Here is a 69,422-nt window from a genome sequence, read left to right as displayed (position 1 = left end):
CCGATAGCGCTCACATTTGGACTTTGGTACCTATGCTGAATGACACCACGCATATAAAGTATGCAGATTGCAAAGGTCAGCGAGAGTATTGGTCGGCACATGCGCACGTGCCCACCCCTTCTCACATGTTGCGATTGATTGGGCTGGTCTGGGTAGCGGGTAGCGGTCTGCTCGTGTGCAAGTGCGGACCTTTCTACTTGAAAAAAATCGTATCAACTCGCCGACTGATTTTTAGGCATTATTTCATGTAGGTATGCCTTCAGTATGTCACAACCTACTTTGTATCTCTTGAGTGACGTACATAAAATTCATGTTCCGTAATTACATTTCACTCGTTTATTTAAAGATAACATTTCCTTCGTAGGCCTAGCCTAGCCCTAATCATGTAGGTATGTTACAGGTCAAGTTCAAAGTCCACAAAATAAATTCCAATACATAGATTCTCGTGCCACGTCTTTTATGCAGTTCTGAGTCAACTTCGCTGCCCATATTGCCCCTGCTAGACTTGATGCTTGGACGGACACTGCACCGCCTCTTCGCAAGCCAATTGAGCAAACTGTACGATGCGTACGTTGATCTTGCCCATGGATAGCAGCGATTCACGAGTGTAGAAAATGAACTTCAGCGTTGACCAGCATAGGCATGTTTTCTTGTTTATGCCAAAAAAGGATAAAAGATTCTCTGTATAGTATCATGCCCACAATTGTAGTTAATATATATTAACACATGGTTTCCCGTGTGTAAATGGTTTTAACGCACGACGTGGATGGATTGGAGCACGAGTGTGTTAATGCACGAGTGAAACGAGTGCATTAACGCACTAGTGCTCCATTCCATCCACGAGTGCGTTAAAACCATTTATGCACGGAAACCATGTGTTAAACTAATTAATACATGCTTAACGGTGCGAATTTAAATGAAAATTAAACCTAGTCAATGCCTTTAAAAAGGGCCCTTTATGGGAAATCTTAGAATAAAGTCAATGACCCTTCCGAAAAACTTCAGTCGAGAAAGTCATCACTGCACGCGCGTGCACCAATTTAAATTGGTGCACGGCTACCTTCGAATTAACGCACGGTTAATCTCCAGTGAACGCACCGTAAAGTATGTATTAATTAACAATGATATGCCTCCATACAAATATAAACCACTATGCAAAGGTGATAGGAATAAATTTAAAAAGAAGAGAGCAAAACCAATTAAAATTCTGACGCACCGATATTAAGAAACAGCTCTTAGCTTTAGCCCATTTTTCGATTGTTTATAAGCAAAATAGTTTTGGCGCACTTGATTCGAAGGACGGCGCTCAACATGGCAATTCCCGGTGCACACCGAATCCGTAACGAATACGGCGTTACGTCGCCAAAAAATCGAACTACGCATGCGCGTTGCATTGTGCCCTCCACTTTCAAGATATTATTTAATCGCCGACGTATTCATTACGGCACGTAACGGTCATTACGGATCCGGTGTGAACCACGCTTAAGAAGGTACAGACGAAAAATTAAAATGAAATACTAGCTAAAAAAACTAACAAACTAAGAGTGGAGAACTACTCTGCTGGCACCTAACTAACTTAGCTGATGATTGAACTTATTCTGGGTTAAGAAGGTAAATGAAGTAAAACTAATATATTTACCCGAACGATAAGAGCTTTTTCAAACGTGAACGGAGAAACAAAAGGCTTTAACGGAACGCTTAAAAAATTCGTTTATGGGTAGCCGACAAAAATAATCGGTAAAGATAGGTGTGCCTACACTGTAAACCAAATCTACAAGTTGGCTCCTTGTTACAAGTTTGGTTCCAATTCGCATAGGCGTCACCTTGTCGATTCACCAGCCCCAGGCTTGTTGGCTAACAAACTAACAGTTTGTCTACAAGTTTGGTTCCAATTCGCATAGGCGTCACCTTGTCGATTCACCAGCCCCAGGCTTGTTGGCCAACAAACTAACAGTTTGTCTACAAGTTTGGTTCCAATTCGCATAGGCGTCACCTTGTCGATTCACCAACCCCAGGCGTGTTGGCCAACAAACTAACAGTTTGTCTACAAGTTTGGTTCCAATTCGCATAGGCGTCACCTTGTTGAGTACTAGTCTGGGCCTTGTGAACCTACCAACTTCTGGATAGGCATAGCCGTTTCCTTGTCGGTTCAACAACCCCTGGTTTGTTGATGAACTAGCCTTTGACTGGGCATTGCTAGTTTACAAATTGTCAACAAGTAAGTGTACTAACGCTCAGTTCGAACTTGTTCTTACTTACAATCGCTTTGTTTGCGTTGATAACCTTAAGAACTTACGATTCGCGTTCGTTTTCAATTGCCACGATACTGATTCAGGAAATATTTTCTATACGGACAGGTCATTTTTTGGCTGGAAGTGGTGCACAAAATCATGACTGGCATCAGTTATTGCTCAAAGGCTTGCGCTGACAAGAAACGAAATACTGATGGGTTATATAATCGATGAATGCATACACCACATCCATTCGGAAGTTTCTGGAATCATTAGTATTTATTACGGTCACGTACCTACATCACGTAGTATGTAATTAATACTATTGACTGGAGACAATTCCAAGTGCATATTTTCGAATGGATGTGGTAAATGCATGAGGTATAAGGTATACCTATCGTGCACCGTCAGCATATAAGTCTTTGAAGCAAGAACTGCTGCGTATGTGGAAGAACATGGTTTTGTGCATCGCATCAAGCCAGAAGTATAACATGCCCGTATGACGAATATTTCCACATTGACCATAACAATCATGGCAGTTGCACGATCACGCAGATAATTCGAATAAAGCATGATCGCCAACCAGATTAGCTTTTACAGCCCATATATGTCCATCAGTTAAGTTAAAAATACAAAGAGTTGAATTAAAGGCAAATAAATGTATTTATATATAAAAAACACCGACCGAAAAACATCTGCTCACATGTGCATGCAAAGGTCTGGCCCACTTACATTGCGCGCGCAGGGGAAGGGAGGCGTCTCGACCGCGGGTATAGGCACGATTAGTGCGTCCCGCAGGCCAGAGCGGGCCTCACTCACAGCACGAACACCACAGTTCACAGATTTCACTTTTTACTGCACAAATGATGGAACAGCCCTCGTCGCTGATCCATGCTGCACGGCGGCCGCGCGACAACTGCTGGTTTGAACGGTTTGAAACCGCCGCGCCGGGGCCGGACGGCGACCGCTGATTGGTCCGCCAAGTCTGACGTCACGGGCGCAGCTGACCATGTGTATGCCGACCAGCTGACCAGTACAAGTTAGGCGCCGGTTAAATAACCATGCGGCAACAAGTTTCCAAAACTGGTTAAGAAACAAACGTTGAAACAAATGTAGAGTTGGTCTGGATACTGAGAAGTTGGTGTGCATAGTAACTACTAGGGTTACCCGCGTGCTCCGCAACGCGAAGAAGGGTTATTTTTGACCCGTGGGTATTGGGTTGGTCTGTGTCGATTTGGTTGGCATCCATTTCGTTCGATTGCTTTTCGACGGCCAAGCATATTGTAATAAAACAAAAAAGATACATCGCATCGAGGTGGCCCTGTCGTATTATCATGCGTTCTACTTTAGAATGATTCGGAAACTGGCGTGAAGTCTTTTGAGGACCATCGATGAATTTCGGTAAAAATGACTATGTAGTGGTTTGAAACATTTGCATTTTTTAGAATATTGTTGCTTGTCATGCAAAAATGTTGGGTGTATCTTCGACAAAATTGAATGCTCTTTCAAACAGTACCAGTTTCAATTGCGAAACATATCAGGTTATGCAGCAAAACCCGTGTAATTAAGAAAGCGGCACATCATCGACAAAAACCATTTTCTCCAGCGATTTATACCACCTTGTCGTCGATCAATTAGCTTTTCACAATTTTCCCATGAGAGGCGGTACATTTCTCTTGTCAACAGGCGTTGTTTCAACTCGCTCCGTTTAACGGTCACCTAAAAATAAAATTAATTCCAAAATCCCTCAAAAACCGCAATTTTTCAAATAAAAGTGCCCTCTCCGGTGCACGTGGCGCGTGCTATCCTCTGCATTGCACACCATTCAATAGCCCGTTCAATTCTGTACACGATGCTGTTTTCCCCGTGCCGGTCGGACCCCTGGTCACCAAGATATTGCACGGGAACTGGACCCGTGTCGGCCAAAATTAGCCGTTTTCGCCCGATTTCGCACGCCGATTTATACATGTAAAGTCTATGACGCGAATTTGCACTTTTTGAGCACGCGCCACGCGCTCCCTATCAATCCGATCGAGCTGAGACCCCTCAAAGGCACGTCGCGCATCCTTGATCTATAAGTTGTGCAAATTTCACCGGGCTAGGTGCAACGGTCTGGCCTGTAGTCCACGTAAAGCAGCACCAAGTTGGGACCTCGGTAACGGACAGACGCACCCTCCTCAAATAGTAATATAGATTGACTCGTAGTTGTCACCTGACAAGCAATGCACCAGACAACGGCTTGTTTGAAAAGTATCAGTTGGTAAACATACCAAGAGATGATTGGTTATATTACACAAGACTTGTCAATTTGGTTTACAGTGTAAGATATAAACGTGCAACCGAAGTGCAACATAACTATAATTACACGCACAATGAAAAGTGAACAATCAGCATTCCAGTCGCTCAAATTTAAAAGGCCGATCAATCAAAACGACAACAATAATGAAACAAGATCGAAAATTGCAGTAAAAAAAGCGGAACATTGACGCACTGAAGTGGGAACATCCATCAGCTATTCTGTGGAAACAGAAATTGAACAGAGTAACAATGCTTTTGAAGAATCCAAATTGACGTTTATAAATAGTTCGACGCCCTTTTGCCTCTGGATCTACGAAAGAAATCACGGGATAAAATGTCAAATGAAAACCATCGGTCAAAATAATGGCAGTTTTAATATTACCGCGATTTTTTCGTTAATGAGTAGCACTAGTTAACGTGTGTCGTCTTAAAATAAGCAACAAAAAATGGTCATTGAACGCTAACGTTTCGAACACTAAAAGGCCGTTTGGTGCTTAAAAGTAACAAAATACATGCCTATCTACGTACTAAAAAGCTAAAAAAAAAGAACAAAAACGAATAGCTAATGATATTCCAGCATAAAACAGGCGCAACTTTGATCACTGAATGCCTAAAAAGACTCTAAACATGTTGGTTAGCTGTTCCCACCGATTGCATTGATGACTACGCCCACAATGGAGACTAAAAATATCAAAACATAGTCAAAAATCGTCAAAAAGTAATTGTATGTTAATGCATTTCCCGTCATTTAGGGAGGTATATCCCGCCAGTTAAATGAAATCAAATTATATGCGACACATGGATCGTCTAAAACAAATATTTGTCCAGTGCCGTTCAACACAGCGGTAAACGGTGGTGAAAACACCATGGCAATTGATCCATGTAGCATTTCTTAAAGATATTCTTGGGTTCGAATCACAAACCGTCATCGATAAACAGAACGACAACGACCTTCCGTCTAGTCTGTTGACGTTTAATATATAATAAACCGCGAGTAGGTAGAACAAATCGAGACGTTTAAAATATTTTTCTACCTACGAGCGGTTTAATGATTTTATCCCGTACCGCCGGTATCTTTCGGGAGCTTATAGGTAAAAAAGGATAATAATTGTTCGCTTTGCCAGTTAACGGGACCGTTCTAAATCCACGGCAAATCAAGTCAGCAATCAAACGCTGCCGCATGAAATTCACGCATTTAGCAGTCGGTTTCTGCAGTTCGGCCGCTCCTCTGCACCCCGGCTGAACCGTACCTAAAACATGCAGAGCATCCTCCAGCGCCCCGCCTCCAGCGATTTTGACCCGCCGCCGCCCGTACACGGTACACACGTGGTCGAGGGCGGTGGAGGGGCGAAAACGGACGGGCGTAAAGTTGCTATGTGAACACAGAGGATAGGGCGAGAAGAGCGTGTATCAACGGTCGGTACTCACATTGCATCCGTTTGGGGCAGTCCTGCTTCCGACGAGGCATTTTCGGTCCTGCTCTTCACCTGTCAGTCTTGTCACTCAAGTCCCGGTGTCTAAACCAGCATCGTCCCGCGTCCGCCTCGGGTCACAAACCACTCCAACGCACTGCAACAGTCCACTCTCGCTCAGATCCGTCCAAAAATCGTCCGATAAAACAGTGTTTCGGCCAGCGCCCGGCTCCGGCAGCACGGCAGCTCGCGCGCGCACCCCTCCGTCGCGGCCGCTACCACTCTGACGTTCACTGAAAACACGGACACCTTCCATGGATTGCACTCCGAGAGGCGTGACGTCACCGGGTGGGCGGAGCGAGAGGCGGAGCCAGTGCGAGTCGCCGCGGCGCGCTGTGCTACGGTCGATGTTGATCGTGACTTTTGTTCGTTTGTCGCCGTCTCCGGTGTTTGTCAACAAAAATGGGTAAGTCGCACATGGGCTGTGATCTGATACGTATTCTTCGGGTGTTTTTGGGGTGCTTTGGTGTGAACTTCGCCAGAAATATGCTTCTAAGCTGTTTGACGCTAAGATGGCGCCTGTTTTACCCGTAGTTCAACGCTGGTTTAATTTTTGCCTTTGTCAGTAGAATTATTGGTCATTACTGAATTTTGCATTTTATTACAGAAATATCACGCAAATTGTATGCTCTCTTCGTCGGTTTCATGTATATTTACTTTGTTTTGTTTCTTTGGCGTGTTGCGGTGACTGATTGGTGGCGCCATCTAGGACTTTAGTAGCTTCAGTTTGACTCCTGCCCGCTAGATGGCAAATCACGCCGGTTCCACTAGGCCTCGGTACCGAGATATGGGGAGTTGGTTCCGGGGTGACTGGATAGGGTGGTGGGTACTGGATAGTAGTTAGTGGGTAATGCCAATGGGTTCAGTGTTGAGGCGGTGTGGCGCTGGTACTCCATTACTTCCCAGCTTAAGTGGGTCACTTAGGAAAAGCTGTGCCCAATTTATTTAACTCGCACGATAGGTAGTGTTTACACGAGGGTTGCTGAGTCGATGGGTTTTAGGGTGACTCCGACTCCGACTGCGACTCCGGACGGTTTTATTAAAATCCATATCATGATATTGAAGTTCGTGATGGAGATGTTTTATCTTGCCTGAAACGATCCATTGTGCGTTCCAAGGCTTTGCGTTGCAATAGGATACATTAAAAATAGCATGCAGGATTAAAAGGGTTCTGCGGAATTCACCGTCTTCTGCTTCTTTCGCTGAAAACGTTCGTCCAAAACAGCAAAATGGCCTTTTTGACAAAATATAATTTCGAGCGCACCATCGTCAATCCAACAGGTGCAGTGCATGACGTTAAGCCATGCAGCATTAACTCCGACTCTGGAGTCGGAGTCGGCAAAATTTTGGCGACTCCGACTCCGACTCCGACTCCGCAGCCCTGGTTTGCACCCCCATGCTTGCGGCCCATGGGCCCGGGGTCCCACCTACGCGCACACATGACCGCGAATCATACCAAAACAAGTTTTGGTTCAGGATGTGGGTAAGCCCCATGGCCTTACAGACCTCCCCAGTAGCAACGTGATCCACCCCGGCCCTGGGGCCTGGGCGGAGAAGCTCTAGTCTTTAGACCTCCAGGTCAAAGGCAGGCCCTGCACTGTTGATATCTGCTCTGTGCCGAGACTCCGATGCCGGCACTAATGTGATAACCTTATTAACCATTATCATTTACACAAACACAAAAATAAAACGTTGGCGCTGAACTGTTTCGGACTGGACAGGGCAGGGCTTTTTGTATCTAACTACATTGATAATGGATAAACGACGTGTAACTACATTGCCGCCTGTCTTCTGTCACCAATGCGTCCAATTCTATTAGGCGCTGTGACTGGCTGATCCACGGGGAAATGATCCCCCCCCCCCCACGGTGCCCGAAACCGACGAGTTTTTTTTTCTCGAGGATAAAATAAAAATAAAACAACTTTTATCAGGAAGTTTTTAAATCGCACAGGAGTGCGTAAGGAATCAAAATCCGCGGAGTTTTTGGGAATTGAAACTTTTTGGAGGGTATGCCCCGTGCAACGTCCATGAGACCGTCTTTCTGGATCCGCCATTGCCATTATAGGTACAGAACGGGGACATTTTTGTTTTATCTTTTCAATGCAATATATTTTCAACTTAAGTTTGAACTTCTTCTGAGCTTTGAAAGTGACATACAATCAACTTTCTTTTAACCGAATTATCGCCTCGGTACGCCGGCTCGGGGTACGGCCCTCCCGGGTATTTAGTGGTTGGTTGCCAACATCACAATAAGCGATCTGCATTGATGAATACGTCTAATGGCTGTTGAAAACCATTGCCGAAGTGTGTGCACGAACCCTCTTCTCATTTTTATTGAATCATTTTACATGAGTGTCTCTATCATTTAAAGACTAAGTTATTACACCATAAGCACATAGGCTAACCAACCACTCTTTTGCTGGAGGGCCGTACGTACCTTGTCCAGTGTCCACTGATTCGCCGACTGTTTGCTCTATCACCCTACCGACACTGACTGACCCCTCGTCTCTCTTCCCAGCGGACGCGAACGATATTCATCACTGTCTCGCCTGTTCGAGGACAATCATCGGTCTGGACGCCTACGTGGCTCACCGGCAGACCGGATGTTCCGCTTTAACCCCCACCCGCACCCCTGTCCGCACACCCAACCGCACCCCCATCTGCACCCCCGTCCGCACCCCTGTCCCCGTCATCACCCCCGCCCGCACCCCCACCGCCGCCAGGCCTCGGTCCTCCCTCCCAATCATCGACGTGAAGAAAATCACGCTCGGAGATGGAGTCGATGCACTAAAGGGTGTCCTCAGGGGCGTCACGGTCTCGCCAGGGGGCCCTGAACTGGCCACCATCCAACAACCGAGCATGAGTCCGGCGACGGTGATACGCGCTGGGACGCTCCAGTCTGGCGGCATGATGCCGTTGTCGAAGAATCTGCTGTCCTCCACCATACCGCTGACGTTGCGGGTCGTACCTCCGTCGCCGCCGAAACCGGACCCGGATCCGGATCCGGAGCCTGATTGGGAACAGGATCCGGATTCAGAGCAGGATCCGTGGCCGGAACAGGAGATGGAACAGGAGCAGGATCCAGAGACAGAGCAGGAGCCGGTACCGCCGGCCGTGACCACCGAGACCGTGCCGTTTGCCGACTCCCCTGACTTTGCAGACGACTCTCCGGCAGCATCTCCTGCCTACTCGCCTCCCCCTTCCCCTCCCGCCGACGAAGAGTCCTCCCCTCCCTCCTCCCCGGTCCGCACGCGCTCAGCGGCCAAACGCAAGGCGCGCACACGCTGTAAGGAGTGCGGCATCCAGTTCAAAACACGCAACGCGCTCAGCGAGCACATCCAGCTGACGCACAAGTCCGGCTTACAGCCGAGTATGACTACCCGAGCGATGCGTAAACTCGGCAAACGGAAGCCAGGTCTGCGCGAGCCGGCCTGGGTGCGCTCGGCGCAGGAGGCGGCCGCGGTGGCTGGACTCGAGCCGGGCATGCAGTCCGATGATGAGTTTGGTGCTGTGGAGGATATCCTTAAATGTGCACTCAAGAGGCAGACGCCACCGCCGCCGCAACGGAAGGCTAAGCGGAAGAAAAGGGTGACGTTTAAGGATTTCCCGTCGTCAGATGAGGATGAAGATGGTGGTGATGATGGAAATAGCGGTGGCGGTGATGCTGGAGAATTTGATGACGATTTCGGTGAACGGGATGGTGATGAAATCGATGACAGTGTCGGTGAAGAGGACGGTGAAGACGCTGAAGACAGCGCCGGAGGTGGCGGTGACTCTGAGGGTCGCGCCGGCAGCCCCCGGCCCCTCGGCAAGATATATGTGAAGAGTTTCATGGAGACGCTCTACACCTGCCCGCTGTGCGGTCCCGTGCACGATTCTAGTCTGGCCTCGCACGTGTTCAGTGAGGACCACGTGGCCGCCTACCAGGTATTCAAACCGGCGCTGGAAGAGACCTCCAGCAGCGGTGACGGCGACTCCATGGCGGCGCTACTAAACTTGCTGACTGTGGAGGCCATGGCCAGCGCGGCGCCGTATGCTCCGTACCGCTGTCTGCCGTGCCAGTTCTCCTGTAACCTCCTCTCCGACCTGAAACTGCACATCAAGTCGCTCAGCCACCGGCTAAGACGCGCCGAGAAGCGGTGCTCGCGCTGCGACGAGGCGGTCCTCACTGACGACCATATGGACACACCGGAGCATCAGCGGGGCCCCATCACCCTCTCCGCCGTCGGTAACGGGTTCGGCTGCGGCCTGTGCCAGGCTCAATTTGAGCTAGAGTTTGCCGCACGCCAACACGTGGTGCGCCGACACAGCGCCGACCCGCTCGGGATCAGCATGTGCAAGCAGTGTGGTCTGGTGATGACTCCTGAGATGAAGAAGCGTCACCGGCACTTCCACTTTGTGTCCCGCCGCTGTGAGACGTGCGGCAAGCTGCTCAACAGCGCTCAGGAGGTGGAGAAGCACCTGAGGAAGAGCCTGTGTCAGTACGACGGAAATGTGCGGCAGGGGAAGCACGCGTGCCGCCACTGTGACTTCAGGAATAATCTGAAGGTGAGTGGCGATCGGATGGGAGCTGGGGAGGGTATTGGGAAGCGTAGCTATGTATGTTGTGGATAGAGGTGGTTTCTCTAGACGTGGAACGCTACGAGTTAAGTCATCGATATAGAATTGAAGCAAGCTCGAGTAGAAGTGTGACATTTAGTTGCTTGTTGAAATTAGTTTTAATCGTTACTAACGGTGAGTTATAAGTCGAAGACTTAATCTCCAGTTATAGTGATAATTATTTTGCTGTTGTTTTTGTATTATTGCCATGGCATGCGTTTATATTTACATATAGTTCCATGTCGCCTACCCAATCCTTACCATTGGAGGTTGAGAGCCACGACAGACTCCCAGCTGATTGTTCATGAGGCGGTCCCTCCTTGGACAGGGACCTCTCCGAGTTCAGTGGCCCTTCCTAGCCGTCCGCGTGGCCGGTTGTACATTTGTGCCTCTCAGGACAACAGCCCCTCTCAGCTCTGGGCCTTCCCAGCCGAGCAGCAGTCCGGTGTCGTCGTCCCGTCCCGTCCTGTCCGCCGGCTGACGGGCCAGTCCGGAGATTGATCGGCGCGGCGACCGTCCACCGTCCGTCCGAGCCGTCCGATATTTGATAGCCGCGGATGGCGTGCGTATCACCTCACCGATGGCGGCCCATCGCACGGCGACACGGCCGCTGACGTGACTGACGGCGGCGTCATCAGAGATGGCGCAATGACGTCCGCCGCCGGCGGCATCACTGATACACAACAGCCGACAGGGGCTCTGTGTCCCGTGATGGACGTATATGGGACGCCCGGCCCCGCGCCCCGTTAGCCTGTCACTGGGTGACGGGCGCCGGAAAGCTTCCTAGGAAGTTGTCCAGCCAGTGTGGCTGTTTGCCCCGATAAGGAGCGTTGATTTATGTTAGATCTAGGAAATGATCTATGTACTATGTAGATCATGAATGGACAGTAAATGATGGCTGTTTTTGTTGAGTCATCACGGTTCATGGCTATCCTCTGTGCAATTAAACTAGTAATTTTGTAAGTCCCCATAATCAACCCTTTACCAAATTATGCACCACCACCATCATTTGGGGCTAATTCACCCGCGTCAGGTGTCGCTCTCCAGTGTCGAAACGTCTGAGAACTCGCCCGTTAGACAACGAACTGTCTGATGTTCCTTATCCGCTCCCATTCTCTCTCTCTCTCTCTCTCTCTCTCTCTCTCTCTCTCTCTCTCTCTCTCTCTCTCTCTCTCTCTCTCTCTCTCTCTCTCTCTCTCTCTCCCCCTCCCTCCCTCCCTCCCTCTCTCCACAGCTCCGCCAGTACCCCGTTCATTAATGACCCGGACGTGCAGTGCTGAGCGATGGAACCCACCGCCCTGAGTGATGGTGGGCGTCTGTTCGGGCTCGCTCACTCCTCTCACTACACATCCATCAATGTCCCGATGTGGGCTTTCCAGGCGAGCTCACGCCTTGTGCGGACAGCACTGTTTCGTGATTCGAAGGAAAGCGACAACACCTGATCCGATGCGGCCGGCTTTGTTTTAGGTTTTTCTTTGGCAGATCGGACATTGACAATGTCTGATTGCAGTGTTGGTTTGATACGAATGGCGGTACATGTATGTTTCTTGCACCCACTGACTAATATGGGGTATGACATGGGATTCACAGCGAGGGCTCGCCGTGCGCTTAGCATGCTGTGTCAGGCGCGATACATGACATTGGCGACGTTGACTGTTCGGCTGTGTCATGCATTCTTCCAAACGTCAAATGGTCGGGCCGCCTTCCCCCACTCGCGTTAGACAGCGCTGGACGGGCGTTACATAAGTCCGTCGTGGCAGGTCCGCTGTGACGCGTCTAATGACATGTCAAGTGTCCAGTAGACAGGTGTCGAGACGGTACCCGAGACACATTCCTCCGTGACGCGACCAAGTCACTTCGGAGTGGTCCGGAGAATGTTTGACGCGTCAGACTCGGCCCTCCCAGTCCCCTCCCACCCCACCCACTCCCAGGGCTGTCTAGTGTCTAACGCGAGAAGACCGAGGATGGACCTCGCCGTAGTTCTGATAGTTCGTCTCATTACCTGACGGAGATGATCGAACTAACGTTCTTAATCTGCTCGTAGAGCTCGTCTGTAGTGTTTATTGACGGTAGTGGTTTGAATAGGCTTCCTCTCCATCGTCGTTGTTTCCTTCAGCACTGTATTGGCTTATCTCGCCCCTCCCACTGTATCCGCCCTCTCTCACCCCTTCCTCTGTATCTCTCACTGTACCTCTCACCCTCTCACCCTCCTCTCTTTCCCGGCAGGTGAACGTGCTGTTCCACGAGTCCCTCACACACCACGCGCCGCATACGAGCCGGAAGAAGACCACCTCTCGTCCGGCCGCTCAGAAGGGAGCCACTGGCAAACGGACCCCGCTGCGCTATCTGTGCCCCCTGTGTGACCTCTACTTCCGGAAACCGTCGCTGAAGTCACACCTGATGAAGCACACGGGAGAGGCGCCCTTCCACTGTCTGTACTGCTCCAGGTGGGTCAGGCTTCTCCAGGGGTCACGAAGCTCGTTTCTAGGGTCATCCACACTTTCAATCGGACCACCTCATTGGCTGTGTCGTTGCTCGTCAGACTATGTCTCTTTGTCATTCTGTGTCACCTTATTAGTAATACCTGTTTCCTGATTCAAGTCGTTGAGTCGTCAAGCCGTTCTGGTCTATAAGGTGTTCTCTTGATTATTTAGCCAGGGGTTTCGTGGAGTCAATTTCGTGGATACTCTCGCTCACAGAGTGTGAACTGTGTGAGCGACCCCGGGTGAAGCTAGTTGGTGGTGTGTGCGTGGGCGCACCCCGGGTCGGTCCGAATTGGCCCGTTTCACACCGTTATCAAGTGTCACGGCCGTCTGTGGGCAGCGCGGCTGATTGAGGGCCGCTGACAGCTTTATGGATCACCGGCCGGCGCCGCTCGCACCGACCGATAAGTTTTTCCTCGGCACGTCACTCAGACCGTAAAGCCATCATAAAGTCATGTGATCCTTCTTAAATATGTTTTACTACCCGTCGCCGAAAAGGCCCTATTTGTGAAATGAGCAGGAAGACGTCTAGCGTCCGAGTTTTGTATGAGAATCGTCAAAAAATGTTGATTGAAAGACACCGCTGGAGGCCGTACCGGAAATGTGGTGACGACCCCTGACACACGTTTGTAAGCGGGTCATGATATGAAACGATATAATCGGACATTCACCGGTACCTTTACCCGAAGTGCACCCCACTGATCAGTTGCCGGACTCTGAACACAAACTGGTTTGAGTTCTTTTACGGCTTTGATTTTTAAATCCTAGTTATGGATTTATGATTGAGATTTTCGGCTGAAGTGGTCCGATTGGAGTGCAATGGAAGTGATTTGTTACACACACACCCATTCATTCAGTGAAGTTTGTAGGGCACGCCACGAGTAACGGTTACGATGACCCGTGAGTCATCAGACTGGTCCTCGGGAAAGAGTTCGTTTCTTCCCACATATGCATGTGTATTGTGTATGTGTGTGCAGCGTCGACTAAGAATTGTCAATTTGATGCATTCGTGTCTGTGAAATTTCTTGTTTCAAAACTTTAATCAAACGCAAATGTTTCCCCACCGTTTTGGTTCGCGTATGTGATCGTGTGGCATGCATAAATGTAGCCTGAAAATTCTCACCAATCAAACGGTCCTTCCTGTATACACAGTTATCACCCCTCCTCCCCCAGGTACTTCTTTTTGGAGGAGGAGCGCGATCATCACGAGCTTGTCTCGCACCAGGAGCGGCAGCGGCAGCACAAGAACAAGATTCCATCGGAGGAGGGCACCATCGCTGGTATCCAGCGGGCCTTCCAGCCCGAGGTGGGGTGCCCGATCTGCGAGAAAAAGTTCCCGAACGGGTGAGGATAGGGAGAAAGGGTATTGGAAGGGAGAGAGAGAGAGAGAGAGAGAGAGAGAGAGAGAGAGAGAGAGAGAGAGAGAGAGAGAGAGAGAGAGAGAGAGAGAGAGAGAGAGAGAGTGGGTGAGCGAGTGAGTGGTAAGTAAATAAAAGCGGGGGAGAGTTCGTAAAAGTTTCGCTGTAATCTGAAGTTTTCACTTTTCGTGATGCCTGGCATACCCGCGCTTCTCTCGTCTTGCGCAAGCGGCAAGTTACCTGATTCGGAGTGACTGCTGCTGAAGGAATCTTGCTGCTTACTCACGGTTCCCGTGGAAAGTACGATCTTTGAATCTCTCGTCACCAAACAATAAATCACTGATTTTTGCGACATACGTGGGTGTATGAAAATCAGCGAAATAAATTACTCAAAATCTGTCTTGAGTGGCGTTAAGTGTCATGAGAATCTATTGAGTCAAACAGATCGGCCCATGATCAATGTCGCTCTTTCCTTGATTATATTGTGTTTTGAAGCTTTACTGCTACTGATACAATTCGTCCGTTTTTGCTTTTTAACCATCAGATTCGATTATTATCCGCTCATGACGCCCGCTTTAGTACGAGACAATTTGAGTTATTTATGGCATAGTGGCTTTGAGATATGTCGGCGGGACGTCGAATATTTTGAAAGCGATACTTAGCTTTTGGCGTCAAGATCATTACCACTCGAGGTTTTGTGAACCCGTCTTGTGCTCCCGATCCCTGATTTATTTATGTATCGCATCGCATTTTCCGTCCTGCTCATCAAATGTATTCACTGCCGATTGATTAATACATTGTAACGATGCGCTTTAATGGCCTGTTGTGTCGATCATGTTTTGTATTCGCCGGATATCAAACCACATCAAACAGGGGTTATCAACCATGGTGGTAGTCAATGTCATCGTTGATCTAACCCCATCCTCCTGACCTCATGCCACGTGTGTGCCAGGCACGCGGCACGTATGCACTTGAATCGGGAGCACCGTGGGGAGGAGCGACGGTGTCCCGTGGAGGGATGCGACTTCACGTCTACCCACTCGAGTCTGCTGAACCGACATCTGAAGGTGCAGCATCCGGACTACCGCCGCTTCAGCTGCACGCAGTGTTCGTTCTCCTGTAGTACGGCGATTGCACTGGACACGTGAGTTGGAGAGAGGGGAAAAGGAGGGGAGAGAGGAGAGAAAGGGAGGAAGAGAATGAAGAGATGAAGGGAGGACGAGAGGCCATGGTGTTTTAGATGGTGAGTTGTTTATATATGTATGGAAATCGAAAGCAGCCCGAAGCTCTTTTCCTGCGATGCTCTTAATTTATCTCGTCATTGTTTATCGCGTGAATTACAGCTGCGCCTCGCTCCTCACGCCGTACTGACCCAGCCCCCCCCCCCCCCCAGACACATGAACCTGCACACCGGTCTGAAGCCGTACAAGTGCAAACACTGTGAGTTCGCCACTCGCTTCCCGCCGCATCTGAAGCGGCACATGCGCATCCACACGGGATCGCGGCCGTTCCCGTGTCCCTACTGCGAGTACAAAGCCAACAACTTCGTAAGTATCCGTACCTACCTGTGATGGGGAGGATGTGGGATCGATGGGGGATTAGGGTGAAGCAACCAGCTAACGAGATGAACGTGTTTTGTTTTTCGACATTCGGGGAGTTTTCATGACGTCTAGCCTGTCAAACTAGGTGTATGTGGTGGATTTCAAATGAAATTCAGGATCGTGTCTTGCTCTCCCTCACGTTGACACTGTTTCGTCTTTTGTGTTTCTTGTTGTCTGTTCGTGCTTTACGTGTTTCATGTTGACATCAAATCCATGTTGATGTTTCAAACAGTTTATTGTAACGGTAATGCCTGTTTGCGCGTGACATATTTGATCAATCATAATGCGATTAGTTCGTACACGTCACGGTTCACTTCCAACTTTTGAGTCTATCCCCACGTTTGATGCCTGTTTACATTTAGTTCAGCTCGGTTGTTAGTTGTAAAAGATCCGCGCAAAACGAGACTTTTCGCTTTTTTGCGTCTATCGATAAAACAGAAGAGCATAAATGAGACAGCAGATCACTTCATGCGCCACACATTCACTTACTGCAGCAGACATTTTGGAAGTGCTGATGAACACAGAAAATTAGTAAAAGCCAATTTGGCGATTTATTGTCCGTTTCTACGATGTATATTATCTGTACAGCTAACAACTGACTGGTTCTCCCCTGACCCTGTTCAGGAGAACCTTCGGAAGCACATCATCACCACACGCTGTCACCCGGGCCTCTCGATGTACATGTGCAAGTTCTGCACCTCCGACGACCCATCGCGGCCGCAGTTCGGCACCAACTACGCTCGCGAGTTCAAAAAGCACCTGCGCGAGGAGCACTCGGACCAGTTCGATACGAGCGCCTCCATGGCCACCTATGTGGCGGGGCTCTATAATAGGGATGATGACGTCATTGAGACGAATGTGCCGATCAGCCATACCTACAAGGAGAGGTGAGAGGCGGCTGATGCAGGGGGCTTGCTGGGTGGGGAAGGGCTGTGAGTGGTGAATGTTTTAGATTGAGTGCGTGATATGCTAGGTATTGAGTTATTTATCAACTCGTTGAGTTGCCGGTCGTTTTGTTCTAAGCATCAATCTTGACCCAGTTCATGTATCTTATCGTAATCTATCTTTCCTCAGAATATCATGAAATAGCATTTATTTTGTGTAACGTTCTGTTACGTGCTGTGCTTCTCTGACTCGATTCGGCACTCATCAGCCCCGACACGTTTCACCAAACTCTTCTGGCACCCTCCCCAGGAGCAAGATCCCTCGTCCGCGCCGGTTGCCGGTCGCCAAAAGCCGCGGCCGCCAGTTTATTCGACAGCTCAACACGGACACCCCCGCTGCCCCCTCGGCCGTCGACACGACCGCCGACAGCATCTCAAACGACCTCACGATCACCGTCCTGCCGGGGAAGCAGTTTTTCCGCCTGAGCCGCGGCCGCGGACAGCCGCCACTGCTGCCACGGGGAAAGGTGGCCATCGTCGCCGCTCCGCTCGTCCCGCAGGATCCCTTAGCCATTGCCGAGCTCACCGAGACCGAACAAAAAGGTAAGACGTGTTTTAAGTCGTCTTTGATGTTGGTTGATTTGGTAAGCAAGAGGCTTGGTGAGCTTCGAATGGTGTAGACTGTAGAAGTGTGGAGGCCTCGAGGGCGTTAACCCGGCAGTTGCTGGGGTATTTCGCCACCCACCGTTTGCTGGGGGGGGGGGCGTTAAACGCCCCCAGCCGATAACTCGAGAACCAATAGGCGCAGTGAAACGCACGAGGCGGCAAACGAAAGAGCGCGACGAGACGCTTCAGATGAGTACTTAAAAGTTGAATTTTGAGGTCACAGGTCAGGTCAAGGTCAGGTCAAACACCGGAAATCGGGCTTTCAGTAGCATGGACTTCAGGACTTCGCAATGGGCGCCTCTCGTCATAAACTCTGTCAAAACGGTGCACAATCCATCATATAAGGCTTACAAGGGTGTCAGCTCCATGTAGGGGTCAGTCAAGCATTGCTCAGGGTCAAGGTCAGGTCAACCGGGTAGGCACATATCCCCGAAAATCAAAACTGATATTCGCAACCTGTGACACATGTTTTATGGGTAATTTGGAGCGTAGAACACGATGGTGACATTATTTTTCTCATATGTGTACGAGTTTGGCTCAAAAACTTCAATTTAAGAAATTCATGTATCATGGTCGTGAAGTAGTCACGAGAAATTGCTAAGATTCAGTTCAAGATTTTGGAAAATGCGGAACAATAATCAGTTATCAATAATCGAAGATAGCCATTAGATTGCTAATGGTATTGGCAGTCTAATGGCGTTTACGGCATGTCTGTATATTTATTCTGTGATTTTATATGATTTTTTGAACATATGCCGTTTTTGGTCGAAAACTCAGAAATCATGACGTCACTAAAACCTCGATATCTCAAAAATTTTCCGACCGATTTTTTTGAAACTTTGTCACAATAAACTTCAGTCAATTCCCTACAGGTACCCGAAATTTGGCGCGCGCGCGCCGTTTTTATGCTATGACCCGGCGAAAAAAGTGGGGGCGTTTAACGCCCCCCCCCCCGGCAACTCGCGGGTTAAAGCAGCTGCATCTGTCTTTGGTTTCCTCGGGAGAAACCCATCCGCATCCCCGTTCACACTACCTCATCCGGGTTTACGGTCACCACCTCCAGAGAAGCGGTGAGGATGGGTCTTTGACAGGACTTAGGACACCTTTTCTGGAGGTAACCGCTTGAGTGGAAGGGTGGGCCGTCTCAAGTTCTATGAATGGTCTTTTCGCAACGAAAGAGCTTGCTATGAGCTGCAATGCAAGTTTGAGGGTTTTGAAGCTCAGACCGGTGACACCTGTCCGTCGTTTCCATCCTCAGGATATTAATGAAAATCCTTCTCCTCCACGCCGCAACCCCCTCCGGGCTGGACAGGCAACTTTATCCCATATGGGTGGGTCCCTTGGAGCGCACCGCAGCTCCCAAGGCGGAGCACACTCGTAGCCGGATGCAGAGAGTACTTGGGGGCTGGTCGGCCTGTCCTGACGGACGGGCTCAGCTCCGGCGACTCTCTAGGGTGTCTGCCCAGACCAATGTCTCCCCCTAATTCTTATCATCATTCCGGCTCTGCAATGGTCCCATTGGACCGAAAGGGCATAACCCAACAAAACAAAATAAATTCAGACCGGTGAATGAAAGCATGGGCTCATCCGACTCTACCACATGTTTGCGTCGCATGTGCTCCGTCCGTCCCAGTGGATACTAACTCCTTCCCTCACGTCTCTCTCTCCTGCGCAGAGGCCGAGTCCGTGCCGACTATCGACTACGTCTCTGTCGGCGACTCGCTATCCCTGCAGATAGCGCCACCGGCGGACGCCTCGCTCGGCACAATGCCGGCCGACGAGCCGCGCACGTTCGCGGCGCCGCCGGTAGAGGCGCTGCAGTCGGAGCTGGTCGACGACCCGGGCGACTCGGAGCCGCGACCGACGCGCTTCTCGGGCTCCGGGGCGCTGGATGAGCCGACGGTTCCGCAGGTTTGTGGGGACAGGGGGGCTTGAGGGGAGACAGTGGGGATGACAGGGGCGGGGTGAGCGCCTAGAGGGCCGGGGTGGCTTGAGGGGCGACGATGGAGCCGACAGAGGGTTGTGAGAGCTGGGCGAGGTGATGTGGGGGGGGGGAGGGCCGGGGAGCAGGGACCGACGCGACGATAAGGCGTCGACGGTCGTGGAATGAGGGGAGGGTTGTTGAGGGCAGGGCTGGGGATATCGTGGCGACGGTCATAGGGAGAGGAGAGGATCGAAAAGCTGAGAACTGCGGTGAGGGTAGATGTGACTGGAGATGGGGACGGAGCGGGGCGGGGTGGGTCGAGCTGGCGGACAGAGGCAGGATCAGATAGGTCTGACGGCGTGTGAAACCAGGGCTCGGTGTCAGATTCCGGCAGTTGAGGTGATTGATTCTGATTAGCGATCTGCATGGAGCAGGCTGTCATTGCACTCTGATGGTGTAAGAGTGCAATGTAACTCGATTGGGGAAGAGCCTTGTTGTCGCTCACTCAGCAGTGTTACCCAACACACTCTCCAGCCTCCACCTGGATGTCACTCTTTCCCCTCTACCCTATATCCATCTTTAAACTGCCGTCAGGTTTACTAAAGACCAGAGACATCTCTCATCCGTTTCTCATGCTCCTCCTTTATCTCTGCCTCACTTCTCTTTCTCTCTCCCCCAGGTTCACATCGAGGACCAGAGCGTGCACCGGACCACTCTAATCCAAACGGACACTGACAATCCGGACAACGAGGTCATCTCCCTGGAGACCAATCTGCCCACCGAGATCACCGTCGTGCACAGCGAGGACACGGGCGAGTGTTCCTCTCTGCTCATGACTTTCTTCACCGACAAGGGCTCGCGTCACGTGATGGTGCCCCGTGACGTCATCATTCACAAGCCCGACGAGCCGCCGTTCCGCAGGGTCAAGGTCGTGTTTACGCCCGATGAGACGGAGGGGGCGGATAAGGTTACCATTCATAAGTTTTACTGAAGGAGGGGTGTTTGGGCTGTGGTGGAATGGTGAGTCATATTGAAGAACCGGTATTAGGTGTAGGTTAGTGGTGCATTGAGAAAACTGATGTGCAGAAGGCTGTGGTCCGTGCGGTGTAGTCGGAAGGCCGGTGTAAAAAGTCGGAGGATATGGTGAGAAAGTGAGAAGTGGTGTGTGAGCTGTGCATATGTAACATAAAGTTGCGTCATGAGTACGGCAGCCTCTAGATTGAGATGGCACCTAGAGGGAGATGACATCTTGCATTACGCTTTTGCGCATACAAAATATGTGATTGAGTTCGTCCGACGTCAAAAATGGATTGGATGTTGACATTTTGATCGGAGTTGATCTGTATTCAATTCGTTTGTTACGTTCCGTTCGTATGTGTTCTTTATTGGTTCATGAACGCGCTCCGCTAAATTTCAACTTTGTGCTTCTGTTTTGGCTCGATGATTGCTTGATGTGAAAGCTTGTGCTGGTGTTGTATTTTATGTATTTCTGTTCTGCTCGAGGATTTTTTTATGTGAGCTGATGTATTGACCCCACTGCCCACTGATGGTGACGATCTTGGGCATTCGCTGTGAGTGACCCATAGAAAAATACATCTATGCTGGGACATTGATTATGTTCATAGCTGACGCATTGACAACAATCCCGAATTGCAGATACGTGCAGCAACTTTCGATGCATGGATTACCGTATACTTCTTTTTTGAATGCCGCATGGTTCAATATAAGGCATGGCCACTGGCCACATCCCGTAGGTAACCAGGTAATCTGGAAACGTGCATAAAAGTATTTGTCACGGATACTACAGGAGCCTTATTTGCTCATGTATTACCTCTTTTTTTAAATGAACTCTCCTCTCTCATTTTTGCTTACTGCTATCCTCAGACATTGCTTCTATCAGATATTTTACTGCTGGGCATCTGGATGATTTATAACCGTAGAAAGAGGGAGCTGTCCAGACCAGTGTCCAATTCATTTTGTTATACGAGACTTGGGCCGGTTACATTTTTGAACGATTATTTGAACGTTTTTAGAAATAGGAGTTCCATTTCACATAAAAAGCTTTGAAGTCCGTAGTCTTGCATTGCAAGGTGTATTTATTGTGTAACCCATGTAAGGCATATGCCTCGTATTTTCCGGTAAAAAAAGTCTTGCATCTGGCATCATTATTTCTTCATCTGGAAGCAAACATTTGCATTGCGTTTGTTTGACGCGGTAAACGTCGTAAACGTCTCCAGCCTTCACGTGGTTTTCGAACTACGCGGAATTACGCACTTGCTTGTAAATGAGAGGTAAATCTTGCGTCATGAGACTTGACGAACGGCCGAACAACCCCAAATGTATTTGTCAGTTTAGATAGTATTTGTTATAAATATTTATGGAAATAATGTTTTGCTGAGTGTTACGTTTCATATATTTTATATTCACATCAAATCTTTAAAAATAAGCTGCTATGACCGCATTCTCATTGGTTGAGTGCTATGACGTAACAGAACCATACATTTTTTCCTAGACATCCCACCACTACTTATGTCTGCTTCCGGCCGAATTCATTTTGGTTTTGGTTTCAGACACCGCGCGGTAATTTGGTGCGAGTTTTGGATTAATTTGAATTGCAATTTTGCTACGCGAGGTTTTCTGTGTATCTTCACTGCCTTATAGTCTACCGAACTCATTTATTCGTAGATTGTGCGGAGGTAAGCATGCCGGATTTTTGTTTTGGCAATTTTGCTTTAGCCCTGCGTCCTTTTTTTGTTTTTTCGGTCTCATCCTGCTCAAAATGTCACTGGAAGCGTCAGTTGTGTGAAGTACTTGCTAGTTTGCCTTGCATGGATAATAATTTTGCAAAGCGAGGGTCAGAACTTTCCTTGACTTTGAGACGATAGGTACACTGTACACACTGCACACTGACATTCGCCACTGAATCAGTGTCGATTATTCGGTAATTTAGTGCCTAGGTATTCGGCACCCGTGATCTGTGATCACTGAATCTCCTTTGGAATCTGCTAGATTCAGTGATACATGATTCATGCCACTTTTGGCGATAGCTATAGTCAGGGAAACTTTTGAGGGGGGGGGGAAGGGGAATTTCCCCCCTTCGAAAATTCCGCTCCCCCTTTCAAATTGTGCGTGAACGGCTAGGGAGGGAAGGGGGAATTTCCCCCTTTCAAATTCATTTTTGAGCCCATTTTCAATCAATTCGCTACTCAGATTCTATAATCATCGTTGATCAGCCTCTAGTCATTAATCAACGTTGCTGGCGCTTAGATAATTTTCAATTTCAGGTCCCATCCAACCATTTTACGTTCAGTGCAGCGAGAACTCCAAATTTGACCCGATACCGATCGGATGGTCGGTGGGACCGTCTCTTGTCTTGTCTCTTCCGTCTCTTCGCAATCACTGACATATCGCTACAGGCGTCGGCGTAGAAACCGGCGTGGGACGGGGGTCATGACCCCTCCGAACCAAGGGTCTTCCTTCGAACCAGGGTCCTTCAATCGGTCTTGGCCTAGCAAAAATAGTCACGTGTTAACCTCTCTCTATTTAGAAAGGCGCTACTTGATGTTTGGCCAGGGTAATAGGTTGATACTACTGATTGACGTTTGCAAGGGCGCAGTCAAGTTGGGACCTCCCCCGCCCCTTACCGCCAAGTTAGGTACCTACGTATATTTTTCAGCTTATTTGTTTTTTTTTTTTTTGGCAACCTAACAATATAAAGCGGCCAGAATCCGGGGAGAGAGTAGGATTTGGGGGTAGGTAAGGTTCTGCAGGCACCATCCTGCCCCTAACAAAAACCTAATGGCATTAGGCCTCCCTTTCAGATGCCCCTGGATCCGCCCTTGCCCGGAACTTTCAGTGGCGGATCCAGGGGGGGGGGCAAAATGGGCATTTGCCCCCCCCCCAAACGGCATAATTTTAACATTACGCCTATGGACGATGCATGGAAAGAATCGATAAATTGTTATGGTTTGCCCCCCCCCCCCAAACCTCTGAGCTGGATCCGCCTCTGCGAACTTTATCCCCCCTCTCGACTTTTCCTGTAAAAGTAACCCTGGCTATAGTCCGTTGAGATAGAATGTATCTACCTACTTATTAAAAAAAAAATGTCCTTGGAAAGTGAAAACCACGTCTTTTAGTTTTTCATTTCAAATATTTTAATTGCCATTTTTGCCATCACGAGCTAAGTTGTCGAAACATAATCGTGTCTGTCTAGTGTCTTTAAGCTGACCGTACGTCGAGAATATCGATCTCTTGCGACGCTCGGACCGCTCAGCATCGTGGCGGACGTCTGATAATGGTGTCGGACTGTCGAAAAACCTATCGCGCTCCAAAGTTACGCTACCTACTTTTACCCTACGTAATCGAATGACTCGGGGTAGCCTCAGAAGGCCGTGAAAGTTGTGGTCATCCGGAGTTCATTATCAACGCATGAACACGTATTTAATTTTAGCTTATTACCGGTGGGTGCCTACTGCCTTGTGGATGGTATGCAGTATGCACTATGCAAGTTCTCTTTTGCTGAGTCCTGATGGTATGAGCTCAGATAGGTTTTTTGTTTCTATTGCAGGCCTTTGGCAAATGGACCACTGTTACTCAAAGGTTCATTTTCCGCTAGAAATATGCCAAATCAAATGGTGTTTATTTTTATGTTTTTTTTTCTGGCATTTCCCGTATAGTAAAGCATACTCGGTTCAGTAACGAAGGGTTCACGCGAAGGGTTCACGCTGACTTTTGAGCTAGTTTTTTCATGACAATCAATTTTTGAGTACACTTGGCGATGCGGGCCACAACAATTGCGACGATCGTGTTGAATAAATGGACTGAACAGGTGCTTTGAAGGTTTCCATTTTACAAGGAGCGATAGAAGCACCGCGTGGCCGTTGGCCATGCTCCACTGGTTTCATTTTTCGGCCTGTCCCTTTGAGTCGTTTGAAATGCAGGCTTTTATTGGTTTCGCTGATATATTGCTGTCATGTATTGTTGATCTTACTTACCGCCACCGGCTCCTTTCGGTATCAAGTTGAATAAGTTTCGACAGATGAAGGCTTTCGCCAATTAGGTTTTATGTCAGTGTCTTGTCACGAAACTATGAGTTCATGGATCTGGGGCAACGCAAATAATCAATTTATCATGTTTGTTTGAATATGTGGGATGAAGTTTGAAGGTAGGTGTGGTAGGTATAGAAACGAACGAAACTGAACTAGAAGTGAAAATCACTGTCACGGAGAAAAAAAAAACAACTTCAATGCACACCAACACCCGAGCTCATTTGTCATGATATGACAACATGTGACGATTATAATGACCGACGGTTCGGTATAACTCACAGTTAGCTGTTATAATTCACGCTTCCGCGCCAGCAAGCAATACTTCACAGTGCGGATATAAGGCACCACATCACCATGCCATGAGTTTTTGAGCGGCCGACTCCACACACGTGACACACCGTGTTGATGTCTGTCTCGCTCTGGATTGATAGGTGACACCCCGGCCGATCGCTTGTCTGTCTGTGTGCCCGGGTGCATGTGCTGCGCGCCGCCTCCTGATTGGCTGACCCCGCTGCCCTGTTCAGGGGAGGGGGAGGGACGCGCGGCACCACAGAGGGACGGGACCGAGCCGGCCCGGGCGGCAGACGCGTCTGCGCTTGCGGGCGGTCCGGCAGCGGTCGTGTCGTCATTCTGTGGAGACGAGGCTGCTGGGGTCGTGTGTTCAGAGTGCTTGTAGTGGTCAGTTTTGTGGATTCCGGGCCGGTGGCGGCGGATCATAGTGGAGGGTGCTCTTTATTGACTATTGAGTACCTGTGGTTTGTGGAGGTCGGTACTTTCCGTCGCAACTCGCAGCGATAGTGTCATCAAAACACCAAGCTATCGAATTGATTTCCAAAGCAAACATCAGGCTATCATTGCCTAAGAGGGTAAGGTCATTGTTCTTCACGGTTAGAATATCTTTATTTTTCTTCTCAACGTTTTAACTTCCAATCTTCAGCGAAGTTCGGACTATATTTTTTTTACAACTTGTGGCGTGAATTTTGGTGTTGTGAATCGTGATTCGTGCTGTACTGAAAAAGTATCCCTATCTTCATTGCTCAGCCCCTATCTAACTACCATCTGCTCGGCCCTTATCTACCACCTGTTCGACCGATATGGCCCGCTGAGCCGCCGTCTGTGGCCCGTGTATACTCCAGCTAACCCGTTCGACCGCTCCGTGTGCTCGCCAGGCTGAAGCCTCCGGTGCCGCTCCAGCCGCCGGCAATGTGCGACTGTAGCCTGTACGTGACCTCGGTCACAAACGCTGGCACTCACATCAGCTTCCACGCCCAGCCCAACCCGGAGCAGTTCGCGGTACTGGACCGCCTCATCACACAGAACCAGGCCTTCTTTGAACAGGTGAGATGGCCCGGCTATCTGGTTTTTTATCCAGAATGGGGCATTTTATAAGGGAAGTCTGTATGCGTCGCTAACTACTGTCGTGGTTTCTTTCAGGATGCGAAAAATTATCAAAACTCGATATAGGAATGCACGTTGATCTTCAAATGCCTTGAATCAAAGCCAACTTAATGCCAGTTGCCACTTCTTCCTTAAGACCGATGCGTTTGCTCTTTTTTGTCGTACTTATGCAGCACATTGTCGTGAATGAACGCCGCACGAGCCGCCCTCACCGCTCTCTCCTTTTACCGCCAGGCGCGACTGCCGTCGCCGTATCAGCTGCCGCCGGGACAGACGGTGCTGGTCAAGTCGACGTCGAGCGGCGCGGCCAAGTGGCACCGGGCGCGCGTGGTCGGTATCCAGGGCCCCACTGTCAGTGTCGAGTACATCGACTATGGCACCAGCGAGCTGGCACACTACACCCAGGTAAGAGTCGCGCGGGGCTGGGAGGGGTCAGGGCTGGTGTCTGGACTAGGGTGACTGGGTTAGAGGGGGATGGGGGCTGCGCCGTTGTTTGGTGATTGTTCTGGTATTTTGCTTTTATTGAGTTCATTCATGGCCTTTCAGTTTAAGTTAAGATTGCTTCACCATACACATTATTATTGTGTCCGTTACACAAAGCCTTGTAGCAAAGGGAGAGATCAGACGGTGTTTTAGCCGTTCATCGATCGCACCTAGTTAAGTCGAACTGGAGGCGCTTCAGGAAGCCGGCCGAATGTCCCGGCTAAATGCTGATTGGAGACGGCCGGTCGTTGACAACAGACCCAGGGCCAGGCCTTCTCAGTCCCCATGCCAGAAATGTAACGACCCTGGCGGAGAAGCCGAGAAGCCCAACAGCTGGGACGAAAGCGGTCGCCTTTTGCCGCCTTTTGGATTTCGTCGCTCGATCGGGCGGGCGGGCTCGCTTCTAGGTCGCAGATGGGTGGGGCCCAGATGTGTGTTTTGACGGAAACAGCCCGGCTGCCTGAAAGACGCCGACTGTTGTGACGGGTGATTTATGGCTTGATGAGAGGAGCAGACTTGCTATGGTCACTTTTGTTAAATGGACTGAATTTTTCAAACAATTTGTTAAAAAAACTTATCCAAATGTTTTTTTTTTTTTTGAACGGTTGGAACCTTGGGACCTTTTGAACCTTGTCTGCGTAAAGGGAAGATTAACAAATCAAAGCAAGACCTACTTCCCCAGGAAGAATGCCGCTGTCTTTAGCCGTCCCTATCCCGGCACCGAATACAATATATAATTTTTCGTGTCACTGACACATTAACCCCCGACACCGTCCAGTTTCTCTATATCGACACTATCACAGACAATATTCAAATACAATGAGACATAAGTGCACTGTGTCGATCCAATCATATGACGCTCGTTCCCCGGCCGGCAGATCTGCGCCAGTCGCACCGCACTGCCCGCGGCAGTCCTCACCCAGCCGCCACTGGCGGTGCCCTGCGTGCTGGCCGAGGTGCTTCCTGCCACCGGCACCTGGACAGAGGCAGCGTTCAGTCATGCGGAGGTAGGTCCCCGTGGTGGAATGTGTGTTCAAGGAAGGTTAGGGGTTGGATTGTATCACCTTTTGTGAGGATGGGATTACTGAGGCAGATGGACGCCCTAATGTTCAGTGTTAGTGTATGTGTTTAAACGTTCAGTGTCTTGTTTTCGTGGTGTTTTTTTTTTTAATAAAATACCAAATAATTCAGTATAAGACAATGTTGACCCAAGACTGACTGATGTGGTTTGTGACGTGCCGCCCCGTCCGGTGTGTGCCCGCAGTCGGCGCTGCGCTCGCGTCAGCCTGTTCAGGCTCAGGTGCTGCGTCAGGACACCGACGGGGTGTGGCACGTCCGCGTCTACACCGGAGATGGCCGGACCCTGGCCTCGCAGCTGGCGGCGCTGGGCATGGGACGGCTGACCACGCCGTCTGGGCAGGTAAGAGACGCTTCCACATACGGCTGGTCACGCTTCCGGGGCAGAAGAAACACGCCCACATACGGGTGATGACGCCCCCGCGGAACGTGTACATCTTTTTGAGAATGAGAATGGTCCATGAGTGTTCTGGCAACAAACCGTTTTGTAAACGGGCTGTCTGTCGTGTAGCGCTGGTTCATGTCCGTTCTCCCCTCATTTACTAACCGTGAGAAAGCGGCTGTGGTAGTGACGCTAGTGCCAGCCATCCCCGTGGCCGGCAGCCACCATCGGCCGTTTTTCATCTCACCAATCACCACCCCCTCCTCCCCCCACGGCTCCCACGCCACGCTAACCCCCTACCGTCCCTCTCTCCAGTACCCCGTGCAGGCCGCGTGCAGCCCGCTGGCGCCGGCGTCTTGCGGCCCGGAGCCGCCTCTGGCGTTCGCCACCCGCGTCAGTGAGCTGCTGTCGGTGCCGCCGCTGTCCGGCTCGGAAGCTCTGGTGACCATCTGCCACTACATCAACGGGCCGGCCAAGTTTGCCGTCCAGCTGTATGAACATCAGCCGGCGCTGCTGCAGCTCATGACCGAAATACAGGTCAGTGGAGGGAGGAGAGAGTACTGGGAGGGGGAGGAGGAAGTAAGGGTATGGGAAGACTGGAGGTGGAAGGACGCGTGTGATTTTACGCAATCTTTTCTTCTTGAACATATGTACGTTGTCTTGACGTGGGGTCAAGCCAGTGTTGAATTCATATATGCGGACAGGGAATCAGTAACCTGCATAAAATTCATATTGCATTCGTATTGGGTGCATGATTTTACTCGTATTACTTTACTTTACTTTACTTTGTTTCGTTTTGGTTGTGGGGAGATTGATCCAGGATTTGGCCTGACTTTGCAATCTGCTTTCATTGAGGAGTTATTCAAACCGAAACGGCTCTATCCAAGTTCGCTGACCGGGGCTCTGTCCTAGCTCTGCCAATGCCTGGGAGCACCCTCCTCTCCTCCCCCCGTCCCCCCGCCCATAGCAGCTTCCCCTCGTTCCGCGGCGTTTGAAGTCTATGGGCCTGACGAGGGCCCGCGGGTCGGGCCAAGTTATGGCCGGCCGGGCGGGAACAGGCGGCATGTTTTGGACACGTCAATCTGCCGTTTACGAGAGCGGACGGACCGCCGAATGGGGCCCGTCTCTCCCGTTATTGCCCCGCCTGTTAATGGTCATTGGTCAGCTGACTGACGGGGGGGGGGGGACCGACCGTGGCGCACGTGGCCGCGTGTTTGGCCTTGACGGGCCACGTGGTATGGCCCCGGTGGTATTCTGTTTTCTGTATTCTGTATTTGCATTAACCGACTACAGGCCTTGCAGCCCATTTACAGTGGCAGTCAATTTAAACTAGGTAACACAACACAACATATGCACACAACGATGACAACACATTACATGTACGTTCCCTGAGAACGAGCAGACTCACGGATGTCCGATAAAACGGAGCACGATGATGCCAACATGTCAGCGGTGGGTGTATGTTGCAAGGAGCGGTTACATAGCACCGCTTTGGTTTGTGCTCAATTAAGTCCCGCTTTGTACAGACCGATCTTTCATTTCTAGTCAATGTGTATCGCAATAGGATTGACTGCCCTTACCTGATGGCAATCTTCGGACTAGCAGTCCCCAACAGACGCTCTCGACAGACAGGGCTGTTCCACGTACCGTTCGGTCGAGTGAACACTGTGAAGTCAGGGTTCACTGTCCGTTTCCCTGTGGTATAGGAGTGCCGCTGTTTCGGGCTCGTATGTTCGCATTCCGATCTGCCGCTCTAATGTGGAACTCCGCAAGGAAGGAATGTTTTGAGGTTTTCACTGTGGTATACATATATTCACTTTTCGGTACATGCCAAGCAGTCCAGTGTCCCAAAATTTGTAGATGTGGGTGGGAGACGACATCCAAATGAAAATCATTTTCCTCTCTCACCTCCAGTTTTCAAGCCCAGTTTTCCACTCCCGATTCCACCGAGAAGGAGCAATTGCGTGAATGGTTGTTTTGCATCTGTCAATGGTAGATAGTTTAATGTTTTTGATCATTTTCCCACTTTTTTGGGGCCTTACCTGACCGACATTTTTCACTCCCACCCTTTTTTTTTTGGTCAGCAATTTTCACCTCTGACACCCAAGCAAAAATATAATTTTGGGACACTGATGCCAAGTGTGAAATACGTGCGCTCAGCTCTCCGACATTTTTGTCATTTGACCTGCGACTCCGGTCGCTATACCTGACCTTCGGCCAAAGCTGGGATGTCAGCAGCCCGCCGGTGTCGCTGTCAGTGACCTGTGACCTCTGGCTCCTCTGACCTGTGACCCTACCCCTCTGACCTGTGACCTCTGGCTCCTCTGACCTGTGACCTCTGACCCTCTGACCCATGACCCTGCCGCTGAGTGTCATTGTTGGGAATACGACACTTGGGTCCCAGGTGGGCCTAAAAGATTGTGTTCCCCTTTACAAATTTATGCTCCAGCACCTTCAATATTCTGATATTTTCACCTACGTGAAAAAAAAACAGAAGATAGCTGTAAAATATGAATGTAACATTTTAGTTTCGCATTTTATCAGTAGTTACGTATTAGTGGCCAAAAATATGCTGATGTGGCTGGTTGTTTAAAAGCTGACCGGTTCCCTGGTTCAAATTTTATTATCCGGAACTCCAAGATCGAAAATGATAATTCCCTGTCCATGCTGACCTATGACATCCGGTTTCCAGTCGTACTGCCAGAGCAGCCCACCAGTGCCACTGTCTGCCGTCGAGTCTGGCGTCGTGTGTCTGGGCTCGTCAGCATCACGAGAGGGACGCTATCTGAGAGGAGTCATCACCCAGGCTGATGGCAACGTGGTCAAGGTTAGTCCTCGCTCCTCCCCACACACACTGTCCTCTAGACACACAGTGTTATCTGGCACAAACGTCACGGGGTCCCTTCGTTGGCTCTGGGAGGGAGGCGTGGGGCGACAGGCGCCGGCGGCCTACTCAAACAAGCAGCTGAGTCGCTCGGTCCGGTCCCCCGGACGGATTGGGGACTCTGCGGGACCTCCCCGCGGCTGCCCCGAGGCGCTTGGTGCTGTGGGTAGTCACTGATAGTAGAGACACCGGGAAGCGATGACGCCGCTGCAGGCTGCAGGGCTTCCTTGCAGACCGTCTGTGGTTCCGTTCAGAGTTCGGGCTTAAGGGGGGGGGGAGGCTAGCGCTGACCGCGACGGCAGCTGATGGTTTTAGGCGGATGTCATTTCATTCCCTTTCCTTTCCCTGTGTTGCCGGGGGAGGGGAAGGGGATAGCGCTGACCGTGCGACACACCCGCAGGCGACCGATGCTATCAGGACACCCTCCCCGCCCGTTCTCCCTCCCCGCCCCCTCTTCCTTGCGGGGCTGCCGACGGGGAGAACCCGACACCGCCCCGGAGGCCGTAGTTCATGACCTCGCCAAGGGGAGGAGAGGGCGGCATAGCAACAATTCGTGGTTTGGCCGCAGAGTGCGTGTGCCCCGGATTCAACTGATGAGAGAACGGCTATGGAGGGTGTTGGCCTGGCTGATGCGATTTTGTGTGACGTGGTTATGGACATTGCTCTGAGATCTCGAGCAAAAGTGTGAGGCATTTGTGGTTAGCAGGTGTGTTGCTATTTCACTTAGCGTTCTTCTCAGTTGACAGTTGTATTTTGAGTCCCCGCCACTCTGGACAGAGCGGTTTGATTTGGGACGCGCTCTTTCTTCCCCAGGGCACATCACCTGACATCTTTCGACAAAGATGTCTCACATTTTCGGTGTCAGCTTTGTCAGCAGCAGATAGTATAGTGTCCTGCTCACCAGCGGGCGGGCCGCCGATACAGCAGGCAGCAGTCCTCACCCGGTGTCACCAGCACCGATAGAACTGTGTGCTTTTTGGTCTCAGTCCGAATCCTTTCATTGTTCGGTTATCTGGGTTTGGTCAAGCCGCTCGAATAGCGACTACAGTCGCCCGTTGATCGATGGTCGGCCTAGGCGACGTCAAATTGAATGACAGTCCTCACTGTGTAGGCTCGATCATTGCCATGAAGACTTTGTAATCATTGGCAATAATGGCCAAGTAAAGCAGTTGTGGCGATTTAGAGATCAATATCGAAAATTCAGATTCAGATGTATTCGAAAGAGGTCCATACTGCGGGATCATTTCCTGTATGTTTGATGCAGTCTTGCAATGCAATCCAGCCATCCAAGAAACTTTGCGCGAGACGTTTTCTTGGATGGTTTTCTTGGATAGCTTGATTTCATCGAGGGCTTCTGTTAAAAAAAAAAAATTGTAAGCTTTGCTGAACTGTTGAGTAATTAGAACTGCCAGTATCTCAGTATCTAACGTGTAGTTATTGTTACTGTATTTTATTTATGCATATTTCGGCCTTTTTTAAGCAGATAACGAACGATATTAAGAAACATACAGGAAATAATATCTAGGACTCTACCGCGACGAAATATTTCTATCTCGAGTTTTCAAAGAATTTCATGCACTCGGCCAAGGCCTCGTGCATGAAATCCTTTGAAAACTCTCGATAGAAATATTTCGTTTTCGCGGTATTGTCCAAGAATGTATATTCTTGGAAAGTACAGCCCACCGCTAAAGTAATGTAGGGTTTTACCAATCTCAACGGTTGGCTTTGACTGGCGATTGTTTAATGCGGAGTGATCGAAAAGAAGATGTCAATAGCTAAAGTTGCAGCTGCAAGGGTGACGATACATATAAGCTACATTCAAAGTTTCATTGTAGTCTGGTTAATCGTTCCTAAGCTTCAGAAGCAGAACATACCCATGACTGAAACCCCACATTACTTCTGCTGTGGACTGTACAAATGAGGGAAAAGTAAAACATACGGATAGGTAGGTATATACATCATTGCATGCAATCATCCCACACTCACACCCATTCTGCATCTCCAGTGACGATAACTCGCCTGACAGCAGAGCGAAAACCCGGGATGCCGGGTTCCACTCCCAAATTGTTGAGCATGGCCACTCCACGGTAGCACGGCCTCCTGCCAGCGTCAGTTCGTATCAGGATGACGGCATATCAGGATGGCACGAGCGTCTCTCGTCCATCACTGACACTTACAATTGCGATATTTGCGCGATCTTTGCCTTTTCCGCATTCGCCGGCATAGCACACAGCCGTGAGCCGGTAATGATTTTGAGATTTACTCCAGCTGAAAGCATTGCCATGACGATCTTTTATATCATGCGTGGCAGTGTCCCTGAGTTCTCTGCAACTGTCAGCGGAGGGCCCCGTAGCAGTCAGCGCTCGGCATATTGTTTTGGTGATTTGATCGGCATTCGGCATCACCTGACCCCCCCCCCCCCCCCCCCTCCGTTGGCCGGCGACCGACAGATCTCGGTAGTGTCCGGTATCGTATGCAAGTGCAACCATTGTGTCCCGGGGGGGGGGGCGTCTACGACTCTCACCCGCGACCCAGCTCCCTCCCCCCGCACGCGCACACAAACACGCATACCTCATTCAAGCCCACACTGTCAGAAACACCGTCTAAATTCGTCAATACTCCATGCTCCCGTAGACGCGCGGAGGCCACGTGCGCAGCCGGCAGTGGGGCGGGGCTCCGGCCGTGACGTCACGGCCGTCAGCTGTTATCCACTGGCGGCGGCGGCAGAGGCGGAGCCAGGCAGGGGTGCCGGGGCGGCGGGCGGCCGGCGTCAGCTGATTCACAGCGGGCGGACACGGCTAGGGGGAATAGATGCCAAAGAGCTATTTTAGGGGGGAATTATTACACGCATCTTATTTTTACTTATAGTTTTTGCACGTAACGTTAGGCTTAGCCTTAAAAGTGATGTAGTGTAGCCGAGGCACTGGGCACTGATATCAGTTTTGGGGTGGGCCAGTGACGGCCAAGCGAAGCTTTAGTCCTAACCGTTGATAACAGATGACTCTGTAGCGCTAGGGCAAAAATTGGACCAACTTGTTGCTTTTTCTGGACTTCCAAGAAATTTATTCCGGACATCACGTCCGTTTTTGGTAGGACACCAAAGTCAACTAGCGAATGAGACTGTTCTATGGCGTGCTAATTCACTGTAGTTGTGTGAGAGATGCGTATAATGCCCAAAACTAACATGAAACTCCTCGAGCGTTCAGCATAAGGGTCAGGCCGGGCGGTCAGATGTTAAGACCTTACTTCTACAGGATCATTTCTATAGGTCTTATCGCGATCATTCATCTCGAATTTTCGCGTGTCTCAAACCATGATGAAGAGTCGTGGTGGTTTCTCTTGAGCGGGAAGTGGTCAGTCGACCCTCCTTGCTGAAGGTCTTCTGACGTTGAAGACCGTTCCACTCTCCGCCTTGGCGGATTGTGGGGGAGAGACCACGTTCTGAGTGGTTTGATTTCTTATCTTGATCATTTGAGGTGGTGGAAGTTGGAATGGGGGGTCCAAGGGGAAAGTACTGGAAATAGTCCGGGATACATTTCTCTTACGGCTGTCTGTGTTTTTAACTGTGGTCAATTGGTCTTGTGTCACTAATTACTGGAGGTAAAATGCACTGAACGGCCGCGCGATCAACTACAATGAAATACAATGCATGGCGGAATAGGATGCATAAAGAGCAGGTTGATGCCTTTATATGGCCTTGGGTTGATGAATGAAAATGACCTTCACGTCGGCATAATTTCGAAGGGATAAGCTAAAAACGCTTTTGGCTGCAATAAATTTGTTAAGCAACAATTTAATAAAAGTTATACAGTAGATGAAAAGTATTTGGGTATAGTTATCCACGTAAGTAATTCCTTCCCTTTACTGCTCAGTTACAGTCGTGAAAGCGTCGCGAAGTTCAAATGAGATGAAAGTGGGCACTGGTCTCGCCGACGACGGCTCCCCCCCCCACCCCCACCCCCTGATCTCAGCCTGCCAGCTCAACGAAGTGACTGAGGCGTCAAATGACCCCTCTACCCAGCACCTCCCCCACTCTGCTCCGTCGGCCAGCTGACACGACCGGTATCGTATTCAGTCTGCCGTGTGTGACCCTTGATGATGCCGCCGGCGCCGGCTATGTTCGGTCCGTGCAACCCCTGACAGTCGTCTCTCTCTCTCTCTCTCTCTCTCTCTCTCTCTCTCTCTCTCTCTCTCTCTCTCTCTCTCTCTCTCTCTCTCTCTCTCTCTCTCCCCGCCCCTCCCCTCTAACAGGTCTACTGGGCCGACTATGGCAACGACGAGACCAAAGTGGTCTCCGAACTGCGCGCCATGCCCCGCCAGTTCACCCAGCTCAGGATCCAAGCGAGCCGGGTAACCCTCGCCGGCCTGTCTGCCCTCAAACCGGTGCCGGGCAGAGCTGAGACCATATTCCGACAGAAGACCGAGGGCAGTGTGCTGACTGGACGGTTTGACAAGCCGCGCGATCAGCCGGCCGGTGCTGCCACAGGCTCGGCTGCCTGCTTGGTGAGTGGGGCGCAGGGCTGGAGTGGTACTTTGGTGGGTCTATAGGAGTTTGGAAGGGAGACTGCATTGGTTATTGGTTTGTCTCAATGTGTATGCAATATGTTTGGTTAATGGTTATGGCTGTTATATGTTATGTGCACTGCTTGGACATGCGGTTGATATTTAGTTTTTTTAGTATGTGATAGTGTATTTTATTTGTTTTTGTTTGTAGGTTGATGTCGTCGATGATTGATGCCTTGATCCGCTGACACGCTAGACTCCTCTGACGCCCCACCTCCCTCCTCCCCCACAGAACCAGGTGGAGCTGTTTGACGTCGGTGAGAGCGTGCTGGAGATTCTGATCCGAGAGGGCGCCTACGAGCGGCGCGCGGGCTCTGCCCCCGTCCCCCGTACTCCTCCGGTGGTGGCGGCCCGCCGCTCGGCCAGCCCGCCGGCCGAGCCGCCGCCGCTCACCCCGGGAACTCACGCCGAGGTGCGCGTGGTGTCTGTCACCTCCGTCAGCAGCCTGCACGTGCGGCCCCTGGACACGGAGGCGGTGCTGCTGCAGACCCTACAGAGACTGACGGATGCGCTCAATGTCAGCGCCTGCCCGCTGCCCATGGTGCGGGCGTCCGAGGGCTCCCTGTGCGCCGTGTTCAAGGTAATATTCTTGGTCCCTCTTCTGTGGTGGTTTGATTGATGCCGTGGGCTGTGGATGAACAGATAAGATAGTTTGCATCTTGCTTCATTATTCAACTTTCAAGCTTACAGAAAAAATCTGTTCATAAGAAGTTATATGCAATGCGAACGAAAAAAAAAAGTTAAAAGGCAACATCATTCACCTTAATTTGTCCCTTTCTATCGCCAGGACGCCAGCTACCAGCGCGCCCGTGTGATGAGCGTCGGCAGACGCGACATGAAGGTGCTCTACATCGACCTGGGCACCTCAGAGATCATCCCAGCCGGCGCCGCGTTCGCCCTCGAACAGGACGTCGCCAACTACCCGCCTCAGGTCAGACTAGCTGCAGAGCTGGGTGGCCACCTGACATAGCGTGTGTTTGTTGCGTTGACCACCGAGTGGCGCTTGGGTGAGTGTGTGTGGTGTTCTTATAGGTGTCGCTACTGACTCTTGGATGTCCAACGACGGCCAGCTATGTTGTTCGGATGAGGTCTTTGGTAAACGAGTTTGGGGTGATGTTGTCAATATTTGGACAGTTAATTTCATTAGCGATTTGTAACTTTTAAGTGCGTTTAGCTGGGTCGTCTTAAACATCAAAGCAACATGGCTCTCCAGTTTGGTTTAGCCAAGTATAAGGCCAGAAAATAAGGCCACATCCACCATCCCTCCCCACTCCCAGGCTGTCCACTGCTGCCTCTCCGGCCTGGAGATGTCTAACTGTACCCCTCCCTCCCCAGGCTGTCCACTGCTGTCTCTCCGGCCTGGAGATGTCCCACGGCACGCCGGAGCTCGTCGAACAGCTGCGCGCGCTCACTGCCGGCGGCCGCCTCCTCTGTGAAGTCCTCGACCAACTGGGAGAGAAACGTATCGTGCGGCTCACCGATCTGACCCGCTCGCCGCCCCTGGACGTTGGGGCCATGCTCAGAGGGATGATGTCTGGAGCTCGGCGCGTGAAACAGAGCCCGAGCAAGCCGCCGCCGGCCGCCGGGTCACCGAAGCCCCAGCCGGTCGCCGGGTCGCCCAAACCGGCTCCGGCCGCCGTCACCGTGCGACCACCGGAGGTGAGGGAAAAGGAAGGAGACTAGATGAGAGGTTAGAGTTCAGCACGCAATGCGTGAATAGTAATTAAGTGGCATGATGAATGAACAGACAAGTCTCCACGGCACAAAACATACCAACGAAACCCTGAGGTACTTGATATTTAGGTTATGTTGTTGTTTTATAAAATGGCCTACTCGGGGAATGGTGAAATGAGAATGAGACACTTGCTTGTCATACGCTTGATTATAGTCACTTGCATCATTTCCTTCGGCTTGCGAATACGGGCTAGCCACCCACTCATGTACCAAGTGCCAACCCCGCAGGCTGCCGTGCGCGTGCATTCCACACACACTCTAACGCCTCCGCCCCTCTCCGTCCGCCCCGTTCAGGTGGAGCTGGGCCGTCCGGAGCACATCTCGGTGGTCTACGTCGAGTCGGCGGCCGCCTTTTTCGGCCAGCTGCTCTCCGCCGATGTGGACGCCATGTACGACATGGAGGCCGCCATGCAGGAGCGGTACGGAGGCGCAGTGAGCCCGCTGAGACCGGCGCCGGTGGGAGCCTTCTGTGTGGGACGGTCCACCATCAATGAGACGTTCTACCGCGCCAAGGTGGGTGCTAGGGACAGGGTTTAGTAACCATGTGTCAGGGTATGTGCGTGAAAGTAGATGAGAGGGCGCTGCTTACCTATGTCTCAGAAACCTTCATTGGTAGAGGATCGACATGCAGCATCCCTCAGTCCATGATTAGGGTTGTAGGAAGTGCGAAGGACAGTGCTTTGTCAGGACGAGTGAAGGATGTGTAATACCCTCCCCCAGCTGTCTGACCTAACCCGACCTCTGCAGCTAGTCTGCGTCAGGTGTCGGACGTCCTGACCTGACCAGATATTAGCTTTGCTGTCCCCACTTGTCTGACCTGACCTCTATGCCCCCTGGTGTCTGGCCCTCACCTGACCTCTGCGCTGTCCTCAGGTGCTGTTGTCCGCCTCGGACAAGGTGACCATTCAGTACATCGACTACGGCGATCAGGAGTCCAAGGCGCCCTCAGAGGTGTTCCCGCTGCTACCAGAGTTCACCAAGCTGCCCCAGCTGGGTATGACAACTAACTGCGGCTATACGGCGCAGACGACACTAATTTTGTTATGTAACTGTAGTTGGAGCTCATTAGCCTACCCCAGCTCGGTATGAGAACTGGCTGCGGCAGCTAGTTACTTAACAGGCTGGCCCACAGACATCTTGGTAACCGACGCCTTTCATATTGACAAATAACTTCATTAGAGAGCTGAGTGGAAATGCTGTAGTGGTACGGCCGTGGCTTTCATGACAAGTCAACTAGTCTGTATTGAGATTAAAGCTTTGCCTAGTCTGACCTCCCTCCCTCCCCTCTCGTCCACGCAGGGATGTTTTGCTGTCTGGCCGGCGGCGAGTCGGTGCCGGAAGACACGTTCTCACGGCTGGTGCAGGACCAGACCCTGCTCGTACTCCCCGTGTTCGGCTCGGGCGACCACTACCGCGTCACGCTGCCACCCTGCTCCGAGAACCAGCCGCTGCTGGCGCAGCTCAAACCGTTCGGCATCGCCGCGGCCTCCGTGCCGCCGCCCAGTGAGTCAGATACCGTCGGTCACAGGCGGGCACAGGCGGTGGGGGTAGAGGTCTGCTGAGCAGGGACGTGACTTGTTCTGTTATGGTGTTGGAGGACCCCAATGTTTGCAGTTTGGAGACGGAATGATTTCTGAATCTCAGAATATTAAGTTCTTATTAATGTCTTACCATGTTCAATTTCCTTTGTGCCATTAAATATGCCAATGCTTTGAATATGCTGAAGAACCGAAAGATCAGTTAGCTTACATACCTTTCTATGCCCTCTCTTTGATGAGACCCTGCATCAATTTGTCAGCGTTTTATCTCCTAAACAGTGCTGCGATTCTCAAGTTACCGTATATCGTCCAAATTCAGAGTCACTCACTATCGCTGTCCGATTCCAGAGTCGCCGGCAGCCACCAACGGCAGTTTGTCGTCTCCGTCGCCTCGGCCGCCATCCAGCTCTCCAGTGGCCACCACTGGCCAGCCGTCTGAGCCCGTCAAACTGACCGAGCCGCAGCTGCCCGTCGGACTGTTCAAGGTCTGTCACGAGTTAGCGGCGGATCGAGTGTGCGACTTGGGTATTTGTTTGAAGACAGGCTGCGTTTAGTATGAGGCATTGCCGCTTACATAGCTGATCTAATGCCATGTTAAATTGAAATGTCTCCAGCTGTTTTAGTCGACATGTCAGGCTGCTTCTCCTGCCCTCAGGTGCAGTTGCAGGTTGTATGGCTGGCCAGTGACACTCTTCCATCCCTCCCGTCTCTCCGTCTCAACAGGACGTTACCGTGGTACACGCCGTCTCTCCGTCCGAGTTCTACGTGCGCCTGCGGGAGCACTCTGACTCGCTGGCTCGGCTGGAAGCTGAACTGGCCTCGTACGGGACGGCGGCTCCGGCGCCGGTGACCTCCCAGCAGACGGTGGCTGTGGAGACTGCCGCCGGCTGGCGACGCGGACGCGTCAACGGCAGGAAAATCGATCAGGTGAGGATGGATAAGTGGTGGGGGAGTCGTCAGGGTGTGGTTGAGGATGGTTGGGAAGGGAGATCACAGGGTAGCCGCTGTTCTTACAGACAGTCGGGATTCGGCACTGTGATGCTCTTTTGTGCATGTTGTATGTAGTAATAGTAGATGGTTTAGTAACTGTTCAGTCTTTGTAGTAATATTCGCTCCTCCTGTCTATGAGCTTGATCATTCCAGTCTTACAGTATGTGAAATGGTTTGTGTACGCCTTTCGCTTAGGCGTATTGGTTATGTAAGCGTGGTTGGATCCGACGAAGTGGTTCAAATATATGGTGTTCTCATTGAACTAGGGATCTCCTCGGCCACCAAGTGTCTGGACAGTGGGGAGAAACTGACACACTGAATTCTCCTCCCTTCCTCAGGTCTCCGTCTTCCTGCTGGACAGCGGGGAGACGGTCTCCGTACCGATGTCGTCTGTCCGACTGCTCCGCTCAGAGCACGCCCGGCTGCCGGCCCAGGCCATCCTCTGCTGCGCCAAGGGAGCCCGGCCGAGCAGCAATGGAGGCTGGACCGACGAGGAGGTATGGGTCGCGGGCGCTGGCCTCAGGTGTAAACGCTTACAAGATGTCTGCGGCTGCTCACGCAATGACACCAGAAAACCTGTGTGCTGGAGTCGGACCGGACGATGGGGGGTTTGGTTGTGCTTGCTACAAAGAACACTGGTCATTTTATCTTGTCTCCTTAGTTTTTAACTTTTTTCACTAACTAAGCTACGCTATCTCTCGATATTGTCGTATTCTGAAACCTTCAGAAAAATCACTATTTCGGCAATGTTGGTCTTGCTTCTCCCCCAAACACCCTCCCATAATATCTCTGCACCACCTTACCATAACCGCCCAATCCCACCAGACGACCCAGTTCCGCGGCTCGGTGGCTGGCCGCAGTTTCCTGGCGCGTGCTGAGGAGGCGCGTCCCGGCGCCCCGGCTGTGGTAACGCTAGCTCAGGCGGAACCGGTGCGAGCGACTGCTCTGCTCCACCCGGGGTCGGGACAGCAGTCACCGAGGTCATCCGATGCTAACAACAATACGGCCAAACGCACCTCGCCGCCGCCACGCGCCGATCAGGTTAGAGAGAAAGGATGATTGTGGGAATGGAGGGAGGATGTAGCTAGTGGGAGGAGTGATCAGGTGAGCGATAGAGTGAGAAATGAGTGAAGGTGAGCGGAAGAGAGGTAAGCGTTCTGTCAGAGGTGAGATATACCATGGATATACCATATGTGAGTCATGGAGTGGGTGAGGTGAGTTACGGGGTGAGTGAATGCTGAGTTGAATGAGTTATGTATTGGGGAGATGCTGCTGTCGGAGCAGGTGTAGACACGGCATGTCGCCTCCAGCTGGCCTTTTTGATTCAAAACTAGTTCCTGAGAGGGGATAGTAGCCGGGTCTAGTCGCCATTTCGCTGGAATTTGAAATCGATGGGTCTCGTCATCAGGGCTGCGGAGTCGGAGTCGGAGTCGGGAGTCGGAGTCGACGGAGTCGGTTATTTTTGCCGGAGTCGGAGTCGGAGTCGGAGTCGATAAAAATCAACCGACTCCGACTCCGAGCAGGCGTTCGGCTGACGGGAGAATTTTAACTATGCGCCACGCGCGGCAGCCAGCCAGCCACGTTGCCTAGCAACTGCACGCAGCGACACGAATTCGTCGGCTGACGGCCTGCCGGTCGGGGTGGGCGTCTGCAGCAATAGTGTAGCGGCGGACGGGGAAGGACGTTACTGACAGGCGTCTGTTTTTTGCATTGTTTTGGGGTTTTACTCGAGAAAGATGTCAAAAATAAGTGGGGTGTACAATCTTTTCGAATGCACAGATTCAGGATTTGCATGCAAAGTGAACGACTGTGGAGTGAAAATACGAGATTTCGGACAGAAAAAGAACGTATGTTCGAACTTAAAACGACATCTGAAGCGATCCCACCCGGACGCCTTTAAAAAAGTTACTGAAGAAGACGAACAAACTAAGAAATCACGTACTGAGCCGACGCTGAAGTCGAAGATGTCGAAGATCACTGACTTTTATAGTGCCGCGCGATTTCCGCCGAGGAACTGAAAAAAAAAATATAGTGGATCTAGTCGTGCGAGGAGGAGTGTCGCTGACCACTCTAGGCAGCGAGGCCATGCGTAATTTGATTGGGGACATGGCGTCCAAAGTGAAGTTCAGTTTGGACAGGGATTCAATTCGTGATGCGATCATGAGTGCTGCCGAAAAAAGGCGAAATGAGATCAAGGAAGAATTGCGCGGCCGCGCCTTATTCATGAAAATAGACGGCTGCACTCGACACAACCGTTCTTACCTCGGAGTAAACGTGCAGTTTTCCAAACCATCCGATTCGGGTGGAGGAATTCAAGTTCGTACGCTGGCAGTGCGCGACTGCGATGGGATCCATTCCGGTCAGCACACAAAGGACATGCTGGTTCAGATAATGTCCGATTTTGAAATATCTCATGACCAGATATTCGCGATTGTGTCTGACAACGCCGCAAACATGATAAAAACGGTGTCTCTTTTTAACCAAGAAAGTGGCGAAAGGGAAGCAGGGACGGGCACCAGCCTGGCGCCAAACGAAGACAGTCCTGACGAGCCCGATGAAGACGCGCCCGATGGAGAATCAGAAGACGAAGACGGCGACGCCGCAGACGCGCACGACGAAGACGGAGACGCAGCAGACGGAGACATGCCGGACCTCAGGGCTGCCGTCAGTGCTGCGCCGCCAACAGCCAGCCACATGAGGTGTGCTGCCCATACTCTGCAACTGGCAGTCCGAGACGGCATCAAGTAAGTGCCACTTTCTATACTTTATTTTTATAAATAAGTCTTGAAGAAATGTTCATTGATTTGTGTGCTTTCATTTTACGATTACCTACCTATTAATCGGCATATCCTGCCGGACGCCATGGCAGCTGACGTCTTAAAATGTGTTTTTTTTTTTTAACAGCGGCATTCCGTTCGTTGGTGGGAGCATTTTGTCCCCCCTCCCCTGTGTTTTTTCATGTGTTTGTTTCTGTTTGCTTCTGTGTTTGTTACGCCCACTGGAGGGAGGCAAAACCCGCCCCCCCCCCACCTGTTGATCTCCTAAGGTCAAAGGTCAGGTCACCAGGTCAGGTCAAAGTCAAAACTTTGTTTTGTACCGGATTCGAAGTTGAAGGTCGTGCTGTGACACAGTTTTAGTCTGAATCACTTCAAACTTTCAGGTTCCTATACGGAGGTGGATACCTACAAAATTTATATCTCGGATTTTCCAATTTCGTGACATCATGCAGGCATGCCCAAAAAAAGCGGCACTGCGCGCCGCCGTTTTTTTTTTAGATATTCGCGAAAAACTGGAGGGGGCGGATTTTGCTCCCCCCCCCCCTCCCTCCAGTGCGCGTGTTAATACCTATATTACTAATGTGTTATAACGGGGCGGTCAGGGAAAAAAATGAGATGACCTTAGGTTAATCATGTAAAAATATTAGGTATACAATTTGTAGCTACCTATCACTAGATCACATTAAAAATAAAACAATGTCCATTAAGCACTAGCGGGATGTCAAGCTTCGAAAAATATGTTCGAGGGTGATGTTACGTAGCCAGTGACCTGGTAACCTGACTTTTCATATTTGAAGTGAAAAGTTTCAGACAATGTGGGCAATGAATGTCGAAGAAATGTGCCAGGTTTGGTTGTACATATGGCCTATGGGCGCAATTTTTACGTTGATGGGGAAAAATCCGGGGGCTGATCTGCCCACTGGCCGTGCTGGGGTTTAACCCTCGCATGTGTAGGGGGGGGGGGGGTCGGATGGACCCCCCCCATGGTTTTTCGCGAATAACTCGCGTAAAAAGCGGCCGATCGCGACGAAACTTTCAGTACCCTCGCATTAATCAATTTTACACCTACCCTGAAAATTTCATGACCCTGACCCAAATGACCTTTGACCTGTGACCTCTTTCCCGAGACCATGTTTGGCCGGAATCGCGATTTTGCGTATGTCGGCTCGCATTAGCCGCGCGTTTGCAAGCTTTTCGTGGTTTCAAACGTTCAAACATGTGATTTGATGTTGCTCCCATACATTAGGGTGGGTGTCAAGGTCACCTGAAGGTCAGGTCAGGTCATTGACCTCTGGTGACCTCGGGTGACCTCGGTTCACTTTTTCGAGTTTTACATGTTTCTAGGCTAGTTTTTGGAGCTGAATTCGAATTTAGCAACTATTTGAACATTTACGAAGTAGTTTTGGTGACTTCGTAACATGTTACGAAGCTGTCAGAGGCGGTTGACACGTACTACGAATACCCGGCAGGACCCCTACTGGTTGACCTGACCTGACCTGACCCGACCTGGTCTAAATGCTTAAAGACCTCATCTGTGATCAAAACTAACAATATTCGTGATCAGCACCCGAAAACCCCTTAGCAGCCACACTTTACGACTTTCTAACAGGTCCCGATTTTCCCCACTTTGGGTCATTGACCTGACCTGGAAGGTCAACAAATGACCTAGGACCTTAAAATTGGGTATCATCGGCTTCCTCTCGTCACGGGCAACACGCTCGTTTTTTCCGCGAAGCTCTAGCTCGATCAGGGGCCAAACGGCAAGGGGGGGGGTCCAACCGACCCCCCCCCCTACACATTAGAAGCTGGCAAACGCCGCACACATGCGAGGGTTAAAGAAATACACGCAACTGAATCCACTTCTAATTTCGCAGGTCCGTCAGTACTCTCCTGGCAGGAGCACGGTCCGTAGTAAAGAAGCTCCGGACGCCTCATCTGGTTGCCGTCATCAAGCGCAGGGGAGCGCTGAGTCCTATCTTGGACAACGAAACGCGTTGGTCCAGCACAGGTCGGATGCTGACCAGGCTCCTGGAGCTCCGTCCGGTCGTGGAAGACCTGGGAGCTGCGAACCCGCAACTGCATCTGTCCAATGATAAGTGGCAGCAGCTGCAGAGCCTCGCAGATGCTCTGGTCGAGCCGACCGCTACTATGGCACGTCTGCAGGCTGCGGAGCTGACGCCCGGCCTCTTCCTCAAAGAGTGGAAACTCTTGAAGCGTAAGTTGGAGGCCAATGGCACGAGGCTCGCTGCTGCCATCGTTGCTGCCATGGATCGACGCCAGGGCAGGCTCTTTGAGTGTGACCTGTTCTTGGGGGCAGTGTACGTCGACCTCCGTTACCGACTTCTGCTTGATGAGGCTGATCTCAACTACGCTGAGCGGGTTTTCAACAGGATTGTCGAGCGTGAGAGCCAAATCCGCTGCCCCGAGACGTCCCACGAGGAAGGCAGCGGCGAGCCAGGAAGCCAGCAGACGGCGCGGGCAGCGAATGACGGCACTGGCAACAACGCCAGCAGCACCAGCAGCGAAGATGAGCTGGAACAGGCGCTGGACCGCCTTCAACAGCGTCGTCGGTTGACGGACGCAGAGCTGACGTCGACTCTACGTGAAGACCTGGAGAAGGTGTGACAGCTTCCCCGAGTCAAAAGCAAAGACGCGTTCGAGGCTATCTGCTCTTCATTCCCGTCTCAGGTGCGAAATGCAGCTTGTGCCTTGACGGCACTACCAGTCACGCAAGTGAGCGTCGAAAGGCTGTTTTCGGCTCTCAAGTTCATCCTGAGTGACGCGCGGTCGACAATGAAACCCGACTTGGTCGAGGCTATACTGATCCTTCGCACGAACTGGCAGTAAAGTAGCAGCGGGATACAAGATACCTACCATGCTGTGGTACTAGGCTGTGGTACTGGACATTGGTAGTCTTAGCCCGTAGGTATGTACTTATAGTAGTACTCGAGATCCGAGGCTCGAGGCTAATCTCAGAGAACCCACGTGCTATGTCGATTGAGCTCAGAATATACTTAATCGTGCTACAATTTGTTTCGTTTCAGAACAGTGGTGACGGTGGATTCCCGTGTATGGTGGGAGAGGGGGTCTTTACTCGTATTTTACAATGGGCATTACTACTACATAGCATCTGTCAAGTACGCACGTCTCAGATATGTGTAGCATTTAAAATGCATCATGAATCATTTAAAAACAGCCGAAGTCTGCCGGAGTCGGAGTCGGAGTCGGAGTCGACGAAAAAATACCGACTCCGGAGTCGAAGTCGACTCCATTGAAATGACTATCGACTCCGCAGCCCTGCTCGTCATCCACTCAATGAAATCAGCAGGTCACATTTTTAACTAGCACGGTAAATTCGTTGGGCTCTTTGCATGATGCTACACTTTCGTTACTTGTGGCGCCCGAGTCTCCTTTGCTCTGCTCGTTCGATCGGCGTTGGACGCTCTCTTTGCTCTTTCCGCCACAGGAGGTGCTTCAAACCATCGTACACACAGTCACGTCCAATGGGCACGGAGGGGTCGATCTTGAGAAGCGATGCAAGCTCCTCGACCTACTCCTCAAGGCAAGTGTAGAGGCGCTTCTAATGGTAAAACACTGGGTGACGGATCCATGAGGTATTGGGAGGTTTGAGGTCCACTCTTCGGCAATTTTCTAGTGACATCCACCGTAGTGTAGATTGGAACGCATGCTTAGCTCTGGCTTTGGACGCCTTTTTGTCGCGAAGCATTGAATCGAAGTTGCTGGTCAAAATCACGAGGACTCACGCCCGCACAAATTGTTGTTCGGTCACTTTTATTTCAACTAATCGAAGGGGAATGGAGTGCTGCTGTAGAATTCGAGCCTCGAAGAGGTGCTAAGTTCGTTGCTTCCTCCAACTAAGTAGACTCGCACAGCTTTTGTAATTTTATAGTATGCCAATCTGCGAACGATGCATGACTGTCTTCTTTGGAATATGGAAGACGCGCTTTTTGTCGTTATGCATCTGCACGTCAGAAGATAATATTTGCTTGTTCCATGCTCCCATCAGTTCAAGGTTTGTTACATTGTTCTGCAACATAACTGTTGTGACGGCAGAGTACTGTGCTAACACTGTGTTCTCGACATGCAGCTGACCAAGTGGTGTTCTCTCGTCTGTCCCCAGGACCCCAACTGGCGGGACAAGTCCACCGCGGTACCCCCACCTTCTGCCAGCTCCGGCCCCGGATGGCGGCCGTCCGACTCACGACCCAACGGTGGTCTGCGCGCCGCCGAGCGCCGCTCCTCGGGCAGCTCCGCCGCCGCCCCCTCCCCGCGGCCGCCCAAACCCTCGACCACCTCCGCCGCCGCCCCAGCCGCCCCAGAGGAGGACTCAGAGCCGCGCCTCGAGCGGTTTGTCGGGAAGATGCGGATGGACGACCCAGCAGAGTACGCGCCCGTCAGCCGCTCCTCCGCCGGTCGGGGCGACGGGGATGGCTCCAGCGGACGGCCCTCCTCCCGAGCTAACGGTGGTGACACTCGCAAACCGGCCCCGCCGGCTCCGGCCCGAGTGGAGATCCCAACCCACAGTGCCACCATCACTCGCAGGCCGGTGCCGCCGGGCGCTCCGCTGGCGGTGACACCCACCTGGGTGTCCGGCCTGGCGCGGTTCTACGTGCAGCGGTGCCCGGCCGAGCCGGAGTTTACGAGTCTGATGGAGGAGATGCAGAGGTTCTACAGCGGACTGCGGGCGGAGGATGGACAGGAGACCCAGCCGCAGACTGGACGACCGGTGGCCGCCAGGTGCGTACGGGGAGGGGAGGGAGAACGGATGGGAGTGTGTCTGGAGGGTGGGTAAGTGGGAGGCCGGGTCAGTCGAGACTGAGGGCTGAGCGATGGTTCTATTGTTTAGGAAAGAACAGGGTCTGAGACAAATTACGTACCGAATGTAGTAACTGACGGTATTGCGCGCGTGCGAACTTTTTGACGCTTTGCGGGAAGCCTTTGCAACTAGCAACTAGGCACACACTAGGTTTTTGACATCTTCCCCAAGTTATCAGATGGTGCCATCACTGGCATTGATTCTTTCTGTTCTGGATCTGATCCGACCTTACCAGCTTGTCCTAGGTTCATCGACAATCGCGTATGTAGGGACTGGTACCGTGCTCTGACCCTATTCTGACCTGTCCTGACGTACCCTGACCGTGACCCAATCTGCACGGCCGGGCCTGACCTCACTCGCCTTGACCGTTCCCTGACTTGACCCTAACCTTTCCCGGCCCGGCTCGCAGGTTCACGGACGGCGCCTGGTACCGCGCTCTGGTTCGCTCCGTCTCGCCCTCCGAGCTACGGGTACTGTTTGTTGACTACGGGAACTGCGAGGTGGTGCCCCGCCGAGAGGTCAAACGGCTCAAGGAGGAACACTGCCGGCTGCCCGCGCAGGCCTACAGGTTAGTGGATACGCGCCGGTGTCCTCTGATGACCGGAGGGGCATGGTGGGGAAAAGGAGGTGAAGGACTCGATCAAAATATGACGTAGACTTACGTGATGGAAAGTTGGCGTATTGTAATGTGAAGCTTGGCTTCACCAATCCGTCTGGATTTCCAATCGCATCAGAAGTAAGCGGGCGCGAGATGTTAAACATTACGATGTGCAGTCGCATCCCTTTCTTATGTTTGGTTTGTTGGACTTGTGATGGTAATTTGTATGGGTTCTCACTGATCTCATTTGTCTTTCTCCGTTCGTACTCTGTGAGTCATGGATCGGCCGAAGTGCGATCCACAGCACCCTGTAGGAGTCCCTGGCTGATCTCCCCGTTTGTTGCCCTCAGCTGCCGCTTCGCCGGTGTGGAGCCGGCCGGCGGACAGTGGAAGACACTCGACGAGAAACAGCTGGCCAAGTACTTCAACGGAGACATGACGGTAAGGACATAGTGACACTGGCGGGGTGAGTGTGAGACGGATCAGGCCTATTGCCCGATCTCGCCAGTCGTGGGTTGGATGTTAGGAATCAGGAAAGGGGGATGCTAGGAACGGGAACGAGTGGTGCTGGCAGCCATCCAATGGTAGTGCTAGTCTTGTTCTATATTATAAACGTTTTGCGCGTTTTGCCGGATTCTGCTGCGCTATAGCATGTGGCTTTATTGGGCTCGTCTTAATGCATTTGAGTTCTTCATTTATACAGCAAAAAACCACGACGTGATTGGCAACTCAACACCTTTGACGTGATCCGACCTGGACTCTTAGATAAAGGGTTATGTTACTCACCTCTACGTCGACCGGACGCATCTGACCCTTCTCTCTTCACGTCCTACATTTGCAGGTGACAGCGTCATCCGACGCCTCTGGCTCTGTTACTGCCGTGGAGGTGACCCTGTCGGGTCAGAAGGTCACTGACATGCTGGTGGCAGACGGCCTGGCCGTCAGACCCCAGCCCGGACAGACTCTCAAACAGCAGCGTGAGTGGTGGCGTTTGGACAGGGAAGGGAAATAAGATGCACACGAAATGTAAGATAATATGGTTGGATGTGCCAGATTGTGTTTTGTAGATAGTATAAGACGAAGTTGTTGCCAATTGGTTCGCCCGTCTTCAGAGAGGGTGACGGTATGTAATCTTGGTTGTCTCTAGTGTAGGCAATAATGCCAACAACACTGCTTAGCACCCGGACCATATTGGTGTTTCGTGAGCATGATTCAATCAGCCAGTAACTTCACCCTTTGTGTGCTCTGTTCAGAAATCGCTAACATCGCCCTGAGCCACAACCGCAGTGTCCGTACCGTACCGCACAAATGTGTCACTCTTCCGACCGATCCTGTGGTGACCGCTCTCTGGACTCTGTCCCCACAGACCTGGGTCCATTCACCGGCCTGCCAAACCCGTTCCGTTCGGGCGACAAACTGGCCGTGTTTGTGTCGTACATCGTCACTCCTGACCGACTGTACTGCCAGCTGAGTGAACGGGCCGCCGACATCGAGCAGCTCGAGACACAGATCGAAACGGCCGTGGCCGACGGAGGAAAGGTACGGATGGTGGTGGGGCTGAACGGAGCTCTTTTGTCCTTTGTTACAACTTGCTTCAGTTGTGAATATTTGATATGGCAAGTGTTCGCTGCTTGATACTGGGGTTGGCTCTTAAGTCTGTTATATAACAGCTTAAAGCATTTATTTTTGCATCTTTGCTTCCAAGGCATTCGACTGACAGGCAGTGGTTGCTCCGCTGGCCGGTCTTGTCGTGGTTTCGCCCCTTCCCTGGTGGCCGCGGTTGTTGTGTTAGCTTTTGGAGCTTTTGATCGATGTCTGTGACACCTGCTGCCTCCTCAGCTGCTGGGCGGTTCGGCTGCGGCCGGCGCCGGCTGCCTGGCTCCGTTCGACGGCTCCTTTTACCGCGGCGTGGTGGTGGAGAGGACCGGAGACGACGCCGCCGCCGTCCACTTTGTCGACTACGGGAACACGGAAACCGTGCCGGCGGCCGAGGTAAATATGTATGGTATACTGGGAGGGGGCGAAAAACGGGGACTGGACTTCTGATCCTCCCACCGTTTTGTCCATTTTCCATCAGTCAATTTCTTCTCCACGCCTCAACCCCCTGCTCCGGCCTGGACGGTCACCTTCATCAGACGCGAGCGGCTTCTCCGAAGCGGTCCCATCGTGCAGTGGGATGACCGTTGGCGGGGTTGGTCGGCCTGTCCAGTGTCCATGTGACGGCCTCAGCCCCGACGGCGCACCAGGGTGGTCGTGCGGGAGCCTAACGTCCCTCCTATTCGTTTTGTCATTTATGCTTGTGAATTTCTGTAATGCTTGACTTGTACCAACTTCCCACTAGGTGCAGGTTTATTCTCCCTGTCTAACACGTTGAATCTCCCGCTAGGCTGTTGCTGGAGTAGGTATGCCAGCTGCTGTCTAACCCGTTCTCTATCCCACCAGCTACTGGAGTGTCCCGAGTCGCTGCGTCGGCTGCCGGCCCAGGCCATCCGGCTCTCACTGACCGGGGTCCCCAAGGACCGCACCGACGACCTCACGGCACGCGCTGACCAAATGGTAAGACGCTGACGACACTAAACCAGCAGCAATGATGTGACTGGCCGAAGTCTGTCGTCCAAACGTAGCACTACGATATTCCTGCCTCTCAACCGTCAAGAATGTTTGTAGCGTGGACGTTCTACCGACCAGTGCCATAATATTCTCCTTTCAGGAGTTTGTGGCCCGCGTGGACGTCGTCTGCCCCGACCACCTGAATGTGACGCTCTTCGACGGAGAGACCAACGTGAACGTCGAGCTGGGAGCCTCGGACGTCCCGGCTCCTGCCGCTCCTGCTCCCACCCCGGCCGCTGCTCCGGCTCCGACATCTGCCGCTACGCCCCAGAAACGTGAGTACTAGTACCATAAGAACAGTGAGAAGACGTGAGTGAGTAGCAGAATATGAGTTATCGTGTCTTCATGCTAGAGGCGGATCGGTGATTTGTGAGAAGTTCACATTCGCATATTGTTTTCTATTGTTTTCTGCACCTAATTCCACCTAGCGGTTGTCACGCAGCGCAGGTGACCTTTAATCAGCTCCTGCTCCGTACCGTGCTGGTGCGTGGAGCCTTTGACCCCGTCCCCTAGCCCTGGAGCTGAATACAGTTCCACCATACTGTGTTACAGACCTGGGTCCATTCACCGGCCTGCCGAACTCGTTCCGTTCGGGCGACAAACTGGCCGTGTTTGTGTCGTACATCGTCACTCCTGACCGACTGTACTGCCAGCTGAGTGAACGGGCCGCCGACATCGAGCAGCTCGAGACACAGATCGAGACGGCCGTGGCCGACGGAGGAAAGGTACAAAATTGTTGGACGGGATGGGTTGGTTCGGTGCCCTTGATGACCCGCGGCCTGCCCAGTGCCCAGCTGAAATTAATCTTTTTTGGGTAATTTGAAAATTGGTTTGCTCGTTGTTAGGAGCTCGATGGAAGGCCAAGTTAAAAATTGAAGATAAAGTACTAATTTCCGCATATCTGATTGTTCCATGGGCACAAGTTCTACTAATTCCTTCACCACTTTGGGCCCCTGGAAGTCTCCTGTCCTGTCGCGACTGTGGCCCTGCTTTGCCAGCCGCGGTCGACAGTTGTAATGTGTGGCGCGCTCACTAGATGTCTCTCCTCAGCCGCTGGGCGGTTCGGCTGCGGCCGGCGCCGGCTGCCTGGCTCCGTTCGACGGCACCTTTTACCGCGGCGTGGTGGTGGAGAGGACCGGAGACGACGCCGCCGTCCACTTTGTCGACTACGGGAACACGGAGACCGTGCCGGCCGCACAGGTAGGACCAAGAGGCGAGGTACCGGCGCGGCGGTACAGAAAACTGTGCCACCGGTACTGGACTGGATGTCGGTGGAATGGGAGAGGGCATCGTTCCGTCGTTTCTATTCTTAGAACATTCAAATCCTTCTCCTCCACACCTCAACCCCCTGTTCCGGGCTGGACGGGCAACTTTATCTCATGCGGGAATGCCCATAAGAGCACGCCCGTAGCCGGGACGTGCGGTGAGTGCTTCGGGGGCTGGTCAGCCTGTCCTCTGAACGGACTCGGCTCTGGCGACTCACCAGGGTGCCCGCCCAGACCCATGTCTCCTCCTAATTCCTATCATCCTTCCGGTCCTGAAATGGTCTCGTCAGACCGAAAGGGGCAAGGGCCTAACCCAACAAAAAAGGGTGGGATGGGGGACCGCCAGTACGCCATTCGTGTTCTTCATTCGTCCTCGCCATCCCTGGACAAGCCCATCCGCATCCGCCGTCACGCTTCCCTCTCCGGGCTGGCGGTCGCCCCCACCGGCACCAGGTAACCGGTGTTGAGGGCACTCCTCATTGGATTACACTCTCCGGGGTGACCCTTTTTAGCTGCAGAGTGGGCTTTCCCATCAGGACATTTCCGTCCCATCGAAGGGTCTCTGCCGCTGCGGCGCGCCGTCGGTGGTCCGCACAGTCCAATCTCTCCGCCCTGTATCCCATATTATCCCATAACTCTGCAATGGCCTTGTCATTCCGAAAGAGCTTGCTGATTGCTTCTAGCAAAAATAAAACTTACATGGAATAACAGTTAATCTTGTTTCATATTTGCCTTCCAATAGGGTGCTCAAGATATCGGAACACGGTTCTCGTATTAATGTTTATTCTTCTGACATTGAAGTTTCCCCGTCTAATCGGTCGAATCTTTTGCCAGCTGCTGGAGTGTCCCGAGTCGCTGCGTCGGCTGCCGGCCCAGGCCATCCGGCTCTCGCTGACCGGGGTCCCCAAGGACCGCACCGACGACCTCACGGCACGCGCCGACCAAATGGTAAGACGATAGTCAAAGCTTGTCACAGGATGCGAGGCTTGGTGCCTGTGAATGTTGCTTCTCCACTTACGGAATATCTTCAGTTGACAGTAATGATGATCAAGAACTTTGAAGTCGCTGGGTCATCAACCAGCCGTGTTCGGCATGCCACTCGGGCTTATGTGCCTCATACTTGTATTTTGGCTTAACGTTTGCTGCTCATGAACGTCTCCACCGACCCCCTGTCTAAACCACTGACATGTTCTTTTTCACAGGAGTTTTCTGCTCGCGTGGACCTCGTCAGCGCCGACCACCTGAATGTGACGCTCTTCGACGGAGAGACCAACTTGAACGTCGAGCTGGGAGCCTCGGACGCCCCGGCCCCGGCTCCCACCCAGGCTCCGACTCCTGCCGCTCCTATCCCGACTCCGGCTTCTGTCGCTCCGAGCCCGGCACCGGCCGCTACACCATCCGCGCCTCAGAAGCGTGAGTAGTAATTGGGGTCGCGAGTATTTGTGGCATATGTGATCGGCAAGATGTACGCTAGCTGTCAATGAGCGGTGTATTTGGGCGCAAAATGACATTGTAGTCGGCGCGCCCTTAAGCCCCAATAAATAAACAATGAGCGGTGTTTTTACGTACTCACTAGGGCCGCTAAGGCGCGGTCATCCACTCAATTGCTCTCTTTTAGAGAGAATGCATCTCTCCTCTTTGGTGGGCAGAGTTCATTATAAAGAAAACATTCCACTCTTGTCACAAGGGTGGAGGGGTGTGACGTCCATGTTATTTTATCAGACCGAAATTCACGTCCTGTTTCCTGTCATTCTCATGCAGCGATACTTAGTGTAGCATTGCGCACCACTGAGCAGTCCCCACACTGTGCTGATTTAGCCAGACCGGCGTGTCAGCAGCGTCTCCACGTCTGCTTACATGCCTGGGTCCGTTAACGTTTTGTGTTCTCTCATTGACCCCGCTCTGTGTCGTTCCAACAGACCTGGGTCCATACACGGGCCTGCCGAACCCGTTCCGTTCGGGCGACAAACTGGCCGTGTTTGTGTCGTACATCGTCTCTCCTGACCGACTGTACTGCCAGCTGAGTGAACGGGCCGCCGACATCGAGCAGCTCGAGACACAGATCGAGACGGCCGTGGCCGGCGGCGGAAAGGTACGGATGGCGAAGGGACTGAGAGGGTCACTAGCCTGCTTTTTTCGCGAAGGCTTCGGTAAAAAAAGTAAATGTGTGGTTTGGCAGAGGTGTGTCCGTTACTGGCCGGGGCTCGAGTAAAGATTATAATTCAATATTGATGAATGGCGTTTTCACCCTCGTCTCTAATGTTATCATGTTTCTATGGCTTTTTTTGGAGAGGGAAAATACTAATACTGTTTAATCTGCTTTGGACCCTGCCTCAGTGTCCGGTAGTGTCGTAATTTCGCCCCTTCCCTGGCGGTCGCGGTTGTTAGTGACTAGTGTTAGTCTATGAATCGCTCGCTAGATGTCTGAATCTTGTCCCCCTTAGCCGCTGGGCGGTTCGGCTGCGGCCGCCGCCGGCTGCCTGGCTCCGTTCGACGGCACCTTTTACCGCGGCGTGGTGGTGGAGAGGACCGGAGATGACGCCGCCGTCCACTTTGTCGACTACGGAAACACGGAAACCGTGCTGGCGGCTGAGGTAAGGGGCGGGGACCCCTGGTAGATAGGTAGTTTGCTATTGAACTAGCACAATGCCTCCTTTGCCCCTTTTCCGTCAGCAGCTGCTGGTGAAATCTTGTTTCCGGAGTCTTTATCTTGTTTATGTTTGTTTGCTTGTTTCCTTAATTGGAATTTATGACGTCGTAAAGAATATTGGCAAACTAACAATGTGTATCTTTCTACAATTATAGTGTCTTGTCTGACCCGTCTGACCCAGTGAATCTCCCACCAGCTACTGGATTGTCCCGAGTCGCTTCGGCGGCTGCCGGCCCAGGCCATCCGGCTCTCACTGACCGGGGTCCCCAAGGACCGCACCGACGACCTCACGGCACGCGCCGACCAAATGGTAAGACGGAGATGTGATCTTAGTGTTCAGGACTGTCATACCCGAAGTTAGCTTTAGGTTTATTTACTTTGCAGCACTAGCTTTGCGGTGATCAGTCATTCAGTGAGGCGCAGAATGCAGTTTGACTGGATGATTGAGAGATCCCGGATCCTGGCCGCACCGTCTTTCATCTTTTTTTTTCCTGGAACCGAATATAATGCTTAGGTATAACTTCATATAAGGCCCAAGGACGGGGAACTCGTTAAGCTCTGTTGTATGAAGTGTGCCTTGTGGACCTTGCGCTCTGGTCGTACCTTGTGGACATTTTTACCAACCTCGTACTGACTGACATGTTCCTCTTCAGGAGTTTTCTGCTCGCGTGGACCTCGTCAGCTCCGACCACCTGAATGTGACGCTCTTCGACGGAGAGACCAACGTGAACGTCGAGCTGGGAGCCTCGGCCACCCCGGCTCCTGCCGCTCCGGCCCCGGCTCCTGCCGCTCCGGCCCCGGCTGTGGCTCCCGCCGCTCCGGCTCCCACCGAGCCCCAGAAGACAGTGACGGCGCCCCAGGCGGAGCAGCCCTCGCCGGCTCCGGAGACTCGTCCGGTGGCTGTGTCCTTCACGGTGTCTCCGGGCGAGTTTTACGTGCAGGACGCGGCGGCGGCCGATCAGCTGGACGAACTGATGGCCCGTCTGGAGACTGAGTACACCAAGCTGGCGGACGGCGAGCGAGCTGTCAACGAGGTGAGTCTCCTGATCGGCCGGCCGGCCAGGCTGGGCACTGGGGTCTTTTGAGGCAATTTTCCGACATTAGCCTGCAGACATTGTAGACAGATTGTCTGCGCAGTTTGCTAAATATGAGTGTTTCATGTCAATGAAGGGAAATATGATTAAATGCTTACCGCTTATAATTTCCTCGGATCGGGTTGAAACTTTTAACAGGCATTTTGATTGTTCCACTCCGCTCAAGTGTTCTGTGTTTTTCATCGAAGCCCAATCACCTACAATGTACTCGTGCGTATCTCAGTAACAGCCGTGTTCAGTTTCACACCCAGCGTGTCCTGTGCCCTGACAGGTGCAGCCGGGAGACCTGTTGGCGGCGCCTTTCTCAGAGGACGGCGCATTCTATCGTGCGCGTGTGCTGGCCGCCGACTCCGCCGACACCTCCCAACTACACCTCCAATTCATCGACTACGGCAACAGCGAGCGGTGCGCGCGCTCCGCCTGCCGCCTGCTCACACCGCCTCTCCTGGCTCCGGCACCGTTTGCTCAGCGGTGCCGGCTGGCGGGCGCTGCGGCCCCGGCCTGCGGCTGGACGGCGGAAGCGGCGGCGGCTCTGGATACGCTGACAGGCGCGCCGGATGGCCAGGCGAAAATGGTGACTGTGAGCGGCGCCGGCGACTGCTGGACGGTGAAACTGATCGGACTCGGCGGCGAGGATGTGGCCAAGGCTCTGGTAGAGGCCGGGCATGCGACTGAGGAGAGAGAGAAGAGTGACGAGAAGGTAACTGATGCTCCGACAGAGAGAGTAGAGGAGGCGCCGCGGGCTGAACCACCGGCGGAAGTGGCGAGTCTAACTGACCTGGTGCCGGGCCATTCAGCGGCAGTCGCCGTGTCCTTCTCCGTGGGTCCCTGCGAGTTCTGGGTGCAGCTGCTGTCCAACTCTGCGCGCCTGGATACCCTGGCCGAGGCCCTGGAGGCGGCCGGTGAGCTGGAGCCGAGCGGCGAGCTGCCTGTAGCCGAGAGTCCCGCCGCCGGTCAGCTGGTGGCCGTCAGGTACTCGGTAGACTGCGCCATGTACCGCGCCCGACTCCTGCCCGACTCCGACTCTGCCGAGTCGCGCCGAGTCCTGTTCGTTGATTACGGTAACACGGAGTCGGTGCCGGTTGGTGAGCTGCGCTGTCTGCCGCCGCAGCTGACAGAAGAGCCACTCCTGGCAGCGCGCTGCTCTCTGCCGCTGCGGGTGACGGAGGGTGCAGAGACTGCAGCTGCCGAGCGATTTGTCGAGCTAGCCGACAGCGAGCTGGAACTACAGATGACCCTAGTCGCCGCGGGAGACCCTGCGATCGTGACGCTGTCACACGAGGGCCGTGACTTGGCCGGAGTACTGGTGGAAGAGGGACTGGCCGTGCCCGTGGAGATGACACAGAAAACGGAAGAGACCCGTGAAGACAAGACAACAGACACTGATGGTGACGCGAAGGTGAACCAGAATCAAGAGAACACGGGTGATCCGGCGGCAGAATCCCGACTGGATGATCCCGGGGATCACGAGGTGTTTGTGTCGCACGTCAACTCGCCACTCGAGTTCTACGTCCAGTCTCCCGACACGACCGCTCTGGATGATCTGATGGAACGCCTGGCGGCCGCGGCTGCTTCCCTGGCGCCCGCCGAGCCGCCGTTCGAGCCAACTGACCTGCTGGCGGCGCCTTTCTCCGAAGACGAAGCCCTGTACCGCGCCCGGGTGGTGTCCACCAGCGACGACCGCGCTCGGGTTCAGTTTGTCGACTACGGTAACGGTGAGGAGGTGGAAGCGGCAGCTCTGCGCCGCCTGCCGGCCGAGCTCAGCGAGTTACCCCCACAGGCGCTCCGCTGCCGCCTGCCAGTAGAGGCGTGCGCCGCCTCTGCCGTCGGCCGGCTCCGCGAGCTGACAGAAGAGGGCGCTCGCCTGAGGCGTCTGGCCGCGTCCGCCGACGCGGACGGCCCGGTGGCGCTGGTGCGTTTAACGGTCGACGGACGAGACGTGGCCGAGACACTGGCCGCGGACGGGCTCTGCCGACTGGCCCGGCGTCTGACACTGCCGCCGGCACTGATGCCACAGCTCGATACAGACATGGAAGCATCCGTGACGTTTGTGGGTACAGAAGAGGTGTTTGTGATGCTCTCTGATGACCGGACTGCCCTCGGGGAACTGCGACAACTGATCGCCGAGCTGTATGGTGACGCCGATCCGCCGCCTCCTCTGGCCGCCCCGGCTGCTAGCGACCTGTGCGTGGTCCAGGATACGAACGGAGGCTGGAACCGCGCCACTGTCCTGACGGTTGGCGCTGAGAACACGGCACGCGTGCGACTGGTCGACACCGGCTACATCCTCGAGGGTGTGGCTCTGTCTGATCTGCGGCAGCCACTGCAGGCCGTGGCGCTACCGCCGCCGCTGGTACATCGCTGCCACCCGGCGCCGGACTGTGACAGTCCTCGGCTGGCGGAGGCGAGCTCTTTGGACGGGTTAGTCACCGTTCGATTTACGGCTGACGGAGATCGTCTGATGTTGCACCTCGTCACCGCCGGGACTCCTGCCGCGCCAGAGGTGTCCTCCGCCGGACAAACGACCGAACAGCCCGCCGCTGAGGAGGGCACGTCTCCTGCCTCGCCGGAGGTGTCCGCTGTTGGACAGACGAGCGAAGAGCCCGCCTCTGAGGAGGGCACCACGACGGAACGTCAGGAAGATGAGTCGGACTCCGCCGCGACTCCGCGCGGACGACAGTACCGCGATGAGAAGATCGTACCCGGTCAGATTTCGTTCTCACTGATTGTCCCACCGACGCTGAAGGAAGAGGAACCTGCCCGTGACTCCCAAGTTGACCAGCCGACCCCTGCGCCGGCCCCGGCGGAGCAGCTGACCCCTGCCCCGGCTCCTGCGGAGCAGCTGACCCCTGCACCCGTCCCCCCGGCAGAAACGCAGGTCGCCACGGCTCCTGACGGTACCCCACTCGGTCGGCGCATCAGTCATGAGTTCAAGATCGTGCCCGGTCAGATCTCGTTCAGTCTTCTGTCTGAGCCGGAGACGAGGGAAGGCTCTGAGCCAACGGCGGACGAGTGCTCGGCTGGTGAGAAGAGCCAGTCCGTAGACGGAGTGGAAGACGCCGGGGAGATCGATGTTGAGACTTCGAAGACTGAGAGTGCTGCTCCGGCCGAGGATGGTGGAGTGGAGGCCGATGCTGTCGCAGAGGCTATGCCAGAAGACGCTGAGATCGAGGCTGTGCCAGAGGACGCTGCGGTAGAGGCTACGCCGGCAGATGCGGCTGAGGTCGGGGCTGCGTCAGCAGATGCTGCGGCAGAGGCTATGCCAGCAGATGCTGCGGCAGAGGCTACGCCAGCCGACGCTGAGGTTGAGACTACGCCAGCTGTCGCTGAGACAGAGGCTAAACCGGAAGACGCTAAAGTCGAGGCTACGCCAGCTGTCGCTGAGGTCCAGGGTATGCCAGAAGACGCTGCATCTGAAGCTGAGGCGGCAGAGGCTATGCCAACAGACGCTGAAGCCGAGGCTACGCCAGCCGACGCCGAGGCCGAGGCTACGCCAGCGGGCGTCGAAGTATCGCCGATAGGTGGTGAAGTTGAAGTCAAATCCCCTCCAGTGGAAGCTGGGCTCGAAACTACGTCAGTGGAAGCTAATGCTGACGTTACGCTGTCAGACCCTGAAGCCGAGGGTTCATCCGCCGCCGTGGCTGAGGCGGGGCTGGTGACAGTCGAAGCTGAAGAGGAGTTTGTATCAGCGGATGAAAACGATGATATGATCCTGGTAGTGTCGGAGGAGGATGACACACCTCCCGGAACGGAAGCCGAGGCCGTGACAACTGACGGCAAGCTGAATGTGAAACCATGTGAGACGGGATCTGCCGAGGTGGAGTCTGCTGTGTCAATGACCGAACCTACACCAGTTGAGGCTACACCAGCCGAGACCGAGATTGCACTAGCCGAGTGTACACCAACCGAGGCTACGCCAACAGAGTCTGTGCCGGCTGAGACTACGCCAGCCGAGCCCACACCAGCCGAGAGTGTCCCAGTCGAGGCTACGCCAGACCAGACTCGACCGACCGAGCTTACACCAGCCGAGGCTGCACCAACTGAGTCTGAGTGTACGCCAGCCGAGTGTACACCATCCGAAGCTGTACCAACCGAAGCTGCACCAACCGAAGCTGCACCAGTCAAGAGTGCACCAGCTCGGGCTACACCAGCTGAGAGTACACCAACCGAGAGTGCACCTGCAGCCGAGACTGCACCAGCCGAGCCCTCGGCGAAGACGACACAACCGGAGACTCTGGCAGAGACTACATCACCTGAGGCTGTGGCAGAGGCTAACGAGGCTGTAGCAGAGGCTACCACAGTCGAGGCTGTGATCGAGGCTACTCCAACAGAGGCTTCAACGGAGGACGCCTTAGATGTTGCTGTGATCAGCGCTTCTGAGGCTATATTTAAGCCAATGCTGATGGAGGTTGCAACAGAAGCCGCTCCTGAGGCTGCCACAGAAGCCGATCCTGAGGCTGTGACTGGAGCTGCCCCTAAAGCTGTGACCGAGCTAGCTGTCCGAGTGGAGACTGTGATTGAAGCCGCTCCTGAACTTGTAACTGGGGTTGCTTCTGAGGCTGTGACCGACGCCACTCCTGAGACGGTAACGGAAACTTCCACGGAGGCTGTGCTGGAAAGCGCTCCCAAAGCTTTGACTGAGGCTGCTCCCGAGACTGCGACGTCGGCTACTAGTGAGACCCTGGCGCCGGCCCCCAAAGCCGAAGCCTCACCAGTGGCAGGACATGCCTCAATGGACGCCAAAGTGACAACGAATGAAGACGCGACTAGTGCAGTCTCCGACAAAGAAGACGTCAAGCCGCTGACGGTAGAGACGGCTGAGGAGGGCACTGAGCCTCGGCCGGCGCGGGAGACTGAAGAAACCGTCGCTGATGTCCAAGAAGAGCCTGTGGTGTTTGTCTCTGACACCCTGGATAATGCAGTCGAGGATCAAGTCCGGTCACCGGACGGACAAGAGGAGACAGCCGCGGTGGCTGGTGGGCATGATGAACCAGCAAAGTTCACTGAACGGCCGGACGATCCCTCCGAGAAGACCGTCGAGACTTCAGAGAAGCCGGCTCAACCATCAGGCGAGACTGTCACGTCCTCGACAGAAGAGCGCACCGAACCATCTGTTGAGCCCGTCAGTGCCTCAGGGCTTCCCATCGAACCCATCAAGACCGCAAAACCTACAGACGAGTCGGCTACAACCAAGGAAAAGGTAAACCCTAAACCCTCCAAAGAGTCTCCAATGCTCGCTGATGACTCCAAAGAGTCTCCAGTGCTCGCTGATGACTCCAATGAGTCCCCAGCGTGCGCCGACGACTCCAAAGAGTCTTTGGTGCTCGCCGACGCCCCGGCGGAAGCTTCCGCTGGAGACCCCTCCGCGCACTCCGCGGAGACCGTAAAGCCCTCGCCGGAGCTGCTGAAGGGCGCCGCCGCCGGCCGGCAGGGCGCAGGCGATTCGTCCTCCGAGGCACGCCGGCCCACGGAGGTCGGCACTGATACCGTATCGGACAGCGGTGACGCGGACTGTGTGTGAACCGAGGACAGTGAAAGGGCTCCCAGTGCCGGTGAGTGAACGGGGCTCCCGCCTGCCCCGCGGACCGAGGGACTGACGAGTGATGGAGAGGGGCGGGCACATTGCGAGCTTAGTGTGTTCTCGTTGATTGATATGAAGGCGTTCGGTTAGTCCAGAAGTGCTTTGATGAGGGCCGCGGAGGCTGTGTATATATAGCGGCGCATTGATAGTCACTGCTCGAGTCCTGAGTGTTTGCGGTTCATGCTTCAGGGAATGGAGTACAAAGGCAGGCAGTGCATATACATAGAACTGTTAACCAAGATTTGTATTTTGTTAAAAATAAAACAAAACGTTTTCTGCACGTCTCGTGTTCATTGAATGGATAACAACGGAACTGCGCATTAGAGTAATCTATAGGATGCGGAATAAAAATCACTGTCAGTTGCTTTTATTGCGGGTGGTAGCGGCACATCACTTTGGCAAACTACCGACATCTTGATCTCCTTGATCAGTCTACTGATGATCGTATCGATGTTAGTCTTTCTTTGGTGGTGAGCTCTGACCTCTTCAGTGTCCCCTGACGAACTTGGCCGAGCTGTACGTCAATACTGGGGCCGCGTTGTACAACCTTTCCAAATACGGGTCACACTGCGTCGGGCATTGGGGACACATCACTACCTGACTGGCCAGTTTTTAGCGAGCAGTTTATCCCAGAAGTGAGAGCGGTGCGCCTCCCACTCCTGTTCCATTCTGATATGCTCCGTGTAGGTGATCTCGTGCGTGAACAGCCGTGAACACATCCAGACGTGTCTCTGTGCGTCCGAGGTCCCTCGGGGAGGCAGCGGGGACTGATCACCGGGCCAGTTCCACTTCCACCCGCGGCACTGAGCCGCCCAGTGCTGCACCCGCGCGCGCAGCGTGGCCAGGCCGGCGCGTATGTGTGCCGTCCCGTAGTCCCTCAGCTGCTGTCTCAGCCGCTGATAGAAGTGGTGGTAGACGGCCGTATCTATCTGCAGATGGTGCCGCAGCTGCCGCCGAAGCGTGCCGTTGTGTGTGGCAGCCGAGCGCAGCCAGGGTGGCCGCGCGTTGTGTCTAAACACCACAACATCGTCCCATTCCAGACAGAGACGGTATTTGAGCAGGACGAGCGACTCGTCCAGCAGTTCGGCGATGAGGACGAGATCGAAGCGTTGGTGCAGCTGGGTGAGGGTGTCACCCAGCAGCTGGTCGTCTGACATCAGGGTCCGCACGTCCAGACCCAGGTCGAACGACATCTGGTTGGGGCGGAAATGGGTGATCCCCAGCGGCTCGTACTGGGTGGTGGAGGCGGCGAACTCCGCCAGCGTCATGTTCCACACCTCCTGTAGCCGGTAGTACTCGAACATGGAGATGAACTGGTCGGCCGGCCGGCGCAGCACGGCCAGCCAGGTGGCGTTGGGACCGAGCACCTGTCAGTGGGGCAGGGTGGGTTATGGAGGGGCAGGGTTGCATCATTCTGAGCAACAGGGTGGCGAACGGCCGAGTGAAGGACGGTCTACAGCCTAGAAACGAGATAACAAGGCATACGCTAGCAACTTGGGTCTACGCTTCTACGGTGTGACTTTATGAACAAAACAACTTTTTTATCATGTCAGTGACTGATAAGGCCTAACCCAACTGCATGTTCACATTCATTTTTCACCTTCCAGCTCTGCAGCCCCAGCTAACTCTTAAGGCCTGGCTACACTATGCGTTTTCTGCGTGCGTTTTTTGCGGGTTTGCGTTTTTTGCCTAATATCGTTGTAGAAAAAAGTAAAAAATAATATAATTTTTACATTAGTTATATGCAGAAGTTAATATAACTCATATTTTTACTAAAATTGAATATAAAAAACATCACATAAACGTAATATCATTTATTTTTCTAGAACGATATTACGCAAAACCCGCAAACACGCAAAAAACGCACTCAGAAAACGCATAGTGTAGCCAGGCCTTTATGCCGTCGTGCGCCACGAGAAGCAGCTGGTGAATGCCCCGGACCCCGTGATCGCCGTGTCACTGACCTTCATGACCTGTTCCTGGTCGAGTCTCAGATGGTGCGCCATCAAGCGGTAGGTGGTGTTGTGCGCGCCCAGAGGCCGGTGCACCATATGCGCTCTGAAGTGCCGGGGGTGACCGAAGTAGTTTCCCGTCTCCGGCAGCGCCACCGGCATGTCCAGCCGTTCGGCCAGGCGGAACAGCATGTTCTGGATGCTGCTGCTGGCGCACTTGTGCACCTTCAGGAAGAAGATGGCCGATGGAGGGTGGCAGACGAACATGTGCCTGAGGGGGAGAGAAAGACAGGTTAGCCACGAGAGTACGAATTAGTCGAGCAATCTTGGGCTAGCACTGGGATCATTGTTAGCGTGCTGATGTAGCTTTGATAGCTAAACTTAACACAGAGATGGTGAATCACAAGTCGGTTCTGGCTATTTCTGATATTTGTGTCGTGACACGGCTGCGACACCCAAAACTGTTTGATATATTCCCGGCCCCTCAGCTGCAGCGAGCTGTCCTACTGACGACTGCTCTGCAGCGCGGTGCCCTAAGCAATATGGTGATGATACATGATGTAAACATCGGCTCGTAATTGCTCAACTCGGTCTGCGACTTTAATCTAAAAGATTGTAGCGTAGGTAAACAAGCATTAAATTATTTGCTGCCAATGTTCAATAGACGTCTCGTGATACTGGGTTATTATTCCTACTCATATTATATATATTATATATATTATAGGCACTCATTTGGGACGTTTCCTCAAAACTTACTCGTCATTTTCTTCCAGCTCGAATGCGTAGAAGATGGTCAAAAGTGCAACGAAGACCGACAGCACGCATACCAGAGTAGCGAACGCCTTTCTTCTCTGCGTCACAAAGCCTTTTGTCGTGCTTGCTGTTACCTTAGGACCATTTTTCGACTTAGTCTTGGTAGACTTCAGAGTTGTTGACATTTTCTCGATTCTGTAGGGTGGATAACGAATTTGCTCCGACTATTCGTCGCTCACATGTGATCAACTCACTTTAACGGTGTTTAACAATGATTAAGAAATCATGTGAGCAATGACGTTTTGTCTAGGTCTTTTAAACGCATGGGACTATTTTCTCATATATGATGCGCTACTTTATTCGAGTTAATTTTCAGTTGCAAAGCTTACCTTAAGTTTTACTATTTACTGCAAAGCGATGATGAAAAGCGGTGAAGCCGCAGAGGTCACTCCGGCTTCATGCTTCGCAAATTAATTGAGTTTGCTGCTGGAAAGCTGAGTTGAAAGTAATGCACGGGCTGAACTGCTGCAGAACACCTGCGAGCTTGGGACCGTCCTACAAGTTGCTTACAATCCAACTACAATCGACGGACGATTGCAATCACGAATACGTTCGAAAGTTGCGAGTAGTAATGTAGTCCTACGATCATTTTAATTGCTCGAATTCTTTGTAAGAAAGTCCGGTATTGTAAGCGATGTTCGAGTCCTTGCGTTGACAGAGCGAAACGGCTCTTAAATCGTGTTAGATCTGAAGTTTAATAGTTTTGCGTGTATTCATACGGAAAACGTTCCACAATATGCTATAATGACTCCGGTAATCGCGCTCGTCGTTATTTCTAGGAATGTTTGTAATGAGAAGCGTTGTGGTTATTCGAAGAAAAAGAAAAGTGTTAAATTTGCAAGAGCATTTGCAGTCGTGCTCTTTGCCAGCTTTCTGCGTTCTACGACGGCCTTCTCAGTCATCGGAACGGCGCACTGGAGTCCAGCATTGATCGACGAAGCCCCCGAGCGACTGTGGAACAGCACTCTGTTTGAAACGTTGCCGACCCATCTAGCTTATTATAAACTGCAAAACGAAACATTTCGACCGAACGACACAACTTCGGCGCTGCTGGCTGTAGAAGATCTCACATGTTTGAATTTCACACGAATGTCCGTATCGGTGCAGAAGTGTCGTGATCCGTGGACAATCTGTACGACTCTGGATAAGACGGAATCACTCGTATTCACTTCTTCTGAGTCGGGGCAAAAGCAAATATTTTCATCCCCAGTGTCCGCGCTGGGTATTGCGGCATCAATTTTAGCTTCTCTGGGACTTCGATACGAGCTAAACAGAATGGATCGCGACGAATACATACAGCTTCGACTGGAAATGCTGAGATATGATTTGATGAATCCGAACACACTGCCTGAACGAATGTTTGGCTCTCAGCTGTTTGTGAAATGTGCGAGCATCGATACCCGAAATCCTTTCGATTACTTCTCAATCACTTTTAGTGATTTCGAATCCATTCAGAACGGCGATATTCCCGCTGTTGTTACGAAGGACCCTCACGATATGTGGAAACTCTACGTAAGAATGCCAACAAATCCTCGGCTATCGATATACGATCGTTTTTATCTAACCGAAAAACAATGCTCTAAAGAACTCTCAAAGGACGGCGAGCACTGTAACCCTCACGACTGCCAGCATGGCTTCCTACTACACGACTGCCTCTGCCTGTGTCTGCCCGACTACAGCGGACCAAAGTGCGACACCAAGTTGTCGTCACCAGACTCCTCCTCCAGCCTGGGCTTCTCGCTGCCCCCGTTCCCGATCTCCATCTTCTTCTCCCTGGCCTACGTGCACAGCGGTATGGAGATGGTGGCCGACGCACCGAGCCAGGCTCGCCGTTTCCTGTGGTCTGCCAAAGTGGAGGCTCCGGCTGACCACCGACTCCATCTGGCGCTGTTCCCGACCCACCTCCGCCGTCACCTGGAGCACCGGCCGTCCGACCTGGAGCGGATCCAGACCCGGCTGCTGTACACCCACGCCGGTCCGACTCTGTACCGGGTGCTGCACCTCGCCGATCACCTACCGATCGTGCGTGTGTCGCCTCGTCTCCGCCGGGTGACGCTCCTGCTGCTGGCGCACGGCGACCAGCCTCTGTCACCGCTGCTCTTGGGATCGCCCCTGGTGACCCGTCACGAGCCGGACCCGCGCCTGCACCTGAGACTGGCCCGCTCGCCGTCAGCGCCGTCGGTGCTGCTGGCACAGCTGGTCACCCTGTCCCAGCTGCCGGCAGACGAGCTGACCATGCAGATGGAGACCGAGATGCCTCCTCGGTCCGAGTCGCCGCCGCCGGCCGGCCCGGAGGCGGACCCGCTGCGTCACTACCTGCCCGTGGTACTGGGGATTGTGTGCGGCCTGTGGTTCATCCTGCTGGCTGTAGCCATCCTCTGTTACGTGCAGTCGGAGCGGCGCAGCGCGGCCGAGCCGCCGCCGCCGCCGCCGCTGGCGACTGACGCCACCTCCTGTCATCTGGCTGACTCGGACGAGTCGGGAAGCAGCGGCTCTGCCAGCAGCGCCTCGCCCGGAGGAGGCTCCCTCACCTCCGCGGCCACGACGGTGGCGCCCTCAGACGAAGGTAGCGGCTCCACGCACGTGCAGTTCGCCGAGCCGCCGGTAGATGACGAGGTGGTCGTTTCGACCTCGTCTCAGCACGCCATCGACCGAAGGGCGAGCATGTATAATAGCATTTTTTCGTAACGTAAGCGACGCAGTTTGCAGTGGTGGGATGGTCAAGTAATGAATGCCGGACCCGATGCCTGATGTATACCTAAACGAAGAACCGGAACGTCTATGATTAAACCTACGATGACAGACTATCTATCGAAGAACGGAATGCTCACATAAAATGGTAAAAATATAATCGCAATTGGTGTGATCAGTTGACGTTTGGCCGACATGAATTCCTCTACAATTGAGGATGCATCGAAGCTGGGTAATAATTTATACATTGTCAGGAACACGGATAAGCCACGGACTATGCGGCCACGGATCACGGATAACGCCCAAATGGTTCTCTGCTGTTACAAATGCAAACGATTCAAACTAGTTTTACAACTAGTTTTACAACTTTTACAACCTATATCGAAACTACATCCGTCACCTTGGAGTTTTCAAGTTTCAAGGAAACCCAACCGTTTGACGTCATGCCTGACCGAAATACAAAGTTGTGACGTCACGGGACGGGGAGTTGGGAGTGATGACGTCATTGAATACGCTAGTCTCAGATCCGTGTGTGCAGCTGAACCGGTGGAATATATAATGGGAGCAAGGTCGATCGCAACTATTAATGATTGCGGGGCGGGAACTGGTAATGGGTGCGCAACTACGCAGTAATGGTGCAACACATCCGTGTAGCCAACGCACGAATATCCGTGAAGCTGGCGCCGACTACCGATATTGTGATGGACGGACATGACGCACGAGTCCGATCCCGGAGATCCCCCTTCATTGAACGTCATCGTGGACTTCGTTATGTCGAGGACGGAATAGACGCTGACGATAGACGCGTCGTCTCGTACTCACTCCTCTACCGCGGTGGAGACGATATAACCCTTCCCGTTTCCCTTCTCTTGACCTGAAGTCAACTTTTTAACATCTTTTGAGGTCAAGCATAGACCTCTGTATACAGAGGTCTATGGGCCAAGCTATGGAATCGACGAAAGCAACTCTGTGCTATACCGGCTATAGTAACAAAAATGCCATTTATTGTCTTACTTTTCAGCAATAGGTACTGAAGGAAGAAAAACAATGACGAAGGTAGACAGATTGACAGCATAAATGCAGCGAAGACCTTTCATTAGTGGTTACTTTATAATCGTCATAAAATCGTTATCGTTACTCACTCGTTTAATCGTTAGTAAGTTTGAATTAGACACATGCATTGCCCACAATTAATGCGCCTAATTATAACTTACTAACGATTAAACGACTAGCAATTGACGATTAACAATTTTATGGCGATTATCAAGTACCTACCTAACGATTAACGAAAGTTATCCCGCACCGTAGGCAGTGTTTACAATTCCTTCACATGCAAAAAGAAAAAAATTATCAGGTGTCGTGTAGCTGATTTGTTAAATGTCTAGACGATTAACAAACTGTTAAACGTCTACTTAGTAGACATTTCGTCTAGTCTGAACTGTGTCATATTTCTATATAAAGTGTATTTTTTACTTTATGATTTTTTACTTAATGATGACCTCATGAAAGGTCATCATTAGCTTTGGAGAATGACTTTTTCATAGATACATCATGCGCGAGTGAGAACTAGACGTCCCCGCCCCAATGCATGATCCGGGATCCCGCTGCGCCGCCCTGGCGCCTGGCGGTGGCGTTCTTTTATCAATAGCCCTTTTCGTGATGCGGTATCTCTGCCGGTACCGTTCACGAGTAATAGAACATTTGTCCCAAATAGTCACAACTCACAGTCAGAAAAAAATGATCTGTAATAGCTCCCGGTGGCCTGATTTGTTGGCCTCCCTGACTCATGACTGAAATTGTTTCTTATTGATTTTATACTATCAATTGAACGCTTCCTATCTCTTGTCGTTATAAGGCCGACCAGGCTGGGGTAACGGGAACGTCCCCGCCCCCCCCCCCCCCCACATTACGAGGTGTCACGGTCACTGACCAGTGACCACCGTAGACGTCTTTCTCGAGCTCTTAAGTCATAGACGTCTACGGACTACATTCTGCGCCAGCCGTTTCACGCATCCAATCGTAGCTTTCTCATAAAAAATTAGTGGCAATACGCCAAGGGCTCGGGATGCTGCACCATCCCAAGCATATCTGGAGCGCGTGTCCGCCTGGCGCCTGGGTATCCTCTGGGACCTGCCGAATCCACAACAAACACTTCCCACCGTACAGCCTGGCGCGCTGCGGCGCCGCAGTTTCGAGACTGTACCGTCTCTCTACTACGATCTGTTTTGAACGGGATATGCGTAGTAAATACGGTTCGCCACTCTGCGTGCGCTCAGCTATAAAACAGAGGACCGAACGAGAAAAGCATTATTTATAGTAAGGCGACCACTATAAAACTATTTTGGTATCTATTTCAAAACAAGCATTATCAAACATTGCGTAGAGATTTGAGTAAAATGAGGATTTGTTGTCCCGTGTTTGAGAGCTGAGCGCACCAAATGGGCGGAGCCTCGCCGCTCGTCAATATCATTCAGCGTTGCGCGCGGGACCGCCAGGCGGCGCGTGCGGCGCGCCCCCTATGGCGGCGCGCCAGAACCAGGGCGGGCCGGCGAGCGCCGCTCGTCGAGCGGGCAAGGGTGTAGCGCGGCCGCTGGCTGACCGGCAGGGGGCGGCGCTTCGACGGCGGCCGGCCAGAACTTTCAGTTGGAGAGCGACTGTGGACGTGGATGGGCAGCTCCCGTTTGGTTGAGCTGAGTGTTCACGATTTTTGGGAAAACAGATAGCCAGCAGTAACCTAGGGAGTCGCTGCGTACGACCTAAGGTATGTGTGACTGTCTTTCAGCTTGTAGACGACCCAGTGCACCTTCTGCATGCCTGGACCTGCACTGTCTGCAATTTTTCAATGCGAAACGTTCCCGTGACTGGTCAGTTTCTTGTGCGGCGCCGTGGCTGAAAAAAACTGATGCATGATGAGGCGTTCCTTCTCTACTATTTGCACATC

The 69,422-nt window shown here is 52.5% G+C and overlaps 5 protein-coding genes and 1 non-coding gene across 8 annotated transcripts in view; 4 read left to right on the top strand and 2 right to left on the bottom strand.

The window, feature by feature from the left end:
* The window catches only part of LOC122369753 (protein tiptop-like), a 103,288-nt gene extending 97,069 nt beyond the window's left edge, over positions 1–6,219 (bottom strand). The window contains exon 1 of the mRNA XM_043344721.1: positions 5,958–6,219. Coding sequence (XP_043200656.1) covers positions 5,958–5,997 — 40 coding nt within the window. The 5' untranslated portion in view covers positions 5,998–6,219. The remainder of the gene's footprint in view (positions 1–5,957) is intronic.
* Positions 6,220–8,688: 2,469 nt separating this feature from the next.
* Positions 8,689–21,123, top strand: LOC122369750. Its single transcript, XM_043344715.1, has 9 exons — positions 8,689–10,549; positions 12,827–13,047; positions 14,257–14,427; positions 15,394–15,585; positions 15,835–15,988; positions 16,667–16,929; positions 17,237–17,529; positions 19,268–19,503; positions 20,196–21,123. The coding sequence occupies exons 1-9, from the start codon at positions 8,861–8,863 to the stop codon at positions 20,505–20,507; spliced, it is 3,531 nt and encodes a 1,176-aa protein (XP_043200650.1). The 5' UTR covers positions 8,689–8,860; the 3' UTR covers positions 20,508–21,123.
* A 952-nt stretch (positions 21,124–22,075) lies between these two features.
* LOC122369751 lies at positions 22,076–61,305 on the top strand. Of its 3 annotated transcripts, none has more exons than XM_043344716.1 (35): positions 22,076–22,212; positions 25,734–25,902; positions 26,197–26,367; positions 27,324–27,452; positions 27,710–27,865; positions 28,220–28,441; positions 30,597–30,731; positions 35,040–35,291; positions 35,584–35,931; positions 36,139–36,282; positions 36,687–37,010; positions 37,380–37,598; positions 37,959–38,079; positions 38,385–38,588; positions 38,972–39,108; positions 39,347–39,550; positions 39,952–40,110; positions 40,439–40,654; positions 46,532–47,148; positions 47,637–47,795; positions 48,176–48,266; positions 48,667–48,802; positions 49,192–49,364; positions 49,665–49,817; positions 50,268–50,381; positions 50,536–50,710; positions 50,988–51,160; positions 51,486–51,635; positions 52,535–52,648; positions 52,903–53,113; positions 53,620–53,792; positions 54,145–54,294; positions 54,547–54,660; positions 55,004–55,384; positions 55,716–61,305. In XM_043344716.1, exons 2-35 carry the CDS (start codon positions 25,768–25,770, stop codon positions 60,963–60,965), a joined length of 11,610 nt encoding a protein of 3,869 aa, XP_043200651.1. In that variant the 5' UTR covers positions 22,076–22,212; positions 25,734–25,767; the 3' UTR covers positions 60,966–61,305. The 3 variants fall into 3 exon arrangements, with proteins under 3 accessions (XP_043200651.1, XP_043200653.1, XP_043200652.1); XM_043344717.1 differs by lacking the exon at positions 22,076–22,212 and adding an exon at positions 25,205–25,430; XM_043344718.1 differs by lacking the exons at positions 49,665–49,817; positions 50,268–50,381; positions 50,536–50,710; positions 50,988–51,160.
* LOC122369754 lies at positions 34,025–34,238 on the top strand. The gene has a single exon (XR_006254465.1). It is a non-coding gene; the product is annotated as a small nucleolar RNA U3 (small nucleolar RNA).
* LOC122369752 (galactose-3-O-sulfotransferase 3-like) lies at positions 61,255–65,212 on the bottom strand. Its single transcript, XM_043344719.1, has 3 exons — positions 63,734–65,212; positions 62,990–63,248; positions 61,255–62,392 (listed from the first exon to the last, which is right to left on the bottom strand). The coding sequence occupies exons 1-3, from the start codon at positions 63,913–63,915 to the stop codon at positions 61,619–61,621; spliced, it is 1,215 nt and encodes a 404-aa protein (XP_043200654.1). The 5' UTR covers positions 63,916–65,212; the 3' UTR covers positions 61,255–61,618.
* A 3,885-nt stretch (positions 65,213–69,097) lies between these two features.
* The window catches only part of LOC122369749 (growth factor receptor-bound protein 10-like), a 60,304-nt gene continuing 59,979 nt past the window's right edge, over positions 69,098–69,422 (top strand). The window contains exon 1 of the mRNA XM_043344714.1: positions 69,098–69,242. The gene's annotated coding sequence lies outside the window, so the exon portion shown is untranslated. The remainder of the gene's footprint in view (positions 69,243–69,422) is intronic.

Source organism: Amphibalanus amphitrite, unplaced genomic scaffold (assembly GCF_019059575.1).
Source record: "Amphibalanus amphitrite isolate SeventyFive unplaced genomic scaffold, NRLGWU_Aamphi_draft 001068F_arrow, whole genome shotgun sequence".
NCBI classification, from domain to species: Eukaryota; Metazoa; Arthropoda; class Thecostraca; order Balanomorpha; family Balanidae; genus Amphibalanus; species Amphibalanus amphitrite.
This window is presented reverse-complemented; position numbering and strand designations above follow the sequence as displayed.

Bases quoted from the DNA above. Each gene is read 5' to 3' on its own strand.
- LOC122369750 (XM_043344715.1), top strand. From the start codon at position 8,861: ATGAGTCCGGCGACGGTGATACGCGCTGGGACGCTCCAGTCTGGCGGC. The intron at 10,550-12,826 runs GTGAGTGGCGAT...CTTTCCCGGCAG, and splicing joins ACTTCAGGAATAATCTGAAG to GTGAACGTGCTGTTCCACGA. The intron at 16,930-17,236 runs GTGAGAGGCGGC...CACCCTCCCCAG, and splicing joins AGCCATACCTACAAGGAGAG to GAGCAAGATCCCTCGTCCGC.
- LOC122369751 (XM_043344716.1), top strand. From the start codon at position 25,768: ATGTGCGACTGTAGCCTGTACGTGACCTCGGTCACAAACGCTGGCACT. The intron at 49,818-50,267 runs GTAAATATGTAT...CTATCCCACCAG, and splicing joins AAACCGTGCCGGCGGCCGAG to CTACTGGAGTGTCCCGAGTC. The intron at 51,161-51,485 runs GTACAAAATTGT...GTCTCTCCTCAG, and splicing joins CCGTGGCCGACGGAGGAAAG to CCGCTGGGCGGTTCGGCTGC.
- LOC122369752 (XM_043344719.1), bottom strand. From the start codon at position 63,915: ATGTCAACAACTCTGAAGTCTACCAAGACTAAGTCGAAAAATGGTCCT. The intron at 63,249-63,733 runs GTAAGTTTTGAG...TCTCCCCCTCAG, and splicing joins GAGCTGGAAGAAAATGACGA to GCACATGTTCGTCTGCCACC. The intron at 62,393-62,989 runs GTCAGTGACACG...CCCCACTGACAG, and splicing joins ACCAGGAACAGGTCATGAAG to GTGCTCGGTCCCAACGCCAC.